Source organism: Tursiops truncatus, chromosome X, assembly GCF_011762595.2.
Source record: "Tursiops truncatus isolate mTurTru1 chromosome X, mTurTru1.mat.Y, whole genome shotgun sequence".
Lineage (NCBI taxonomy): Eukaryota > Metazoa > Chordata > Mammalia > Artiodactyla > Delphinidae > Tursiops > Tursiops truncatus.
Window position 1 is genome coordinate 5,843,705 of NC_047055.1, and position 72,089 is coordinate 5,915,793.

Here is a 72,089-nt window from a genome sequence, read left to right on the forward strand (position 1 = left end):
GGAGCAGTGGCTTCCCAAGGGCAGGGAAGTAAGAGCTGTCTGCTCTCAGTACAGGCAACTGTCTACAAAGAATTCTAAAACAACATCATCTCCCCTCCAAACATCTTTTATCTCTATTCCTTCCAAAGTTCTTGTTGTTTTTTCTCTGAAGAGACGATCCTTTTAAGTGGTTTTATTGAAGTATAATTGACATATAATAAATTGCACATGCTTAAAGTGACCGCTGAATGAGTTTGGTCATATGTGTATACTTGTTAAACCATTACCACAATTATAAGTGTGAAAATACCCATCACCCCCATAAGTCTCCCCTTACCCCCTGACAATTGCTTCCTCTTGTTCCTCTCTGCACCCCCATCCTCAGATAACCACTGATTTGCTTGCTGTCTCCATAGATTACTAGCATTTTATATAAATGGAATCAGTATGTACTCATTTTTATCCAGCTTCTGTTACTCAGAATAGAGAGTCAATGTTCTTGTGTACATCAATATTACTTTTTTTTTTTAAGAAGATGTTGGGGGTAGGAGTCTATTAATTAATTTATTTATTTTTGTTGTGTTGTGTCTTCGTTTCTGTGCGAGGGCTTTCTCTAGTTGTGGCAAGCAGGGTCCACTCTTCATCGCGGTGCGCGGGACGCTCACTATCGCAGCCTCTCTTGTTGCGAAGCACAGGCTCCAGATGCGCAGGCTCAGTAGTTGTGGCACACGGGCCCAGTTGCTCCGTGGCATGTGGGATCTTCCCAGACCAGGGCTCGAACCCGTGTCCCCTGCATTAGCAGGCAGATTCTCAACCACTGCGCCACCAGGGAAGCCCTACATTTCTTTTTAATATTATGATTGTTATTTTGTTGAAAGTTTAGTAGCTTTTAAATGATGCCACAAACTTGCTTTAATTTTATTTAAAAATTAAGATCATCGTCAAGCCATGTGCAGTCATAAGAAATAGAAAGATACCTTATACCCTTAAATGTTGCATGTAATGCAACATTTAATAATCTCCCACTACATAATTTTCTCTTTACATCCCATTTTAACCCCCAGTATCTACCTCATGGGTTTCACTGAAGTATATTTGTCATATACAAAGAAAGAGAGAGAGAAAGAGGGAGGAAAGGAGAAAGAGGGAGAGGGAGAGGAAGGTGGGGGTCGGCGGGGGAGGGAGAGAAATTCCACTATAATGCCCTGTATGGGGTGGTTATTTTCCTATAAACATTAGAACACACTATGCACATCATTATGCAGCTCATTTACTCTTCAGATCACTCCATGGACATCCATGCCAAGATGTAGATATATCACTGGATAGATACATAGATTTATGGATATAGACAGCAGATTTTAAAATTTAGCCTCTGTAAACCACAATGTCTTGTGGGAAGAGCTAGTTTTTGTAAAATGGAATCGATTTTTCAATGGGAGATTCAAATTTCTCTAACAGCATTTTATGTGTTCATTTATTTTCCTACTGTACACTTCATTAAAACTCTAGCTATAAATATATATTAAAAAACTCTAGGTAATGCCATATTTTAAAAATGCACGTATGACAGAGCCTTCATATACTCTGGTTTCTGCTATTGCCAATCTTCTCAGCAGGCTCCTTTTTTATGGTAAATCTAGAAGATTTTTGTTAAGACTTCATGTGGCAACTAACTAAAAGTTGCACAGGTTTGCAAATACCAGTTGTGTTGACTGGAGATTTGACTTATAAAAAGTGAAAATAAAATGAAATATCCAATATTTGGGGGGAAAAAGATAAAAGCTGTGACCACTGGTGAGAATAGGAGAGTAATAATATAATAATAGCCCAATAAGATAATGAGGAATTATGATATATACATTGTAAGCAGGGGTCCTAGAATCTGGGAGACTGGATCTAAGTCTCAGCTCTGTCAGTTACATATTAGTGTGAATTTGGGCAGGTTACTGGACTTCTCTGAGATTCACTGTTCTGATCTATGAAATACTGGGTCAGTAAACATTTTCTGTAAGGGGTCAGGTAGTAAATACTTTAGGCTTTGTAGGCTATATAGGTTTCTGTTGTGTTAGCACAAAAGCAACCACAGACACTATGTAAGTAAAAGTGTACAGCTATGTTCCAACAAAGTTTTATTTGTAAAAATAAGCAGCTGTGGTCTATATTTACCCCCACATGGACACTGGTTTTCTGGCCCCTAAATCACAGTGACTATATATATATATTTGTTTTTTTCAATAACTGCCATCGAGAAAGAACGCAAGCAAGAATGTAAAATATCCCAACATATTAAATACCCATAAAAGAGATTTTAAAGTGAAGGATTACTATAAGCCATGCTAAGATAATAGGTTTGAAAAATGCAGTCTGATCGATTTCCTTAAGATTATAAAATACCAATTTTCACATATTAAATTTCAAAAAAAGGAAAGAAAAGCAGAATAACCGACCCAACTATAAAATTATTAAATGTATTCTATAAATCTCATTTGGTCCTTATTAAAAATATAATAAAGGAGATTTCATTCTAAAGGTTGTTTATAACGGAAAGGCAAAGCTCTGACAATCTGGCCCATCAATACAACCCCCAAATGATTTAACTGTGATGCAAATAAGATAAAATGTGGAAGTACAATATTACAGAAAACATTTGATTTTTTGAAAATATATTTTAAAAATTATTTGTCAGCCCTGGATTTATATTTAGAAAGATAGATTTCTCATATCCTGAAATTGCTTTATCAGGGGGACAGCATATATATATATTTTTTTACCAGTAATAAGAAATATTAATCAGGTCATTACTGACAGTCCAGTCCTGTATTGACTATTTCTTGGTACTCCACGCAAAAAGGATAATTTACTCATTAATATTTTACTATTAGAAGTTCTTCTGGGCTTGAAAAGTTAGTTCAGGTTCCAGAAAGACCTAATTGTAAATACTGAGTTACGTAAAGATCAACATTTAAACATTTAAAAATATTCCTCCTTTGTTTTAAGGTTTTTGCTGTTTTTAAGTGGATTCTGAGGCTGCAGCAGAAAATTACGGCACCATCAATTAGCTATGCTTTCATATATGCATTATGGTGGTTGTAGAAATGTCATTTCCCTACCTATTTTTAGCATGAAAGACAAACACTAACAAAAAACTATTAAAACTTGTGAAAAATGTCATAAAAGACATGTATATAAGACAAAAGGTACTTAAAGATATCAGAGGGGAGACCTTGAAGATGGCGGAAGAGTAAGACGCGGAGATCACCTTCCTCCCCACACATACACCAGAAATACATCTACACGTGGAACAACTCCTACAGAACACCTACTGAAGGCTGGCAGAAGACCTCAGACCTCCCAAAAGGCAAGAAACTCCCCACGTACCTGGGTAGGGCAAAAGAAAAAAAGAAAAAACAGAGACAAAAGAATAGGGAAGGCACCTGCACCAGTGGGAGGGAGCTGTGAAGGAGGAAAAGTTTCCACACACTAGGAAGCCCCTTCGCGGGCGGAGACTGCGGGAGGCGGAGGGGGGAGCTTCGAAGCCGCGGAGGAGAGCACAGCCACAGGGGTGCGGAGGGCAAAGCGGGGAGATTCCCGCACAGAGGATCGGTGCCGACCGGCACTCACCAGCCCGAGAGGCTTGTCTGCTCACCCGCCGGGGCGGGTGGGGCTGGGAGCTGAGGCTCTGAGGCTCGGGTTTCGGTTTCGGACGGAGCGCAGGGAGAGGACTGGGGTTGGCGGCTTGAACATAGCCTGAAGGGGTTAGTGCACCACGGCTAGCCGGGAGGGAGTCCGGGGAAAAGTCTGCACCTGCCGAAGAGGCAAGAGACTTTTTCTTCCCTCTTTGTTTCCTGGTGCGTGAGGAGAGGGGTTTAAGAGAACTGCTTAAAGGCGCTCCAGAGATGGGCGCGAGCCGCTGCTAAAAGCGCGGACCCCAGAGACGGGCGGGAGACGCTAAGGCTGCTGCTGCCGACACCAAGGGGCCTGTGTGCGAGCACAGGCCACTCTCCACACCCCTCTTGCGCGGAGCCTGTGCAGCCCGCCACTGCCAGGGTCCCGGGATCCAGGGACAACTTCCCCGGGAGAACGTACGGCGGGCCTCAGGCTGGTGCAAAGTCACGCCGGACTTTGCCGCCGCAGGCGCGCCCCGCACTCCGTGCCCCTCCCTCCCCGCCGGCCTGAGTGCGCCCCCGAATCAGCGGCTCCTTTAACCCCGTCCTGTCTGAGCACAAAACAGACGCCCTCCAGCGACCTACACGCAGAGGCAGGGCCAAATCCAAAGCTGAGCCCCTGGGAGCTGTGAGAACAAAGAAGAGAAAGGGAAATCTCTCCCAGCAGCCTCAGGAGCAGCGGATTAAAGCTCCACAATCAACTTGATATACCCTGCATCTGTGGTATACCTGAATAGACAACCAATCATCCCAAATTGAGGAGGTGGGCTTCGAGGGCAAGATCTATGATTTTTTTCCCCTCTTCCTCTTTTTGTGAGTGTGTATGTGTACGCTTCTGTGTGAGATCTTGTCTGTATAGTTTTGCTTCCACCATTTGTCCTAGGGTTCTATCCGTCCATGGTTTTTTTTAAAAATTTTTTTCTTAATAAATTTAATAACTTTATTATACTTTACCTTCTTTCTTTCTTTCTTTCTTTCTTTCTTTCTTTCTTTCTTTTTTTCCTTCCTTCCTTCCTTCCTTCCCTCCTTTGGACAACGAATCATCTCAAATTGAGGAGGTGGTCTCTGAGAGCAAGATTTATGATTTTATCCCCTTTACCTCTTTTTGTGAGGGTGTATGTGTATGCTTCTGTGTAAGATTTTGTCTGTATAGCTTTGCTTCCAACATTTGTCCTAAACTTCTATCCGTCCCTTTTTTTTCTAAATAAGTATTTTTTAATTCAATAACTTTATTATACTTTATTTTATTTTACTGTATCTTCTTTCTGTCTTTTTTCCTTCTTTCCCTCCTTCCTTCCTCCCTCCCTCCCTCCTTTCTTTCCTTCTTGCCTTCTTTCCTTCTTTGCTTCTTTCTTCCCTCCTTCCTTCCTTCCTTCCCTCCTTTCTTTCTTTCTTTCTTTCTTTCTTTCTTTCTTCATACTTCTACTAATTCTCTCTACTTTTTCTCCCTTTTATTCTGAGCCGTGTGGATGAAAGGCGCTTGGTGCTCCAGCCAGGAGTCAGGGCTCTGCCTCTGAGGTAGGAGAGCCAACTTCAGGACACTGGTCAACAAGAGACCTCCCAGATCCACATAATATCAAACGGCGAAAATCTCCCAGAGACCTCCATCTTAACACCAGCATCCAGCTTCACTCAACGACCAGCAAGCTACAGTGCTGGACAACCTATGCCAAACAACTAGCAAAACAGGAACACAACCCCACCCCTTAGCAGAGAGGCTGCCTAAAATCATAATAAGGCCACAGACACCCCAAAACACACCACCAGACGTGAACCTGCCCACTAGAGAGACGAGATCCAGCCTCATCCACCACAACACAGGCACTAGTCCCCTCCACCAGGAAGCCTACACAACCCACTGAACCAACCTTAGCCACTGGAGACAGACATCAAAAACAGCGGAAACTACGAACCTGCAGCCTGCAGAAAGGAGACCCCAAACACAGTAAGATAAGCAAGATGAGAAGACAGAAAAACACACAGCAGATAAAGGAGCAAGATAAAAATGCACCAGACCTAACAAATGAAGAGGAAATAGCCAGTCTACCTGAAAAAAGAATTCAGAATAATGATAGTAAGGATGATCCGAAATCTTGGAAATGGAATGGACAAAATGCAAGAAACAGTTAACAAGGACCTAGAAGAAATAAAGATGAAACAAGCAACAATGAACAACACAATAAATGATATTAAAAGTACTCTAGATGGGATCAATAGCAGAATAACTGAGGCAGAAGAACGGATAAGTGACCTGGAAGATAAAATAGTGGAAATAACTACCGCAGAGCAGAATAAAGAAAAAAGAATGAAAAGAACTGAGGACAGTCTCAGACACCTCTGGGACAACATTAAACGCACCAACATTCGCATTATAGGGGTTCCAGAAGAAGAAGAGAAAAAGAAAGGGACTGAGAAAATATTTGAAGAGATTAGAGTTGAAAACTTCCCTAATATGGGAAAGGAAATAGTTAATCAAGTCCAGGAAGCACAGAGAGTCCCATACAGGATAAATCCAAGGAGAAATACGCCAAGACACATATTAATCAAACTGTCAAAAATTAAATACAAAGAAAGCATATTAAAAGCAGCAAGGGAAAAACAACAAATAACACACAAGGGACTCCCCATAAGGTTAACAGCTGATCTCTCAGCAGAAACCCTACAAGCCAGAAGGGACTGGCAGGACATACTGAAAGAGATGAAGGAGAAAAATCTGCAACCAAGACTACTCTACCCAGCAAGGATCTCATTCAGATTCGATGGAGAAATTAAAACCTTTACAGACAAGCAAAAGCTGAGGGAGTTCAGCACCACCAAACCAGTTTTACAGCAAATGCTAAAGGAACTTCTCTAGACAAGAAACACAAGAGAAGGAAAAGACCTATAATAACGAACCCAAAACAATTTAGAAAATGGGAATAGGGACATACATATCGATAATTACCTTAAATGTAAATGGACTAAATGCTCCCACCAAAAGACACAGATGGGCTGAATGGATACAAAAACAAGACCCTTATATATGCTGTCTACAAGAGACCCACTTCAGACCTAGAGACACATACAGAATGAAAGTAAGGGGATGGAAAAAGATATTCCATGCAAATGGAAACCAAAAGAAAGCTGGAGTAGCAATTCTCATATCAGACAAAATAGACTTTAAAATAAAGACTATTAGAAAAGACAAAGAAAGACACTACATAATGATCAAGGGATCGATCCAAGAAGAAGATATAACAATTGTAAATATTTATGCACCCGACATAGGAGCACCTCAATACATAAGGCAAATACTAACAGCCATAAAAGGGGAAATCGACAGTAACACATTCATAGTAGGGGACTTTAACACCCCACTTTCACCAATGGACAGATCATCCAAAATGAAAATAAATAAGGAAACACAAGCTTTAAATGATACATTAAACAAGATGGACTTAATTGATATTTACAGGACACTCCATCCAAAAACAACAGAATACACATTTTTCTCAAGTGCTCATGGAACATTCTCCAGGATAAATCATATCTTGGGTCACAAATCAAGCCTTGGTAAATTTAAGAAAATTGAAATTGTATCAAGTATCTTTTCCGACCACAACGCCATGAGACTAGATATCAATTACAGGAAAAGATCTGTAAAAAATACAAACACATGGAGGCTAAACAATACACTACTTAATAATGAAGTGATCACTGAAGAAATCAAAGAGGAAATCAAAAAATACCTAGAAACAAATGACAATGGAGACACAACGACCCAAAACCTGTGGGATGCAGCAAAAGCAGTTCTAAGGGGGAAGTTTACAGCAATACAAGCCCACCTTAAGAAGCAGGAAACATCTCGAATAAACAACCTAACCTTGCACCTCAAGCAATTAGAGAAAGAAGAACAAAAAAACCCCAAAGCTAGCAGAAGGAAAGAAATCATAAAAATCAGATCAGAAATAAATGAAAAAGAAATGAAGGAAACAATAGCAAAGATCAATAAAACTAAAAGCTGGTTCTTTGAGAAGATAAACAAAATAGACAAACCACTAGCCAGACTCATCAAGAAAAAAAGGGAGAAGACTCAAATCAATAGAATTAGAAATGAAAAAGGAGAGGTAACAACTGACACTGCAGAAATAAAAGAGATCATGAGAGATTACTACAAGCAACTCTATGCCAATAAAATGGACAATCTGGAAGAAATGGACAAATTCTTAGAAATGCACAACCTGCCAAAACTGAATCAGGAAGAAATAGAAAATATGAACAGACCAATCACAAGCACTGAAATTGAAACTGTGATTAAAAATCTTCCAACAAACAAAAGCCCAGGACCAGATGGCTTCACAGGCGAATTCTAGCAAACATTTAGAGAAGAGCTAACACCTATCCTTCTCAAACTCTTCCAAAATATAGCAGAGGGAGGAACACTCCCAAACTCCTTCTACGAGGCCACCATCACCTTGATACCAAAACCAGACAAGGATGTCACAAAGAAAGAAAACTACAGGCCAATATCACTGATGAACATAGATGCAAAAATCCTCAACAAAATACTAGCAAACAGAATCCAACAGCACATTAAAAGGATCATACACCATGATCACGTGGGGTTTATCCCAGGAATGCAAGGATTCTTCAATATACGCAAATCTATCAATGTGATAAACCATATTAACAAATTGAAGGAGAAAAACCATATGATCATCTCAATAGATGCAGAGAAAGCTTTTGACAAAATTCAACACCCATTTATGATAAAAAAACCCTGCAGAAAGTAGGCATAGAGGGAACTTTCCTCAACATAATAAAGGCCATATATGACAAACCCACAGCCAACATCCTCCTCAATGCTGAAAATCTGAAAGCATTTCCACTAAGATCAGGAACAAGACAAGGTTGCCCACTCTCACCACTCTTATTCAACATAGTTTTGGAATTTTTAGCCACAGCAATCAGAGAAGAAAAGGAAATAAAAGAAATCCAAATCGGAAAAGAAGAAGTAAAGCTGTCACTGTTTGCAGATGACATGATCCTATACATAGAGAATCCTAAAGATGCTACCAGAAAAGTACTAGAGCTAATCAATGAATCTGGTAAAGTAGCAGGATACAAAATTAATGCACAGAAATCTTTGGCATTCCTATACACTAATGATGAAAAATCTGAAAGTGAAATCAAGAAAACACTCCCATTTACCATTGCAACAAAAAGAATAAAATACCTAGGAATAAACCTACCTAAGGAGACAAAAGACCTGTATGCAGAAACTTATAAGACACTGATGAAAGAAATTAAAGATGATACAAATAGATGGAGAGATATGCCACGTTCTTGGATTGGAAGAATCAACATTGTGAAAATGACTCTACTACCCAAAGCAATCTACAGTTTCAATGCAATCCCTATCAAACTACCAGTGGCAGTTTTCACAGAACTAGAACAAAAAATTTCACAATTTGTATGGAAACACAAAAGACCCCGAATAGCCAAAGCAATCTTGAGAACGAAAAACGGAGCTGGAGGAATCAGGCTCCCTGACTTCAGACTATACTACAAAGCTACAGTAATAAAGACAGTATGGTACTGGCACAAAAACAGAAAGATAGATCAGTGGAACAGGATAGAAAGCCCAGAGATAAACCCACGCACATATGGTCACCTTCTCTTTGATGAAAGAGGCAGGAATGTACAGTGGAGAAAGGACAGCCTCTTCAATAAGTGGTGCTGGGAAAACTGGACAGGTACATGTAAAAGTATGAGATTAGAACATTCCCTAACACCATACACAAAAATAAGCTCAAAATGGATTAAAGACCTAAATGTAAGGCCAGACACTATCAAACTCATAGAGGAAAACGTAGGCAGAGCACTCTATGACATAAATCACAGCAAGATCCTTTTTGACCCACTTCCCAGAGAAATGGAAATAAAAATAAACAAATGAGACCTAATGAAACTTCAAAGGTTTTGCACAGTAAAGGAAACCATAAACAAGACCAAAAGACAACCCTCAGAATGGGAGAAAATATTTGCAAATGAAGCAACTGACAAAGGATTAATCTCCAAAATTTACAAGCAGTTCATGCAGCTCAATTACAAAAAAATAAACAACCCAATCCAAAAATGGGCAGAAGACCTAAACAGACATTTCTCCAGAGAAGATATACAGACTGCCAACAAGCACATGAAGGAATGCTCAACAACATTAATCATTAGAGAAATGCAAATCAAAACTACAATGAGATATCATCTCACACCGGTCAGAATGGCCATCATCAAAAAATCTAGAAACAATAAATGCTGGAGAGAGTATGGAGAAAAGGGAACACTCTTGCACTGCTGGTGGGAATGTGAATTGGTACAGCCCCTATGGAGAACAGTATGGAGGTTCCTTAAAAACCTACAAATAGAACTACCATACGACCAGCAATCCCACTACTGGGCATATACCCTGAGAAAACCATAATTCAAAAAGAGTCATGTACCAAAATGTTCATTGCAGCTCTATATACAATAGCCAGGAGATGGAACCAACCTAAGTGTCCATCATTGGCCAAATGGATAAAGAAGATGTGGCACATATATTCAATGGAATATTAGCCATAAAAAGAAACAAAATTGAGTTATTTGTAGTGAGGTGGATGGACCTAGAGTCTGTCATACAGAGTGAAGTAAGTCAGAAAGAGAAAGACAAATACCGTATGATAATACATATATATGGAATCTAAGAAAAAAAATGTCATGAAGAACCTAGGGATAAGACAGGAATAAAGACACAGACCTACTAGAGAATGGACTTGAGGATATGCGGAGGGGGAAGGGTAAGCTGTGACAAAGTGAGAGAGTGGCATGGACATATATACACTACCAAACGTAAAATAGCTAGTGGGAAGCAGCCGCATAGCACAGGGAGATCAGCTCGGTGCTTTGTGACCACCTAGAGGGGTGGGATAGGGAGGGTGGGAGGGAGGGAGACGCAAGAGGGAAGAGATATGGGAACATATGTACATGTATAACTGATTCCCTTTGTTATAAAGCAGAAACTAACACACCATTATAAAGCAATTATACTCCAATAAAGATGTAAAAAAAAACCAAAACACAGATGACAAAATTGTATTTCACAGTTATTTCATTTAAATGTCTTTTCCAGGGGCTTCCCTGGTGGCACAGTGGTTAATAATCCGCCTGCCAATGCAGGGGACACGGGTTCGCGCCCTGGTCCAGGAAGATCCCACATGCCGCGGAGCGGCTGGGCCTGTGTGCCACAACTATTGTGCCTGCACTCTAGAGCCCATGAGCCACAACTACTGAAGCCCGCTTGCCTAGAGCACCTGCTCCGCAACAAGAGAAGCCACCGCAATGGGAAGCCCGCGCACCGCATCGAAGAGTAGCCCCCGCTCACTGCAACTAGAGAAAGCCCATGCGCAGCAACGAAGACCCAACGCAGCCAAAAATAAATCAATAAATCAATAAATAAAACTATTACAAAAAAAAGAAAAGTCAATAAATAAATATATTTTCCAGTTTGCAGAACACTTCCATATATACAGTCTCATTAATAAAGGCAAAAGGGAATACAAAGTTATTAATGTTAAAAAGTGCTTCTTCAGCTTTTGGAATCCTGAGAATTTTTAGTAAGACTTGGTTAGCTTCAGCAAGCTACTTGGGTGGGTTGCATTCTTATCCATAGGACCATCCTGCCTAATATGTGAAACCCATTAATTAACATAAGCCTCTGACCTTGGTCAAGCCTCCTAATCAGCCACCCCTCGAAGCAAATAAGAAGAGTAGGAAGTCAGTCCCAGGAAGGGCTTCTCATGGTGCTGTCTCTGCAGCTATCTCGCTCTATAAAATAACCTGAATGTTTCTACAAGACTCCTCAGAGGAAAGCACAACATAAGTTGCTCGTTTAAACTTCCAAAATTCCTCTAGAATATAAAGCGATTCAGCTTGCATCACGTAGTAGGCCCTTAGGAAGATAGTCCTAATATACAGTTCTTCCCAACTCTCTTTTCTCATCCTGGAGAAGCCAAATAACTTGAAGGCAGGAATTATAACTGTATCTTTGCATCCTGCATGGCACGGTTTTTGTACTCGTAAGCTGCTCAACAAATGTGGAAGGCAGTACAGAGCAGGAGAATTCATGCAATCTGAAGTCACACTAAACAGACCTGCTTCAAGTCATAGATCTACCACTTATTCGGTCATATGGATCTGCCAACTGACCTTAGGTTCAGGTTACTTGATTACTTGTCAGATTCAGCAAATAAAAATCCAGGATACCCAGTTAAATTTGGGGGACATACTTATATAAAAATTTATTCATTGTTTATCTGAATTTAACATTTAGCTGGGCATCCTGTATTTTAATCTGGTGATCTTACTTTGAGCAAATTACTTGTCTGTGTTTCAGGCAGTTTTCCCGGGAGAAACAGCCCACAAGGAAGCAGCATACCCTATTCAGAGTCACACCATGGATGAGGCCAGAGCCCTGGCTTCTCCAGGGGATGGGTTCAGAGCTACTTGACACTTAGTGCCCTAAAGTCTACTTAGGACAGCCTTTCCCAGTGAAGGACAGTCCCTCCCAAAGTACTAATGGTGTCTTATTTGAGAAACACTGTACCAGATGTCTGTGGGATAAGGGTAGCTGTGCTTAATCTAGTGTTGAGTTGGGTATTTTATACTGGATGGAGATTGTTCTCTTCCCCTTCACTTTGACCATGTATGGTCCTGTGCCACACACGAGACTGGAATGGTGAAATTATGAGATAACAAGTTAAAGAATGAGTAGAAATCACTCCAATTCTGTTGACATCACTCCAATGACAGGCAACAAATTCCCATCAGTCAGAACTCAAGGCTTTCTGAGAGAAACTACCTTTTTAACTAGGAATTTGTTTAGATAAAACAGTGGACAAATGCAGGTTATTTCTCTTCCTTCTTCTGCTTATTTTTTTCCAATTTATTTCCCTATCTAGACCCCGAACACTATAGGAATACGCAGAATGTACTATAGTCTCACCCCACAATAAGGGAAGATAAGGAGTATCTTGTGTTATGTCTGCACTGAAGCAGTTGATTATTCAATAACCAGAATAATAACCAGACAGACTTTTGGTCTTGCATCCTTGTCTGGGCATCTCAGCTTATACCAAAAATGTCCCTTCCCCTCCTAAACGTGCTATTACTCTCAATATTGCCGTTCCTGAGTCTGGTCATACATTTGGCCAAAATAGAGGGACTAAAGGGATAATAAGAGTAAAACAGAAAAGAGGTCTCAGTTCCACAAGTAATTTTCTGAGGTTCTCTTCACTGTCATGTAAGGTAGTGGAAGCTTTAGCATCAGGTAAATGGTTTGAATTTTGGCTCTACCACTTACTAGCTCTGTCACCTTGGAAAATTATTTAGCCTTTTTGTGCCTGTTTCCTCATATGTAAAACAGGGTAGTAACACAGACCTCAAAGTGTTATCATAAGTATTAGAAAAATAAATATATGTAAAGCACTTAGCACAATGTTAGGCAGAGAACAAGTGCTCAATAAACAGCTATTATTACTGTGATGCTTTCAGAAAAGCATCACCTCTGACTCCAAGCAAACACAAGCACAGGCAGGCTGGAGGTGGCCATGAATAACCCATGTCTAGACAACCAGGAGAACGGCCAGCCTATCTCCTAGCTCAGGAAAGCCTTCTAGGAAGCGTCCTCGCGTGCGTGCGTGTGTGCACGCACACACACACACACACACACACACTCATGCACCAAGCAAAATGATGGGATGGCAGTTCACATAACTCAGAATCAGTCACGCACATACTTAAAGAAAAGATTTTTCATAAGCAACTTATTATTTGTGAAACATGTGATTCACAAATTCTTAATTGAAGGCATTCGGCTCAGACGCTAGTGCCAATAACAAATGCCATTTTGGGAACAGAGCCAGCTACAGAATGTCTTCTATAAAAGGGAAAAATTAATTTCCATTTTAGCCTGTCTGGAAAGAGTATCTCATTCAGCGTTACAAGCAGATGGCAATATCTCCATGTTTTGTGAATCTCAGGGCTTTCCCTAGCCAGTTAAATCCAGCTGCTTAGCATTTTTGGTTCGTGATTTTACTTGACAGCATCCTTTGACACTCAATATCCATTCCTACTCTCTTCCACGTACCTGCCTGTATACCACAGGGATAGAAAAACTAAAAACTCTATTTCCCTGGCTCTCTTGCAGCTAGGATCCTGGATGTGAATTCCATTTCACCAATGAGATGCTCTTGCACAAGATTTGGAAGGCAGGAGTGAGGCAAAGTCCATCTTCCTGCTGCTATTGTCACTGTTGGTCAAGTGTCACTGGTAAGCCCTGAGCTCTGTGTGGAGGTAGTGGAGGCAGCAGCAGTGGTAACAGGGGCTGGAGCAGCAGCTTCCTAGCCTCTGGGTCCCTTCCTACCCTCTGGAGATCACAGAGCTGCCTCCTGATCTCCAATCTTCTAATCCTTCCAAGGATTTTATAACGGAACCCTGACACAATTCCTTTAGTGCTTTAAAAACCTTTCCATCAAAATACTTTAACAGGGGCTTCCCTGGTGGCACAGTGGTTAAGAATCCACCCGCCAATGCAGGGGACATGGGTTCGAGCCCTGGTCCGGGAAGATCCCACATGCCACAGAGCAACTAAGCCCATGCGCCACAACTACCGAGCCTGTGCTCTAGAGCCCACGAGCCACAACTCCAGAGCCCATGTGCCACAACTACTGAGCCCACATGCCACAACTACTGAGCCCACGTGTCACAACTACTGAGCCCACGTGCCACAACTACTGAAGCCCACGTGCCACAACTACTGAGCCCACGTGCCACAACTACTGAAGCCCACGTGCCTAGAGCCCGTGCTCTGCAAGAAGAGAAGCCACCGCAATGAGAAGCCCGCACACCACAACAAAGAGTAGTCCCCGCTCGCCGCAACTAAAGAAAGCCCACGTGCAGCAACGAATACCCAATGCAGCCAAAAATAAATACATAAATAAATAAATAAATAACTTTAACGGTAGTAAGGCATGAACTCTACCTCCTCGGGGTCTGGGAAATAGCCCCAAATGAGCCCTTGCATGTACTACATGTCTAAGGCTCATATTTTATTTCAGAAATTAATGCAAAATTCAAATTATGCTTCATAATTCATCTGTTTTAATAGGAAAAACGTTCCTTATCTTCGAATAAAACATATGCTAGAGGAAAATGTGCTATGTTTATTGTGTAGCATAGATCAGTGGTTCTCAAACCAGGATTTGCATCAGAATATGCACAGAGCACCAGTAATTACAGGTTCTCAAGCCCAATGCCAGATCTCCAGAATGAGAATCTGAAGATACATGGTAGACCATGGAACCTGAACTTCTAAAAGCCTCCCCCCAGTTGATTCTGATATGCAGCCAGATTTGAAAATGATTTGTTTGGATCATCAGGAAAATATGTATCTGGACTATATTCCCTCAGTTTCCCCAAAGAGACTTTTTCAGTGATTTGAGTTATGATCTGACATTTTGGCTGCATTTTTAAGAGGGCATGTGAAGAAAATATTCAGTCAGAAGTTTCTGTGTCTTTGGTAAACATATAATAAAAAACATTGTCCGATATGTCACTCAGTGTTGCTTATATAAGACACCATACAATATATTTCTTTTAACATTCTTCCTTCAGTATAAACACAGACAATAGAGCCAACCTAGTTACCTTTCTTTGCTTGGGAACCAGAAACCTCAGAGCTAAACTCTGTGCTTTGTTTAGTAGAAACGCCATTCCATATTCCTGTTACAGTTATCTCATTCCTTCTAAATGGTTATCTCATTTCTTCTAAACAATTTGCCTTTTTTAGTTTATACATTTATTTTTATTGTTCCACTTCAGGTCTTTTAATATTGTAAACAGTTTCAAGTGTAGAAAGGATATAATTTATAAGTTAACTAATTGGTTTTCTTTGGCTTTGGTCTGTTCAAGATGAGTGACAATTGATTATACTGAGCAACAATTATATTCAGCATTATGAAAGTCTCAGAGGATTGTGCCAACATACGCTCCCTCCACATCATTATTTATTCAGATTACTTTCTCATAAAAAATCCAGGCGATAGAAAAATATATAAAGTAGAAAATATAAGCCCCCTTTCACTGCAATACTACTCTCTCCTTCACAACATAAACCACTTTAAGCAAATTAGTGAATAATCTCCTAGATCTTATTTTCTGAACATATAAAAGCAAATATATATTTCAAACTGGGATCATACTTTACATATTGTTCTGCAACTTGCTCTGTTTCTCTTACAATTCAGTTTGGACACCTTCCCATGTCAATATCTACGAATCTATGTCATAATTTTGAACAGCTACATACAGTCCATCATATGGATGTGTCATGATTTATTTCGCCTGTTCTTTACCTAAGATAAGCTCTTCTACCCAACAACATGGCATGACACAGTGTTTCCATTGGGAATACAAGAAGGGAGAAGTTAAAAGTTCCTTTCTAAAGACATGACCATTTTACTCTTTCGTCTCTCACTTGCAGTCGCATCGCTAACTACTGACAGCTCATAGTCGCTCAATAAGGAATTCTCCAAAACGAACGAAGTTGAGAGAGTGAAAAATGCTTAAGAGCTCAGTAAATGATACTTTAAGCCAACTACACACTGCCAATGCATCTTAAATGAGCATTTTATTTTCCCTTGGTAGATTCTAACACATGACCCTTTTTTAAAAATCCATACCACCCAGATAGCCAGACCAAGGTGCTTAGCAGGGATTTTCTTTTATAATCAAGTCAATATACAAGTTCTTAAGACACCTATCTACCAGGTTGTTTTCGACTGCACAGAAAACAAAGCCTGCTCTTTGGTTAGTGAATCAAAAAGGGAAGAGTGTTGTATGGCTTGGCTCTCACATTGCAAGCTGCTGACACTGCAATTTGTAGAAACCTAGTCCTTATCCAAACCAGGAACTCTTGGAGGAAAACAAGAGGCACAGGTGACACTCACAGGAGACTAGAAACTTTCCGTAATCACAAGAATCTAAAAAAAATGAACCTCAAATATGAACTCTTTTGATATATGTTTATAGAGAAAGTTTTATATGGCTAGCATCTCCATTGACCAATAAACTACCTTTCTCTGGGGAGTAAAAAAATAAGCAGAGGCAAATGACTGATTCTGTTTGGTAAGGAATTGCTTTATGTGACCCCAAATATTTTGCAAAATACTTTTTATCTTGGCGAGTGGGTTGGGGACTGATAACTGACTACTCTGAGACATGGTGAAAGTTGTGGATATGCTCATCAGAAAAATTCTCATTTACACAACATTTTAGATACATTTCAGAAGTTTTGTGGATCAAATTTAACAAAATGGTATTTATTTCAACAAAAGCAATCCATAGACTGATACAGCCAAACGGCATTTTGTCGTGTTCATACTTTTGTATAACTTTTCATATAAATGTATTCACAGAGCAAAAGCAATCCTTTGTTGGATCCTCACATCCTGCTTTTCAGATCAGAAAATAAGGTCACCTTATAAAAGGCTGCAAAGAAGTACATTCTAAGAGCGTTCCTCTACTGCCATCTTGTGGGTTTTTGTTGAGTAACAGGCAAAGGCTATAAGGGTTTTTCTTCCCCCCTTCTACTTCTCAACACCCATATACTCCTCACCTATGTTCGCCAAACGTTACAATCTTGCTACACCCACTCCATCTGTCTACACACCCACACATCCATTTTTCCAAATCATAGAAAAGTAGGCTACTTTCATCATGACCTTCACCATGAAATATTTCAGTATGCGTTTCCCAAGAGTAAGATCTCCCTATTTAACTACAACATTAGCACACCTAAAACAATTCACCATAAATTCAATATCAAGCATACAGTAGATACTAAAATTTCTTCTACTGTCCCCAAAATGTCCTTTATGGATTCCATTTTTCCAATCCAGGATCCACTCAAGATTCACTCAGAGCATTTGGCTGTTGTGTCTCCTTAGTCTCCTGCAATCCAGAACCATCCCCGACTCCCCCTCTTCTTCATGACATCAAATCCTTTGAAGAAGCCAGGTCAATTGTCCTTCATCATGCTGCACATTGTAGAATTGTCTATTTCCTTGTAATGAGATTCAGGTCAAACATTTCCAGTAAGAACGTCACATAAATGACATTGTGTACCTACCACTGAGTCATACCAAAAGCATACAGTGTCACATCAAACCACTACTGGCACTGCCAAGCTTGACCACTTGGTTACAGTGGTGACCACTGGACTTTTCCATTGTAAGAGCATATTTTTCCCTTTATTAAAAGTAATCTGTGGGGCTTCCCTGGTGGCGCAGTGGTTGAGAGTCCGCCTGCCGATGCAGGGGACACGGGTTCGTGCCCCGGTCCGGGAAGATCCCACATGCCGCGGAGCGGCTGGGCCCGTGAGCCATGGCCGCTGGGCCTGCGCGTCCGGAGCATGTGCTCTGCAACGGGAGAGGCCCCAACAGTGAGAGGCCCGCGTACCGCAAAAAAAAAAAAAAAGTAATCTATGGAGTGATCATTTCAGACTTGTTCCCAATAACATTTTACCCAGTCATATTTGCATCAACTGATCATTCTTACCCAAACCATTTATTACTCTGGGGGTTATAAAACAGCACTTTTCTAATTATATTATTCTTTCTACATTTAGTAGCTGGCATTCTTCTGTAAAAATAAAAACAAAAACAGAGTTTTCCTCTTTTTTTCTCCTCTCCTCTCCTTTTCTTTTAAATATCACCAAGGATTTATGAATTTTTCTTAACTCAGTGTATTCCAAACCATTACCATCGTTATTATTTTTGATGTTCAAATTATTCCAGACTTAGCCATTGGGTGCCCCTTTGAGTTGGCTCCTGTGTCCTTATGACATGTTCCCATCATTCTTTGGTCGTTTTCTTACTTTCTGGTACAGCAAGATACCCAGGCTTATCTTGTACTTTACTTGAAATCAGCCATTTCTTCAAGGAAATCTGATTCATTTTAGTGAGAAATGATGTATAGAAACAAAGATCTGAATGCTAGATGTGTTCACTGTTATTGGAGAGTTATTGCTCCTATATCGTTTTGAGCAATGTAGAGAGATAAAGGGAAACACACACACACATTATAATCGTGAGTTCAGAAGACTTCCTCTAACTACGATGAAGTAGCTTTGTAGCAGACCAATAACCTAACAAGAAAAACTAGTAAATTCACGTTCTCAAAAATACCTTTTGTGAAGGAATTAGAGGGCTACTGAGGCAGCCAGGACTTGAGAGACAAGATCCAGAAAGAAGGGATGCTCATTAAGGTGAGCCTTACTTTCTGCACACTACTTTTCCCTCAGGATATTTTTGGCATGGAGCATGAGACAGAGAAGCCAGTAGATTAGTTTTAGGTCATCACATGGGTTGAGGAGACTAAAAATGAAGTTTGGAGCTGCCAAGGCAGCTGAATGTTGACAGACCAAGATCCTAGAGAACTAGGAGGACACAGAATAGAATACAACACTTGGAACCCGTTTTCTTTTAGAGGCATTAACAGATTAAGCTGTGCAGAGAATGAGGCTAAGAAGTCAGGTAGAAAGCATCAGCAAAGTAGAGCAAGTTTGTGACAAGCTCACAGTGCTGGGGAGAGCAAAACTGTAGTTTATGACCTACCAGGTAGGAGGAACCCTAGCAACCAATCTTGACTCTTTTTTTGTTTTTTTTTTTTTTGCGGTACGCGGGCCTCTCACTGTTGTGGCCTCTCCCGTTGCGGAGCACAGGCTCCGGACGCACAGCCTCAGCGGCCATGGCTCACGGGCCCAGCCACTCCGCGGCATGTGGGATCTTCCCAGACCAGAGCACGAACCCGTGTCCCCTGCATCGGCAGGCGGACTCTCAACCACTGCGCCACCAGGGAAGCCCCAATCTTGATTCTTAGTTGGAACTCCTAGAGGGCTACACCCTACAAGGGGGGGTTAACCAGAGCTAAACCTGGACATATAAAGATTGCAAACTAGCCTTGAGACAGCAAAGTCCCTAGGTGAATTAAGGTGATCTAATCCTCTGCTGCCTGCCAGAGGAAAAGGGTAGTCCTCTCTGGAGGAAGACAACATGATCAGGAGCCTCTACAGTTTCTCATACATAATGTTGAGCATTCAATCAAAATCTACTGGCATACAAATACACAAGACAAGAGAAAAAGAGACAGGATAGAAACAGAAACATAGGTGATATTGGAGTTACCACACACAGACTTTGAAATAACTGTGATGAATAGGTTCAAGAAAATATATGGTAACAGAGAGATTTTCACCATATAAGTGGAAAATATAATAAAAAGTCAAAGGTAAAGTCTGGAACAGAAAATAAAATGGTTAAAATTAAGAACTCAGCATATGGGTTTAACAGCAGATTGGGCAAAACTGAAAACATGATTAGTTAACTAGAAGATACGTCAATAGATAATAGCTAGAAAAATGAGTGGAGAGCAAAAAGGATGGGAATTCCTGAAAAAATGTAAGAGACATTTGAGATATGGTAGGAAAGTCTAATGCAAGTGTAGTTGGCAGACCCAGAAAGAAAAAAGTTAGAGAATGGGTCAGAATCAGCTCTAGAGGAAGTGGACAAATTCCTTGAGAAACAAAACTCAATAAATCTGACAGAAGAAGAAAGAGTCCTATATCTATGAAAGACATAAAACCTGTTATTAAGAACCTCCCAACAAAGTAAGACTCTAGGCCTAAATGGCTTCACTGATAAAGCCTTTCAAACACTTGAAGAAGAAATAACATTGATCTTACACAAATACTTCCAGAGATCAGGAAAAAAAGGGAATACTTGCCATCTTATTTTATGAAGCCATCATGACCACAACTTGAAAAACACATTCTAAGAAATGAAAATTACATAACATGGTAAAAGGGGCAGGAAGAAACTTTGGAAGGTGATGGATATGTCTATGGTATGGATGGTGGTGACGGTTTCTGGGTACATGTTTATCCCCAAATTCAACTTTTATACATTAAATATGTACAGCTTTTTACATGTCAATCATAACTCAATAAAACGGTTTAAAAAAAGAAATAAAAATTGTGTGTGTAAATGAAAAGTGTGTGTGTAAATCTAATCCAGTGATATTTAACAATGATAATATACCTCAACCAAGTGGAGTTTATGGGAAAATCAATTAGTATAATTTACTATATTAGCAGGAAGAGAAGGTAGAAATTATATGATCACTTCAATAGATGCAGGAAAGGCATTTGATAACACTGAACTCCTACTTGTGGTTTAAAAAAAAAAAAACTCTTAGCAAACTTGGAAGAAAATGGAAATTCCTTAATCTGAATAAATAGTAACTACCCAAAAAATCACATTGTTAAATTATTTTAAAAATTTCCCCTGAGATCAGGAAAAAGGCAAGGATGTCTGCTGACAACACTTCCATTTAACACTGTACTAGAGGTCCTAGACAGTGTAATCAAGCAAGAAAAAGATATACAAGGCATAAGGATTAGAAATGACAAAACAAAAACTATCATTTGCAGATGACATGATCGCATACATAAGAAATCCAAAAGAATCTACAATGTGAATTAATAAGTGTATTTAACAATGTTGATATAAGATCAAAATATAAAAATCAATTTAATTTTTATAGATCAGGACAAGTAGAAAATAAATATTTTTAAAATTTACATTACCAACTAAAAGCCTAAAATACCTAGAAATAAGTCGGACAAAATATGTGTAAGATCATTACACTGAAAACTAGAAAACACTGTTGAGAGCAATTAAAGAAAACCTAAGTATGCAAACATAGGAAAATACTACGTTCATAGGTTAGAGTCTCAATATCGTTAATATGTCAATTGATTTATCGAGTCAATGAAATCCCAATAAAAACTGCAGCAGGTTTGTGATGAAAACTGACAAGCTGATATGGAAATTTATATGGAAATGCAAAAGACCAAGAATAGCTAAAGCAACCTTAAAGAACAAAGCTGGAGGGCCTAAACAACCAGATATCGAGACCTACTATATAGCTATAAGACAGTGTCGTATGAGGGGAAGGATAAACAGATCAATGGAGCAAAACAAAAAATATAGGAACAGGGCTTCCCTGGTGGCGCAGAGGTTGAGAGTCCGCCTGCTGATGCAGGGGACACGGGTTTGTGCCCCAGTCCGGGAAGATCCCACATGCCGCGGAGCGGCTGGGCCCGTGAGCCATGGCTGCTGAGCCTGCATGTCCGGAGCCTGTGCTCCGCAATGGGAGAGGCCCGCATACTGCCAAAAAAAGAAAAAAAAGTATAGGAACAAACCACAATTATATGATCACCTGATTTTTATATCCTTAGGATATATCCTTCTGAGATTATTCAGAGTCAAATTTATTTGACTTAATTTTTTCCTCTGTGATTACTGTTATCATTCTAAATCATTTGTTTTTGTATATATTCAACTTAAGGTTTTTCTTAAATCCCTTGATCTGTAAAATATTTACAGAGTTCAAAAGTCAAAACTATATTAAAAGACTGGAAATAAAATAGCACACTCAATAACCACAGGATCAAAGAAGAAATCACAAACAAAATTATAAAATACTTTGAGATGAATGAAAATGTAAATACAACTTAACAAAACTCACAGGATACAACTAAAACCCAATGCTTAGCTGGAAATGTATAGTTGTGAAGACCTATATTAAAAGAAAAAAGATTTCAAATCAATAACCTAATCTTCCACCTTAAGAAACAAGAAAAGGAAGTGCAAATTAAACCCAAAGCAGTCAAAAGGAAGGAGACACATATTAGAGCACAAATGAATAAAACAGAAAGTTGAAAAATAGAGATCAACGACACCATAGAAGTTGGTTCTTGAAACAGATCAACAAAATTGACAAATTTTTAACTACATTGACGAAGCAAAAAAGAGAGAACTCAAACGATTAAGAAATGAAAGAGAGGGCTTCCCTGGTGGCGCAGTGGTTGAGAGTCTGCCTGCCGATGCAGGGGACACGGGTTCGTGCCCCGGTCCGGGAAGATCCCACATGCCGCAGAGCAGCTGGGCCCGTGAGCCATGGCCGCTGAGCCTGTGCGTCTGGAACCTGTGCTCCGCAACGGGAGAGGTCACAACAGTGAGAGGCCTGCGTACCGCAAAAAAAAAAAAAAAAAAGAAATGAAAGAGAGAACATTACTACCAATCTTACAGAAATAATAAAGGATACAGAAATAAAAACAATACTATGAACAGTTATATGCCAATAACTTAGACAACTTAGATGAAAGGGTTAAGTTCAAGAGAGGAACAAATTAGTGAAACTCAAGAAGAAATAACAAAATCTAAACAGACCTTTTAAAAGTAGAGATTCGATCAGTAGTTTTAAAACTATCCCCAAAGAAAAGCCCAGGTCCAGGTGGCTTCACTGGGTTTTACAATCTCTTTCAAGCGACATAAGAAGAGGGAACACTTTCCAACTCATTCTGAGGCCATTTTACTCTGGTACCAAAATCAGACATAGACATTACAATAAAGAAAACTAAGCCAACATCCATTATGAATATAGACACAAAAATCTTCAACAAAATACCAAACCCAGCATCACCAAGTGGGACTTACCTCAAGAATGAAAGGTTGGTTCAGCATACGAAAATCAATCAATGTAATACACTGTATCAGTAAAGTCAAGGAAAAAACCACATGATCATCTCAATAAACACAGAAAAAGCATTTGACAAAATCTATCTAACACCCTGTCAACAACAACAAACTAGGATTGAAAGGAATCTTCCTCAACCTGACAAAGGGCATCTAGGAAAACTATGAAGCTAATATCATACTTAAAGATGAAAGACTGGATACTTCTCCTAAAGATCAGGAACATATGTTTTCATACCTCTTGAGTATATACCTAGTATATACCTGGAATTGCTGGGTCATATGGTGCTACTATGTTTAACATGCTGAAGAACTATCAAACTAGCAATGTATGAAGGTTCCAACTTCTTCAAATCCTCACCAACATCTGTTATTTTCTTTCCTTTTGACTGTAGCCATACTAGTGGTTGTGAAGCTATATTACATTCTGGTTTTGAGTTGCATTAACCCTAATAGTTGTTGAGGCTGACCATCTTCTTATGTGTTTAGGTCAACTCTATATCCATTAGATACATTATGTCTTAATTCAACACAATCTGCATTAACCGTGCATTTGTCAATGAACTTCAAATGGGAAAAAAATGATCTTTTTTTTCCAATTATTAAATACGTTACCTTAAAAAATACTTTTCTTGATCTCAGTAAACCCCCTCCACCTACCAACTACTGCTTGATTTCTTTGTTCTTCTCTGAAGCAAAATCTCTCAAAAGAGTTGCCTATATCTGCTGTCTCTAATTCCTCTACTTAGTCTTTTTAAAACTCATTCCAAGTAGGCTTTCACTCCTTCCACTCCATCACACTGCTCTCATCAAGGTCTACCATGACCTCCACATTGATAACCCTTCAAGTCTAAGCTCTTATCTTACTGACCTATCAGCAGAATTTGACCATGGATCACACCTTTCTCCTTTCCTCCCCTGACTTCCTGAAGGCCAAACACTTTGGGTTTCCCTCCTACCTCACTTGACACTCCCAGTCTTCTTTGTTGGTTCTCCTCTTTTTCCTTACATCAGTTTTGGCATAGCCCAGGGATTAGTCTTTGGTCCTCTTCTTTAACTATCTTATTCATTCTATCCATGGCTTTAAATACATGGATTTAAATTCCCAAATTTTTATCTCCAGCTCTGAATTCCTGACTCATATGTCCAGCAACCTATTCAACATCTCCACTTGAATATCTAATAATCATCTCAAATTCAACATGGCTAATTCCTGATCATCCGCTCTAACTTGCTCCTCCTACAGCCTTCCCTATCTCAGTATTGATAGCAACTCCATCCTTCCAGTTTTTCCTGGATTACTCTTTCTCTTACACCTCACGTCCAATCTGTCAGGAAATCCTATCAACACTTCCTTCAAAGTATCCCCAGAATCAGACCTTCTTAACACCACTTCTCACCTTGCTTCCACACTGATTTGAGCTACCTACATTGCTGCAACAGGTTCATAACTGGTGTCCCTGCTTCTCCTCTTGCCATTTTACAGTCTACTATCAACACAACAACCTAAGCGATTCTATTAAAACACAAGCTAGATCCCATCCCTCCTCTGCTCAAAACCTCGTACCAGCTCCCATCTCATGCAGAATGAGAGCCCAAGTCCTCACCATGGCCTCCGTCTTCTGGCCCCGACCACCACTCTCATCTCCTCGCCTTATACCCCTCCCCTTGCTCTCTGAATCAGCCACACAGGCCTCTTTGCTGTTCTGCAAACATGCCAGGTGCATTCCTGCCCTGGGGTCTTTGCTCTAGCTGTCCCCTCTGCTGGAATGCACGTCCCCTAGATATCAGCTCAGCCAATTCCTTTACATCCTTCATATCTTTCCTCAAATCTTCCCTGCTCAATGAATTCTACCCTGACTATTCAGTAGTGCAACCTGTGCCTCCCCTCGATGCCACTCTGAACTCCTCTCCTTCTACTCTTTTACTCTTTTTCCACAGTATTTATGACATTCTAACATGCCACATAATTTACTTATTTATTATGCCTACTGTTTCTTCTGTCTTACCCCCCTCCTCACCAGAATGCAAGCTTCTTGATGGCAGGGCTCTTTATTGTGTCCCATAACATATCCCAAGCACCCAGAACAGTGCCTGGAATATAGTAGGTGCTCAATAAATATATATTGAGTGAATGAACAAATCTGCTCTAGTTCTTCCAGAAAAAGTCACTGCCACTGCTGTTCTTGTCCTTGAGAAAATTCTATGCTCAGGATGCTGTCTTCCAGTGCTCTCAACCTGGAGCTTCCATTCAGTCCTCATTGCACTTAATGCTATATTCCAAGGAGAAATAAAGATGCTCTTCTCTCCATAGGACTCCATCCTAGTCTATGGGGCCAGTTAGAGGAATACAGGCACTCTGTTCACTCACTCATCACCAAGATTCTGCCTCCAGGGGTCAGAAATAAACCAAAATCCCCCAGGAGATAGACACAAACCAAACTAGGCCCCATGCCCTAGGTAACAAACCTATGAAAACGGATGTCTAGATATGTCAGAATCTTAGTTTTTACTCAGATATAAATGTCCGCTACATATAAAATGAGGTGATTGGATGAGAATGTTTGGTCTTTTCTAGTTCTCAATGTTCTTATTGTATTTAAACTTAAACAGTTAAGGTCAATTTTCTAATGTACTAAGTATTTTAACGCTCATTTCAAATATGATCCTCTACTTTAAAAAACTGTGAGTCAAATTGCCTAAAAACTGTTCTGTGAGCTATTTTATCACAGACATGCATCCCATATCTGTCTATACTAGGTGAAGGACTTGACATTCTGACTGATTCAATTCATTAGGTGATTTTTTTCACCCTCCAGTGAATCAACTGGTCATTTGACTGAACTGTCTAAATAAAACAGTTGTAGAAGAATGTTTCAGAAGGCCATTTCTCTAACTGAAGCAAGACACTGTGGCCTATACAAAAGTGAAAATGAATAAGGCTCCTAAGGCTATATTTAGCTTTCTATCGTCTAACACATAATTTGGCAAGGCACACAGATGTCAATCAGCCCAAACATCTTCTCCCAGCCTTGGTACTCAACTAAGACAAAGTAGACAGGATATCTGGGGGTCATGTTGGCTTTTCCTGGGAGATGCTAGTCTACATGACCTATTTTTTGTTGTTGCTGTTTCTCTATGTTTTTATAATTCTGAATTTCTGGAGAGTTGCAAAGAGAACAAAGGGGGGCCTACATATCCTTCACCCAGTTTTCCCCAATGGTTACATCTCACAAAGCTATAGTATAATACCTGAAACTAACATAATATGTAAATCAACTATACTTCAATAAAAAAAACCCCAGGAAATTGACATTGGTACAATGTGTGTGTATAGTGCAATGTCATTTTATCACATGTGTGGGTTCACGGTTACCATCACTGCCATCGGATGTGGAACTATTCCATCACCACAAAGATCTCCCTAGTGCTACTCCTTTATAGTTACACCCACCCTCCTCCTCTCTACATAATCTATTTTTAACTATTTAAGGAATATACTTCCTCAGGCAGGTTTCCCTATTTTGACGCACGTTTATACCTAAAAATTCCAAGAACAGACCTCCATCATTTTCATGACCAAGAAATCCCTGACAACTCATCAAAGCTCTGTTTTGAGCCTGGGCTCACAGATAACAGTTTGCTTAATTAACATAAAAAATCTGAGATATATCAGAGCCTTTCTAGGGATATTTAACATTCAAATACATTTTAGTTAACTTATTCTATTCTTGCCCTGGTTAAAGCATGGATTTTTAAAAATCCCCTTGGTAAGTGATTGTTTAAAATGCCTGCTCCAATGATCTAGTTACATGCTCAACAAGACAATGTAATCTGGATCCAGGGGTCTGAGGAATAACATTTGATCACTTTCCCTCTCCAATGAGAGGAGTCACACAATGTGAAAAAAGAAAAAGAGCTATGGGTTACAGGTGTTTAAAATACAAACCGTCTCACTACAATGGAAGCATTCCCCCTGTGTTACCTCTCCCAATCTTCACCATTTTTCTTCTCCTAACCTACCATCCTTCCCCCTTGCCAGCTGCTCATCCTATAAGATTTCTTTTCCCTCCATCCAGAGTAATCTCCTCTGAGACTGAAGTCAATTCTATCTGCAGAAGTTCTGCTAGCTATCTCAAAAATTTTCAAAGATACAAATACATGGCATATTTTTACAGTAAAAATAGTACCCAACTATAGAGTTGTGTAGTTTGCTTTTTTCACTCTGCACATGAACATTTTCTCATGTCATTAAACATTTCATTATTCTTAAAGGCTTAATAAGGAAAATTCTGGCAAAAGTACACATAGAGCTCATGTGGATCCATACCTTATGCTAAAGTTATCTAGAAATGCTGGATAAACTGTAATACCCAAACAAATTTAAATACATAGCCTAGCTATGTATTTAAATACATGAAGGGTCATGAGGGAAGAAAGAAATCAGAGCCGGAACTACGGTGCCTATCTCAGGTTTAGCATGGAAAGTCCTGCATCCAGGGAAATCCCTCAGTCTTGGGCAACCTGGACAGTGGCCATCCTTGCCCAGAGCAATAAGTAAGTGGAAGCTGACATACAATGGATCTGTAGGCATATCAGGCCTGATAAGGACTCTAGGGGATAGATCCAGTACTCCTAAGACTCTCTTATTAGTCCCAATTATTTGTAGATTTTCTTGAATTGTCTATGTAAATGATAATATTTGTATGCAAATAACGGTGGTTGCCTTTTAGTCATTACAAGTAATTTGTTTCTATTATATGATTCTTTGGCTAGGCCCTCTAGTATTATGTTAGATAGCAGCTGTGATATCAGGCATCATTGCCCTATTCTTGACCTCAAAGGGAATGCCTCTAAACTTTCTCCACTAAGTATGTTTGTTTTAGTTTACTTTCATAAGGTTAGGGGAGTTCCCTTCTAGTCCTAGTTTGCTAAGATTTTTTAAAATCATAAATGGGTGTTGATATTTATCAACTTTCTTCTTTACCTTTTCAGAAAATCATAACATTTTTCTCCTTCAGCCCATTAATGTAATTCTATTCCTCTGCATTCCAGTACTGAAACATCCTTGCACTCTTGGAACAAAGCCTACTTAATACATTGTTGGATTCAGTACACACACACACACTTGTGGGATTTTTGTATCCATGTCCTGAAGTTAAACTGGCCTCTAATATTCTTACCTTGCACTATCTTCTTCTGGCTGTGTTATCTACAACACACTAGCTTCATAAAAGTGATAGACAGCTTTTTCTGTTATTCTTTTCAAAAAATTATTTACTTTTTGGCTGCGTTGTAGCTTCGCTGCTGTGCGCGGGCTTTCTTTAGTTGTGGCAAGCAGGGGCTACTCTTTGTTGCTGTGTGCAGGCTTCTCATTGAGGTGGCTTCTCTTGTTGCGGAGGACACGTTCTAGGAGCGCAGGCTTCAGTAGTTGTGGCGCACAGGCTTTGTTGCTCCGCAGCATGTGGGATCTTCCCGGACCAGGGCTTGAACCCATGTCCCCTGCATTGGCAGGCAGATGTTTAGCAAGTGTGCCACCAGGGGAGTCCCTGTTATTCTACTTTCTGAAACAATTTGTGTACGACTGGAGATATCTGTTCTTAAAATTTTAGTAATATTCACCTAAAAAACTGGGGTCTGACCTGGGGGGCAATGAGGAAATGTAAAGAGTGCAACTAGAACCATTTAGCCTAACCACTCTGGCCTCTGCAGGCCCTGGGCATCTCCCACATTTCCCTTCATATACTGATTCTGCCCAAAGGCCTTTGAAAGGTTTTTAGTTAAGTTTGACACTGAGTTCCATTAACTTCCCTATCACTTTTTTGGCATTGACAGGGGTGAAGGTGGGGGAAGGATCCATATACGATAACTTGGTTTGCCATATGTCACAACTATTCCCCAAGGTGTACCTGGGTGTGCAACCTGTGCAGTCACACCAGGCCCAACTCCTAGAACAGCCCTGTGCTTGGCTTAATGCTCTGTCATCGCCATCTTGAAATTCTTAGTAATTTTGAACATGGAGCCCTGCATTTGCATTTTGCACTAGGCCCCACACATGCTATAGCCAGTCCTGCTATTCCTGGATACCTTTTGAGTTTCACCTCCCTCTGCTTGGTCTCCTACCCTGAAATTATAACCCAGGTACAGCTACGTTTTCTTAGCAAGTCTCTGAGATCTGGGGCAGGCAGCAGTTGACTTGGATGGTCCACATATTACAGCCAATATGTAAGGCTCTAAATTCAGCCTGGCAATTCCACAGTAGGTATTATGAGTTTCCCAGTCCTCCTAAGGGAGAGTTGTGCATTATTTAGACCATAAATAGAAAAGAAATAGTCACAAAATGCCATAATGAATAAAATGTGCCTTTATTACACTAAAGAGAAGCCCTTATTTTATGGAGAGCTTCCATTGTCTGTGACGGTGACATTCAAGAGAGAACTTGTCCTCATTTTCCAAGTGATTGAACTTTACATCTATACAGACTCTTTATTTTTTATTTTTTGGTTGTGCTGCACAGCATGCAGGATCTTAGTTCCCCGACCAGGGATCGAAACTGTGCCCCCTGCAGTGGAAGTGCAGAGTCAACCACTGGAACGCCAGGGAAGTTCCTCTAACCAGATTCTTTACCAACGTCTGGTTGGCCAGGGATTCAGGTGTAAGATCTTTGACCGTTTGGTGATTTTTGGTTTAAACTCTCAATGCCCGTGGAGTTCGGGAGAATGTCTATCACCTCGGGTTTTAAAGCAGCCACACTTATCAGTTTCAGTTCAGGCTCTGCATCAGAGGTACTTCTCACTTAACTAGCATCTTTTCATTTGGAACAGATATGGTAATGGCTTGAGGGAAATGACTCTGTGACTGTTAAGGTTTGCATGTTAGTGACATGCTTATGATCCATCTCTTTGTAGGGCTTGATCATCTGTGTCAGACACGACTTAGTAGTGCATTAGGCACTGGGGTTGGAGACAGCACTAAGAACCTTATCTCCTTCCCACTCTTGTGAGGGTCCCTTTGGCTTTTAATGTTTAATAATAACAACCCTCAACTGCTTCAACTTTTCATCTCTACTCCAGCATTTATCTTTAATTGTTCGGCTGCCACTCTATGCTCACATTCTTTCCCCTCCCATTACCCGCTTAGTGGTAATCTCTGTCAGTGTACCCTGCAACTCAGCTTCTAATTTGTTAAACAGAGAACAGTTGCAGATGTTCCTCTCTACTGCTTTCGGAGTGCTGTTTGTTTCACACTATGCTTATCTTCTGCATAGACTGCAGCAGCTTTTGCTAAAATCTCAATCTTATATTCTAAAGTATTTGTTTCCTTATGGAGTTGTCTTATTACTTATTTCTACCCAGAGAATTTTTTTGGTTGTTCTTTTTCATTTAGTTTTCCTTGAAGGCAGTTCTTAAAATTTAGAGAAGCAGTATTAGATTCTTGGGGAATAGCCTTAAAAGCAACCACTTGTTTTACTGAACTCTGGTGATCATTCGTTGTATGGTTTGACTTTTTTTTTCCTAAGATTTCGGTTCATCTTGGAAGTACCTGTTTGTCATAGCAAAAATGAGGAACACCACAAAAACATCTGTTTCTAATCCAATCATCCAAGAGGTATTTTATTTGTTGCGCACTTACTATGTGCCAGACACTGTCCTAGGCACTTGGGCTGCATCACTGAACAAAACACATAAAAATCCCTGACCTCAGAGAGTTTATATTCTGGCAGGAGAAGGCAAATAATAAACAATAAGCATAATACATGACTAAATTATATAGCATATTCACAGGTGATAAATGCTATGGAAAAAACAGAGCAGGGCAAGGTGGAGATCAGGAGGGCAAGTTGAAACTTCCCTACCTCCCCAGCCTTTATACTCAATGTTCCATCTACTCTCCTATCTTGAAAAAAATTATTCTCCCCATTCTGTACTACCAGTGAATCACTGTACCATTATTTCTGATTCCTTTCACAGTCAAATTTCTTCAACAAGTTGTCTACACTCTCTGCTTTCACTTTCTCACTTCCCAGTTACTCTGCAACTCAAAGTTATCTAGTTTCTGCTCCTACTTCTTCACTGAAACTATTGCCAAAGTCACCATTCATTTCCATGTTACCAAATCCAGTGGAAATGAATCCAAATTTTGATACTTTTGAGCACTCCTTCCTCCTTGAAAAGTGCCCCCCTCTTGGATTTCATTATATTGCTCTCTCCTGCTTACCCTCCTACTTCTCAGTCTCCACTGACAGCTACACTACTTCTGACCATCCTTTAAATGCTTGTGATGCTTGTGTTCCTCTGGATTCTATTCCAGTCCCTTCTTTTTTTTCTTATTCTTTCTGGTTGGAATCAATCATTCACTGTGATTTCAATTACCATCTATATACTGATGACTCTAAACTTTTATATCCAACCAGACCTTTCTCCTGAGCTCCAGAACCATGTATCTAACTGCCTACTAGTCATATCTACCTGGATGGCCCATAGGCACTTAAAACAGCCCATCCAAAAATGACTCATCTCCCCCTGCCAAACCTGCCCTTCTTCTCACTGTTCCAGCTCAGCACCATCTTTCCAGTTGACCCATCATTTAGAAACCTGAAATTAATACACTCTTTTCAGCACCCTAATTTCTTCCCTCACACACACTGATCACCAAGTCCTATTGATGCTAAACAGCTCTCAAATCTACTTCTATCCACAAGTGCCACTACTCTAGCCGAGTATACCATATTTTCTCATCTATATTAATACAACGGTCTCATAACTGGTTCCCTTGACCCCAGTGTTGCTCACTCCCAAATTCTCACACAGTAGTCAGAGTGACCTCTAAGGATTAGATCTAACCATACCATTCCTTTGCTTGAAACCCTTCATTGGTTCCCGCCAACCACAGGATAAAACCCAACCCTTTAGTGTGGGTTATAAGTTCTTCTGATTGAACATCTAAGTCAAAGTTGCTGCCATCCTGAACTATCTGCAGTGCTCCAAATACTCCATGCATTTGGGCCTTCATACCTGAAACACTCCTTCCACCACACAGTGATTCCATGGCAAACGCTTGTTCATCCCCCTTACCTTTCATTTTAATGTCTCTTCCTGAACTCTGGGCTACTGTCCCTGCCATCTGCTCCCATAGAACTTGGTACTCCTCCCATCACAGCCCTGTCATTACTTCTTTACCTGACTTCTTCCCCAGCTGGATGGTGAGCTCCGTGACGGAAAGGCTAAGTCTATTTTGCTCATGATTATATCCCCAGTACATAGCCTAGCAGGGGCTAAATCAATGTTTGTTGAATGAATGAGCAATAAGCCCAGGTAAACTTGAGCCCTACACATTTCAAAGAGGAAAGTAAATCATAAAAAAAGATACAATGTTTTTAAAAAATCAATTTTACGTATGTCACAGAACACAACTGTTTTCTTCAAAAAGTAAATATAAGATAATAACAGTGTTCAGCTCTGGGTAGTAGATTATGGTTGAGTTTTTTTCCTTTCTTCTACATAGCCTTTTTACCAAATTGTCTATAATGAGTGTGTCTTACTTTTATGGTGGAAAAAATGTTATAAATTATAAACTACAAAGAACCCTAATACAAAATATTTTTACCTCTTTTCCTCAAAACAAAGAGTGCCATATACAGTGAAATATGATCACTGGGTTTTTTCTACCACTTTGCTTGAAGGTGAATAACAACATGAAATCCATGCTTTATTTAACACCAACAGAAGTATATATATGTTGATAACATAACCCAAGTTGCAAAAATCACATCACTATCTAGGACCTGAAATGCAAGCAGTGCTTTTCATATGTTTTTTAAAATTCTGTAGGAGCTATTTTTAATAAGAATTCGGATTCTGGTTTGATGCACAAAAACTGAATTATATCTTTATTTTATATTTAGAAATAAACACAACAAAAATAAGAACTAATTTTTATCCTTCTAGAACACTCCATCAGATTTGGATGACTGGGACAGTCTCCTCTGCTCTGAAAGACATGTCCTTCTCAACGGGAAAATAATGCTACAGGAGAAAAGTAAAGTAGAGTTAAACAACTTGAAAACTACTATACACACATCACACTTTGTTATAGAAGGAACTGACTGCGACAAAGTTCTCAAATTCTCTATATTGAATGCTATGATTAACTTAGCTATTTTCAGTTTGCCAATGTATCATCTTATTACAGTGAGGCATACAGACAAAATACACTATAGAAAATACAATTACAATGACAATTTCTGAATAACAAAGTTAACTTCCATGCCTCAGAGAATGACCCACAGAAATCAAGTTTTGTTAGTATAGTTATAATGTCATATGTGTGCATACACACGTGTGTGCATATATTGGGTTGGCCAAAAGTTTCATTCATTTTTTTCCATAAGATGGCTCTAGTAGCGCTTAGTTGTCTTTAACTTCATTCGAAACCATTTTGCTAGATTGTATTGTGACAGCTGTTATATCAGCATGCATTTTAAAAAAACTTATCAAAACTGGTGAATTTTTGTGTAGCCATTTTAATATTGAAGATGGAAGAGAAAAGCAACATTTTCTGCATATTATGCTTTATTATTTCAAGAAAGGTAAAAAAGCAACTGAAACGCAAAAAAAAAAAAAAGATCTGTGCAGTGTATGGAGAAGGTACTGTGACAGATGGAACGTGTCAAAAGTGGTCTGCGAAGTTTCGTGCTGGAGATTTCTCGCTGGACAATGCTCCACGGTCGGGTAGACCAGTTGAAGTTGATAGCGATCAAATCGAGACATTAATTGACAACAATCAACATTATACCACGTGGGAGATAGCCGACATACTCAACATATCCAAATCAAGTGTTGAAAATCATTTGTACCGGCTTGGTTATGTGAATCGCTTTGATGTTTGGGTTCCACATAAGTTAAGCGAAAAAAACCTTCTTGACTGTATTTCCACATGCGATTCTCTACTTAAACATAACAAAACGTTCCAGTTTTTAAAACAAATTGTGACAGGTGATGAAATGTGGATACTGTACAATAATGTAGAACGGAAGAGGTCGTGGGACAAGTGAAATGAACAACCACCAACCACACCAAAGGCCGCTTTTCATCCAAAGAAGGTGATGTTGTGTATATGGTGGGATTGGAAGGGAGTCCTCTATTATGAGCTCCTTCCGGAAAACCAAACGATTAATTCCAACAAGTACTGCTCCCAATTAGACTAACTGAAAGCAGCACTCGATGAAAAGCGTCTGGAATTAGTCAACAGAAAACGCATAATCTTCCATCAGGATAACGCCAAGATCGCATGTTTCTTTGATGACGAGGCAAAAACTGTTACAGCCTGACTGGGAAGTTCCGATTCATCCACCATATTCACCAGACATGGCACCTTCGGATTTCCATTCATTTCGGTCTTTACAAAATTCTCTTAATGGAAAAAATTTCAATTCTATGGAGGACTGTAAAAGGCACCTAGTTACCTATGAGCTTCAGGAGCTAATAGAGTGCTACAGTGACACTCCAACTGTCAGAATGAGAGTAGCTGAGTAGCAGAATTTTGAGTGTCAGGTTATACTTGGGTGGGGCGGGTTGAGGGGTACAACTGCCCAAGAAAAGAGGAGTCTTGAAAATACACTGGTGGGGGAGATACTCGTAGAGGGGTACACTGAGCTAATACTCCCGGCTCTTTAGGAGTGCTGGAATGTGTTTTAAAAGGCGGAAAGAAAGAGTCCTAATTTTAGGAAGTAGTCCACAGATTCATGCTCTCATATTATAGATAAAGCTGCATAAGTTTACAAGTCCACATAGATATACCTACCAAAAAAAACAAGAAAAGCAGCTATTCTGAGACCTTTTCTGAGGATCACTCAGAGGTTTTAGGTTAAAAAAGCAGCATGTTCAGGATGTTTTAAGCTGTGTAACAGACCTGAAGTTGTCACCAGGGTAGGGACAGGGTGCTACTGTTAACTCTTCCGTAAACTTACTGGTTTATTATTTCTTAGTGGAATCTTTTTTCCTTAAAATAAAAATAACTTTTCTTTGCTCAAAAAGATAAAAAGTTTTGGGAAGATGGAATTACGAAGTTGCCGGAAAAATGGCAGAAGGCAGTGGAACAAAAGGGTGAATATGTTGTTCAGTAAAGTTCTTGGTGAAAATGAAAAAGGTGTCTTTTACTTAAAAACTGAAGGCACTTTTTGGCCAACCCCCAATATATGTGCATGTGTGTACTGCATTAAAGTTATACAAAGTAATATATAGGTATGTGTAATAATATATATGTACTATTATTATATATATTTATGTATTACCTTATATAAATAATACATCAATTACATACACACAGATAATACCTTGTATAAGAATTTTCTTTTGTTTCCTCTGAGATAAGTCACTTTTCCTATTCATCTAGTCCAAATCTCCATTTTGTATTTTCATGAACTGAGCCCAGGAAAGTTAAGGGACTTGCCCAAACTCCCACCGTAAATAACAGGAGAACTGGGACTAAAGCCAGTCTCCTGACGCTCAGTTTAATGGTCTGTTATTCCACTCCTCTCCTTCTCCATAACTGAGGCTAGAAATGAACACCTTGAGTAATGCACTGCAATTTTCAAAGCATTTTCACATATGCTTAAGCTACACACACACACACACACACACACACACACACACACACACACACACACACACAGATACACACACACACCCCCTCAGCTGATGGTATCAAGGCTAAGTTACTTGCCCATGGAAATGCCACTACTTAATGGCCTGAGTCTCCTGACTCCCAATCTAGTACCCTATTCCTTGAAGTATACTTCTTTTCTCACAAACCATTTTATTCTTACTGGGCCCTTGGTAATTACTTTGGGAGGAGGAGACCCAGGCCAAGGCTAGGGGATCTGTAAGTCTGCGCAAGTGAAATGAGGCCCAGGTAGTCCCCTCGTGTGTGATCCTGGGATCCCCTCTCTGAACCTCTTCTAATACTGGATTGTGTACGTTTGGAGAGCAGGTAGCTGAAACTACACCTAGGATCCAGGATTTGATCTCAGATTTATCAGACTCCTGAGGCTATGCTCCTTCCCCCGGATATGCCATGTGGTCAACACACGTGGAGGACCATGGTCATTATTATTTAGCAAGGGTGTCTATCATGGAGCTTCAGAGTCAGGGCAGGCAGATTCCATTTCTTTGTTTCCCTGAAGAGCTGAACTATGTATACCAAATAATATGGCACCCAAACAACCTAGCACATTTCTTGTCCACCTTCCTCCCATCCAGATATCCCTAGTGATAATATTTGTTTCAGAAGCTGATACTCCTGTGGTCCAAACATTTGTGGGATAAAAAAAATAGGCATCAATTGAACCAAGATGTTGATAACAAGAATCAAATATTAAATACTTCAACTTTATATGCTATTGTCATTACCTGTGGTCTCCTGCTCCTTTTCATCACCTAACCCTTCCTCATCTGTTGCTTTCCCTAATGTTCCAGCAACCCTCTTTGGTTTGTGTCTTCGGTTCTTGAAACCCTTTAAAATTCTGTTGACTTTCCTTCGTAAAGGATTGGCCCATATGCTGCAATATTAAAAGTTCAAAGTGAAACCTTACTTCTCAACAGTGACAGAATAATAACAATGGTGGGTTATAAGGAAAAGGCTATTTGCTCACATAACTCTTTACACATTCCCACCTAATTGTTTAATTCCAGATTTAATAACTCTGATAGAAAGTATTATACTTGGCTCACTCATATTTATCATTGTAACCATAATTATTATTCTATATAGCATTATTTTGATCATTGGATCCTCTGCAACAGGAATGCCATCCTACTTCCCTCTGCTGACATCAATGTTACCCACCCTTCGAGATCCAGCTTATATATTATTTGTCTAGATAGCCTTCTCTTTCACTCTTAGCCTATAGGGATTCCTCTCTCTTACGAACTTCAAAACTAAATAGTAATAGTTCACATTACATGATCATCTACAATTTTACAATTTCACACTCACACTCACTATTGCTATCATTGGGTATTCAATCCTGTTCTTCTTTGCATTTGTGTGGACAGTGGATGGAGGTGGGTACTTGAGAGCCTCTCACAGGCCAAGAACTTGGCCAGGTGCTTTACATATTTTATCTTATTTAATCCTCACAACAGCCCTATAAGGTGCAAATGATTAAACTGGGGCTTAAAGAGGTAAGATAACTTATCCAAGGTCATACATAGCTAGTAAATAGAGGTGTTACTAGTATTTGAACTTATGTCTGTCTGACTCAAGTACAGACGTTTTCTATTAGACAACACTGCAGCATTAGCAAATAATGACTAATAACGGCAGGTATGATAGAATTCCTGCATTCCAAGGCCTGTGTATAAGTACTTCATGTGCATGATCTTATTTAGTTGATGAGGCAGGTACTATTTCTATCATTTCCATTTTTCATACAGGAAATTGAGGCACTGAGAAGGAAGGTAATTTGCCCAAGGTCACCAGACTACTCAGTACTGGAGGCAGGATTCAAATCCAGACCTGCTTAAATCTAAAGCACAGTCTCTTACCCACTACGCTATTGTAGTCTATTTTGTCTACTGTTGTCTTATTTTTCCCCCCAGAGCTTGGAAATAACTTCAGGCTAGAGCTTTACCTTGTAACTTCATATATCCCACAGAGCCTGGTAACCCAGTGAGGACTCAGGAAATGTTAGTTGATATTTATGTTTACAGAGCTTTCACTTTCTAAATACCTAAAAACAATCCAAGGAAAAGAAACAGGAATGCCCAAAGCAGAGGTAAGGATGGAAACACAAAAGAGAAAGAAAGAGAGAAATATTTTCATATAAGATTATGAAGAGGTTTGCATATAAGATTATGAAGAGGTAATGACAGATACATATTCCTATCCTCAGCTCAATGCTAGATAGTGTACAGAAGAGGATACCTGGCCCCAACAGTGCTACTTAGCTATACAGAGCAGCGGGTTCTGTGTATGTGGGGCCCAAAGATAGAAAATCCTGATTTTGACATGACTCTGAAGGTAATACTCACTTTTCTCCCCTAAAACTACATTACTGGGTTGTCACTGAGCTCCACTAGCTAAGGCAGATATGGAGCAAATAAACACCTTTTTCTCAATGAATCATAAAAAGTCTCCAGGCATAAATGAAACAGTGGGTGAAGGCCAAAAATACATTTATATGATTTACCTATGGTCTATTTACATTGCAGTACTGTTAACTGCAGTCTCAAAAAAACCAAAAAAACAAAAAACAAAAAACCTGAAACAACTACATAGTTCTCAGTCCCCTGGGGCTACATGTGTTTCAGAATGCAGAATATTTTGGATTTTAGAAAGGTAATATGACATGATATACTGCATATTACATGACACTCTCATGGGGTCTATGGCAGCATCTCATGATCAAACAGTAATATTTCTACAACAAAATATATGAATATTCACTCTAAGCGTTAAATAATGACTAGAAAGTGTCTCAGGTCAGGTCAGATCAGGTTTTGCTGCCAAATGAGTTAGGAAAAAAGTTTTAGGTTTGCAGAACTTCTTGAATTTCAGAATTTTAGATAAGAAATTAGGGACTTATACTTTTTTTCCAATGCTGTGACTTCAATGTATCTTACTTCACATAATTAAAATGACTGTGTTTTCTTTACCCACAGATTTTATTTTAAATTTCATGGTGTACATTTCCCCTTAATTAACAAAGAAAAATGCAACACAGCCTTATTATTTTAAAACTCACTGCACTGGTTTAGGTTGCAGAGGACTTGGTATTAGGTTCAACCTTCTAACATTACTGAGATCCAAAGTTACATTTTCTACCCAATATCTAATGAGAATGCTCAAGGGGGAAAGTAGGGGTGAGATTATTTGTTCAGTGTCCTAGAGGTGATTTTCTTCTTTTCATATAAAATGTCATATACTGTCACCAGCATACTCACACTTGAAATATACAGATCAACTTATCCAATACTCATTCACTCACTGACACATCTGCTCATTTATGAAATTAACACTATTCTAAACAGCGAGACATAAAGATGAGTAAGACATGGGACCTGCCCTCAAAGGAGCTTAAAACTTAGAAGGGAAGGCAGATATATAGGCTGATAATTATATCACATTGAGATAATCCAAGTAGAGGTAAGCAGAGGTTGGTAGAAGATAAACAGGAAGAAGCCTGACCCGATCTGGGCAGCAGGTTTGGGGTAAACTTCCTAGAGGAGGTGACATCTAATATGAGGCCTGCATTCTGGGTGGAGTGAGCCAGATAAAGAAGAGTGGAGATAGATATATGACAGCATTTCTATCAGTGGGCAGGTACACTGTGTGAAAAGCTCAGAGTGGCAAGGCAGCAAGTTGTTTGTAAGCATCAAGTAGAATAGTGTGGCTGGAAACACTAAGTAGGCCCACTGGGAATTTCTAGTGATACATATCTATACAGTTGTGAGACTTTTTTTTCCTCTAGGAATTCCCAGAAGCTTAGATGTAGAAGCAGAGAAGTGGTGTGGATTCAATTTCAATGAAGCAAAGGAGCTGGAAAGACTGTATTGATGTAACAGGCAATAGGATCCAGGGTAGATAAAGAAATCAGATGATGTTAAAAAGGTAGAAGACCAGGGGAAAAGAGAGCGTTAAAGAGTCTGGAGGTCTCGATGAAAACAGGGGTAGCAAAAGTAAAGAAAGGAAAAACCTAGAAAACAAGGCACACACACACCCCCCTCCATGGCCAAAGAGTAGGATTTTGAAGTTTAAGATTTCAGAGACTCATAGGTTCAATTTTTGATGAATGATAAGGTTCAGGATATGGGCACAAAAATGGGTGGCCAATGCAGAGTGCAGGCAAGAGTCCTCAGAATTGAGTACACCAGGGAAGTCTAAGGCTATGGACTTAGATGGCTCATAACATGGACAGCGAGGCTATCCAGGAAGATGATCAGATGGAGAACACAACATCTAGCAAGTGCCTAAACCAAGCAGGAGCTCAATAAAGATATGCAGAAAGAATGAATGAATAAACGGTTGAACTGGAGAACCTAGTGCAATTCCAAATGGGCTGTGTACCAGATTCATTTGGGGTGCTTTAAAAATATAAATTTCAGGACCAAACCTCAGACTTACAAAATCGGAATCTCTTGGGTAAAGCCCGGCAATCTGTATTATTAAATATTCCTAAGGCTACTTCCACAGAAGCCATCTACAGTCCACAGTTTGAGAAACACTGATCTAGTGGGTTGATTTTTCCATGTTCCTTAATAAACTATAATTCATTAATATAAATATAAATTATTTAAGATAGTTAAAGAACATAACATCACTTTTATAGCTAGGAAAGCTTATAAATTTAACTTATCATTTGCAACGTCACAAAACAGTCATAAAATCCACAGAAATGACTAACTAGATTATTCCAATAATTATTTACTGATTTGCTTACCACATGGTCTAGAGATCAGTGGTTCTCAAACCGGAGTGTACATGAGAATCACTTGTTGGGCTTGTTAAAACACAAATTGCTGGACTTTAAACCCAGAGTTTCTGATTCAGTAGGTCTGGGGTGGTGCCTGAGAACATGCGTTTCTTACATGTTCCAAAGGGATGATGATGATACCTGTGCAGAAACTCCATTTGGGTATCCCCAGTTCTAGACTCAAAGAAGTATGAACTTGGCCCCAGTGTCCTCACAGAGGTTACAATTTAGCTAGAGAAAGAAAACAAACAATAGGAAACAAAGGATAATTACATGTTAGATTATGTGGATAAGAATACCAGCACAGAAAGAGGTTTTAAGACAAGACAAAACACTGGAATCTGGAGCAGTTGCAGAGCACTTCATGGAAGAGTTGGGGCAGCTGCAATTTGAAGGTAAGAAAGAATTCAAACAAGTGAAGAGGATGAAGAAGAACAATCCCAAGATCTAGGAAGAACATGGGCAAAAGAACAGAGGCAAGAATAAAGCCTGGGGTATGCCAAGAAAAGTAAAGAGAGTTCCCTGGCTGGAGCAAAAGATACATGGAGTATTACAAGAAATATTACTGGAGTTATAGAATGAGTCCAATATAGATGAAAGCCACAGCCCTTCGAGTGGACTTGAAGCAACAAGATGCTGCTGTTTTTATCTAATTTTCTTCCTATTTCCTATAGTAAAAAGAGAAAGAAATCGGAAGACAGATTGGAATCCTTGCTCTATCACTACGTAATCTTGAGCAAGAAGCCAAACCTCCCTGCACCTGTCTTGAAGGTCACACACGACAATGTATGTGAAAACTTCACATAAACTGGAAAAGGCCAAACATGCTCATTGTTTTTATCTGTGCCTTTTGAGTGTGACTTTCTATCTTGGATACTTGTATATACCCTTTATTAGACTATGTGTCCCTTGAAAGCACAGAGCATGATCTGATTCACCTCTTTGCCCTTCACAGCACCTAACAGATGGCCTGGAATCCAGATATTCTTGAATGCATTAGAAGTTCTTGAATGATATAATGAAATGAAATAATGCTATTTTAGGAAGATAAGCCTGGCAGGATATAACAGGATGGATTAGAAGGACAGTAGACTAGGGGTCCATGTATATGTCCAAATTAGCTTGGCAAGCATCCTTACTCACTCTCTCCTTCCTAACGGCACAGCCACACATTCCTATTGAAGGGCCAGGAAACTTCTCCAGGACCTAAAGCCTAGCCATCTTCCAAAAACCACCTGCAGCCCCATCGCAGTTATTGTGTCTCTTGTATAAATTATTTGCATTGGACATATCATCTCAATGCTCTCCTCAGTTCCCAATTCTGCCTTTGCATTTGGATGCTAGCTAGTCTTGTGTTACGGACTGAATGTTTGTGTCCCTAAAATTCATCTTGAAGCCCTAGCTCCCAGTATGGTTGCATTGAAGATGGTACCTCTAAGGAGTAATTAAGGTTAAATGAGGTCATAAGGGTGGGGCCTTGATCAGTAAAATTAATGTCATTATAAAAACTAATTTTAAAATTCTTTTTAGTAAAAACCAGACAGCTTTCTCTTTCTCTCTCTACCCCCCTCACAGCATCATGGAAAGACCATGTGAGCACACAGAGAGAAGGGGGCCATCGGCAAGCCAGGAGAGCCCTTACCAGAAACCAAATCAGCTGGCATCTTGATCATAGACTTCTAGCCAGCAGAACTGTGAGAAAATAAATGTTTACTGTTTAAGCCAACTGGACTGTGGTATTTTGTTATGGCATCCCTGGAAGACTAATATATTTTGCTCCCCTTTTGCTCCTCTCCTGAAACCACTTACTTAGGACAGCAGTTGACAACATAAAAGGCCTGGACTAAGCTGCGACTATAAAATATGAAGAGGTAAATCCCAGACTCATCCCAAAGGAAACCAAAAAAATGACAGGGAGCCTGAAGGAATAGAATTACATATTAAGGATAAAGGAAAGTAAATAGTCACAGATGATTCCAAGGTTTCTAGCCTGGGAGACTAAAGAAATCACTGACAGAAATGAACGGGTGTCAAGGGGAGATGATTTGGGAGAAAAAGAAGTTCAGTTTTGCAATGCTGCAGTAAGTGCATTTTGCACTAACAGAACACCCAATTCATGAAGGCAGTTGGAAATATAAAACAGATAGAGGTGAGGATTTCAGGATGTATGTTTAAGAGTCATTTATCCAAACAAGCCCAGAACATTATGTTCAGAAAGGACTTCAGAAATTTTCTAACTCAATTCTCTACTCTAACTTTATGAGAAAATCAACACCAAAAAAAGTTAAGCTCACTATAAAACTGGTAGTGAAGGCAGAAGTAGAACACAGATCTTTTAAAATATTCTTTCTACTACATACTTGTAATATTCTCTGATAGATGAGAATAAGGCTTTGGGAGACAACCACAGTTGGGAAAACAAAGAGAAGCAAATTGAGGTGGATCAGAATGGTAAGGAGAACAATGAAATCCAAGGAAGGAAAGTTTCAAAAAGGAAGCAGTCAACAGTGTACTTGTGACAAAAAGGTCAAGTTGGATGGAAACTGAGAAAAGGCCACTGCATTTTGCAATGAGGTTATTAGTTACTTGGCAACAAACTCTTCTTTTTAATAGTACCTAATATCCCAGAATTCTCTAAAATGCTGCCCTTGGAGTCCCTGCAATAGGAATACCTCAGACATATAATCCGCATATAATGAGGTTCTCTTATTATTTCAATAACTAAATTACCTTGAACAGGGTCCAAGAAGAACTGGCTTTATGTGAATTTCAAATCTATAGTGACTCATGTTAGATTAAGGGTTCCAGTTTGCTCACATTCTCATCTGATCATATTTTGTCAAAGTTCTTACAGCCCAGCCATACTTTTAAAATTTATAGACTTTATTTCCTTTCTTTGAATTCATATGTATATAATCCTAGGAACTTCAAACCTTTCAGCAGTTGGCTAATTACTGCATAATCCTTTTCAAAATAACATTACTAATTATATTGTACAGTATAATGAGACACACAAACATAGGGATTTGAAAATGTAAATGCCTATTTTTAAAATTCAATGGGTGATGATTTTTAGGCAATTTTTGACACATTTATTCCCAATTCTTTACCTCCCATTCTATGAGAGTAAGTGGTATTAAGATTATCTACATAATGAAAACCACATTATAATACAGAGAATCACTCAGCAGGATTTGTCTAAATGTAGAAATTTTCAGTAACAGCCATCTGGCAAGCAGCAACATTGAAAGTGTATGGGGGATGTGCTATTTACATCATCTGTGTATCAGATGATCTACAATCTTAAAAAAACATGGCTTTTTTATTAGTTGAAAGAAAACATAGTCTTGTCATTTTCAGACTGAGTTCTGAATTTTTCTTAATTCGAACTTACAAATTCAATCTGACAGGAAGAAAAAGAACATTGAAAATACACTTCATCTGATTTTAATAGGCATGGTATTACAATGTTTGAATCTTTCACCTTACTAAAGCTATGTACACACTCAAATATCATATCACTATATAATACACAGGATGTTTAACTGGCATATACATACAGATTAAACTTTATATAAAAACAGATAAAGATTAGCAGCTGAATTTTGCACTTGAAACTACTGTTATTGGCACTGTATTACTGTAACAGGAAAAATTCAGCCACCCCCTTTCTCCTCTCTCGCCCTAGAGCCCCCTCCCCTGCTTCCTTTTGTCCCAATCCACCTGTTTGTTCCTTCATCTCTATGTAAGTCTTAAGCCTACCAGTGACACTTAAACCTAATGAGGCTTCTGATCCCTATTAATGAGAATAAAAATAGATCTTACATAACCTTGAGGACGTAATGAATTTCAAAATGCATCTTATATGCGAGTTTAATAAGGCTATTAGTAGCAAATTCTTAGAAAGCTTTTCACTAATGCTCTCTGTTCCCTTTTGTATATGTGAACCAGTTCAAGCTGGCTTGAGTTTTGTTTACCTGGTTCATACCACACTTGAATATAGAAGTAAACTACAGATTCAGTTACAGATTATTAAAGGGGCAAAGTTCAGCCACTCCTGCTTAGAAATGATAAGCATTTAAGGGATCTATAATAAGGAGACTCCATCTGGATGTAATGAATTCTGTGGGAGGGCCCCCTCCCCACCTAACCCAAATCTTGTCCTCCCTTCAAAAACTCAGCTCAAATAGCACTTCCACCATGGAGCCCACTCTTTCCTCTCCCACTCAGCCTTATCCCCAATGCCTCAGAACTTTTATAAGTTACTGCCACCACTCATTTTAGTCCTTAATTATATTCCATCTTATATTGTTCTTAATATGTCGTGCTTGGGATTTATTTTAAGGTAGACTGAAGCTCCTTAAAACTAGAGCCTATCTCTTAGACATTGCTGCATCCTCCACAATACCTAGCACAAGCAGTGACTGAACATGGTCAACTGGAGAAAGCGTGAATCAGGCATTAAAAAATGAAATGCATTTGTCTCTGGAAAGTGATTATCCTCTTTAGGTAAACTGCTTTCATTCCTCCCCTCTACTCATATTACTTCTCATTTTTCATCCCTCCAACTCTTGCCAGTTGTTAGCTCCTTAGGTTACCTGTAAATAAAAGGCACTGCCCAAACTATAGGAGCTGAGGAATGTCAAAACATCATTTGTTTGGCTTATGACTGAAGGCCAAAATAGAAGAACTACAACAGCTTTTTCCTGAAGGAATGTATATTCAATGTATAGGAAAGGATCCAGCAAGAGGAGCTTAAGAGTATCTTCCAGGGACTTCCCTGGTGGCGCAGTGGTTAAGAATCCGCCTGCCAATGCAGGGGACACGGGTTCGAGCCCTGGTCCGGGAAGATCCCACATGCCGTGGAGCAACTAAGCCCGTGCACCACAACTACTGAGCCTGCGAGCCACAACTACTGAAGCCCACGCGCCTAGAGCCCATGCTCCGCGCAACAAGAGAAGCCACCGCAGTGAGAAGCCCGCGCACCGTGACGAAGAGTAGCCCCCGCTCACTGCAATGAGAGAAAGCCCGCGCGCAGCAACGAACACAACCAACACAGCCAAAAATAAATAATACATAAATAAATAATTTTTCTTTTTAAAAAAGAGTATCTTCCAATGCCTCAAAGGTTCTTCTAACAACGAGGCCCAGATCATGTTACTATAGATATGCATTTCGCTGTGGGCCCCTCTGATTCAGACAAACAACTGTGTTTGGCTTCTTTCTTTTCTTTTTCTAAACCACTACACTTGATTTTACTGCTGCATCTATTTCCCTTTTATGGGATCATTTATTTTACCTACTGTCATTTACTACTGTAACAGTTTATCTAGCTCTTTATTCTTTGAGATGGAGAACAGAAAGTGAGTTAAGGGGATAGCTCTAAAGAGATACCTTGCCCCCAAAAAGGAGGGTTTAGCAGGCTTTGGCCTCCATTTAAACTCCTTGTTTGGTATCAAGGATAGGATCTTTGTTCTAACACAATTATTCTCCTTGCTTCTAAAATCAGCTTACCAGGAAAAGCTGACAGTGCCCCATCCACCCTCAACCATCCACTGTTCCTGGAAATTCAGCTAAGCAGCAAGCTGAAACTGACACCTGCTCTGAGGTTGCAACAAAGAGCTCAGGATGACTGAAGGTACATACCACTCTTACACAAAATAGTAAAGTAAGTAAATAAATAAATAAACTATAGTAAACCAAAATTTATGGCATTCTATATATATACCATTCACATTGTTCAAGTCTCTCAAGCAGTTTGTATTATGTAAAAAGAAGAAAATATGTTCTATTAAAGGATAATCCTCTGGAACTCATTTTAGAGAAAACTCCAGTGTACTTTAGCATCCCCATAAAACTCCTTGGCAGAGGCATAACAGAGGGACCATAACGAAATTATTATACCAGGCCTATTATAACAGATATTCTAAATTGCATGGCATAATCCTAAGCTACCTATTTCTAGCAAATAGTATTTCATTTTTATTCATGGGTTATTTTTATATGAAATCAAGCTTTGGAGGGAAGACAGAAGGGTCAAAAATTCCACTCCTATTCCCATTCACCTGTGAAAAGAAAGAAAAGAAAGAAGCCTAGGAATAGAGATAACTCACTCATTATAGGAAACTAAGTGAAAACTGAGAAAAGAATTGACAGTCATGCAAACTGGAAAAGCTGAAAGGCTGTGACCCAACGGTGTCTTCAAAATGGTCTGAGAAAGTGATGAAAGCAATGAGAAAGTTTAAATCACTATATGACTGCCTTCCAGGCTAGTCAACTCCATCCACTGTATTTCTTTATTCATTTATTCAACAAAAATATATTAAGCATCCACTATATGTGAGGCATTCTGCTATGAACTGAAACTACAATGATGAGTATGACAAATTCATCAGACTCAAGGAAAAGGTACAAAAAAGAAAAAAAAAAGACTTAATGATCTTTATTGAAAATAAGGTAACATGTATAGTCTAAATCTTCTGGTGAAATCTAAATAATTTCTTGGTAACTCAAATATCACCTTCTTATTAACTCAAATAAAAACATCAAAGATGCTTAATCTTCAACAGGCAACTTTTCTTTACCAAAAAGTTTAAGGAGGAACTTGCTCTCAGGGTTGTGCTAGTGCCGACCCTGCACTTGCACAAACCTGAGAGTGAGTGCCTCACTCATCCGACCCTAGCCCTGGCCCTGCTCTCTACCTCCACACCCACTCTGTCCCAGCAGGTAGGGAGCTATTTAGAAAAACTTACAAGCATCATGCCAACAGCCCACTGGGATTTTGTATAAGATGCTAATAAGAAATCTGATACAAATTGGCTTGAAGGAAGATCAAGACTTTAAGACCCAATGGTAGGTGACCATCTACTAGATGGAAGCTAACACTTCTGGGAATCCTTCTGATTTGCAGTTAATAACCACTTCCACTCTACATACCCTCACCTCACTGATTTATTTTTCCTTCCAATTGGGATTTTGTTTGATGAGGGAATGTATAGACTATGCAAGAGGATGTCTTAAATTTATGGAAAAATAAAATAACATGCATTGAAGAAATATTATGGTAACTCAACTTTTAGGTTTTTCCCAAGCTACCTTCTTTTAAACAAAAGGGACCTAAACATAATCCCTGTGCTTTTGGAGCTATGAATAAATGTGTCTACACAGAAATATTCAAGTATACTCAGCAATCAGCAAATAAAAGTTGATGTTTGCCTACCTCCTCTGGCAAAGCAAGTAGCAACAAATGAGCAGACATCCCAGGATGAGAATGCTGATCACACCAAGCCCAAACATCCGGAACATCTGCATAGGCTCTGGTGGTTTAATTATATCCTGTTATTTTTATGACTTAAGCAAGAGAAGCAAATCTGAGCTCTTTCATAGTCTTTATTAAAAAAACTATCAGTTAATAAAGTAAAATAAGGAGGTATTCTTATATGACAGGTAAATATCATTGGTACTCTGTAAGTAGCAGGAGTTCATGAAATGTTCTTGAAATACAACTAAAGGTTACACTTTAAGTATGCTCCCCCCAATGGAAGCCTTAACCAAATGATCCTACTGTTTTTGTTACCAGATTATTACGATTCAGACTATATATATTTCTTCCTATGACCCAAGCATGTTTTTTCCTTGGCCATATGTTATATATCCTACAATACTCAGGAAGTGAATTCATCTATGAATACTTAACTTGACAAAGGAATTGTTTCTTAAATGTTTACTTCTCAACTATAAAACATTATATTAAATGAGAAATCAAGAATCTGCAGGTGAATAAGTATATTTTATTCTTATATTCATTTGGAAATGCATTCTAATATGATTGGGGAATTGTAAGTCACGGTTCAATTTTTCCCTCTACAAGAACCAAATGTCTCTTCACACATAATATAAAGACTAAACTGATGAATGAATTATAAACACCATGTGACAGTGTTAAAATTGTAATACTATGTTCATGATCAGGTTTCAGTTCCCATTATTAATACTAGATATTCAACAAAGACCTGTAAATTGAATAGGGACTATATTAACCTAAGACACTGTTTTGCATGTGTCCTTTCTGTACCATTTGTTAGTAGTTAATCATATCAAATATGTCCATGAAGGGACCAACTGGTAATATGTCCCCACTATCCAAATGAAGGAGCAAAAAACAGATGGTCTAGTATTCAAAGCATTGTAAAGAAAAAAAATCTTAAGAGAAGAACCTAATTCAAAAACAAAAGAACAAAGAGAGAAACTGACAAACAGACTTAACAGGAAACATTCAAGTTACTGTTACATACTGAGATACTGAAGAAAAGATAAATGAGAAGAATTCTACTCAGGAAGAAAAGATGGGAAGAGAAAGTAAGCTAAGGCATGCTTGACTGGTATCTTCTCCCAGGCATTGAGGGTTACATCTCACAAAGCCTGGAATCTATGGGACAAGATAGTGACTAAAGCAAAAGAAAAGATGAAACTAATTTCAAACTGCCATAGTCACATCTAAGGACTAAGCAGAAATGGCTCATGAATAGAGGCCTGACCACCTCAGGACTTTCTACAGGTGGTATTGCTCTAGGGCTGGGAGCCTCCTTTCAATGTTAAGCTGAGGGACCCAAATTTAAACTTATGCCATTGTGACCTGTTTATTCAATTTTTAAAAACAGGAATATAATAAATGTAAAAGGATTAACTTACTGTCTCGTAGCGGGGCAAAACAGTTGAATTTACTGGTCTTGGATGACGAATAACAGCATTTGTATCTCAAACATTCACTTTTGCTAAGATCTTGCAGGTGACGGCAAGGCTTTATCTCCTGATTCTCCTGTACAATGCATGCTTTTAGAAACAAAATGCAAGAAAGAGAATTCAGCATGGTTATTAAGTACTTGCCCTAATTAAATAATTACTGCAAGACAAAAGAAAAGAAAAACAAACACTTAAGCTTGTACATTTAAAGAAAAGATTGAATGAAATATACAAATAGTAATAAATGCTGAAAAAATAAGAGTTAAATGAAAAGTTACCACAAAGTTACTTAACATCACACATTTTCAATTCTAGATAAACTGCAGAAAAATATAAATTGTTAACAGATCATTGGTAAGGTAGTTTTTGTTTTTTTGGTTTTTCAAAATTTATTTATTTTTGGCTGCATTGGGTCTTCGTTGCTGCACACGGGCTTTCTCTAGTTGCGGTGAGCTGGGGCTCCTCTTCCTTGCAGTGCGCGGGCTTCTCATTGCGGTGGCTCCTCTTGCTGCGGAGCACGGGCTCTAGGCGCGCGGGCTTCAGTAGCTGTGGCTCGCGGGCCCTAGAGCGCAGGCACAGTAGTTGTGGCGCATGGGCTTAGTTGCTCCGCAGCATGTGGGATCTTCCCGTACCAGGGCTCGAACCCGTGTGCCCTACACTGGCAGGCAGATTCTTAACCACTGCGCCACCAGGGAAGCCCGGTAAGGTACTTTTAAAATGACTATAAACATAAGCTGATTAGTAGTGATACAAACTTACAGAAAGGGCTAAATAACTAGAACAGGCCAAATGCCCTTAAAACTAACACCTTGTTAAAAGAATACCACAGATACACTCTCACTCAATTTTACTAAGCTGCAGAAATGCACTGAATCCATCAGTGAGACTGAATGTAAGTAAAATTCACACAGTTTACTGCTAGGGAGTAAAATAAGTAATACTATTGGCATTGACCTACTTTCTGTGAACACTTAATCATATTGGCACTGCAGTATGTTTTAAGATTCTTCCTTTTGGCCTTAAGTTACAACTCTATAATTTTGAATAGGCAATGATTTATGGCATGAATACCAAGATTCATGCAACTGTAAGAAATTCATACATATCTGAATCTGTAAGATTCACAAGCTGAAACAGCTGATTTTTTAAACATCCTGCTTTATATAAAAAACAAGTGACAACTAAAAACGCAGATATCAGATTTTTATTTGAAAAGAAAACCTCTACAGTATGGCTTAAGGCCAGCATAGATTCAGTTCAATCTCCAATACTATCAACAACTACAGACTTAGAAAAGTAATAAATGATGTTTTACGATCACTCTGAAGCACTTCAACATCAGCAAAGAATAATATAATGGTTATAAGTATATTATTACCTCTTGGTATATTTTTATTATATTCCTCTACTTTAAAGACTGGCAATTCCTGAAGCTCAGGTAAGAATAACAACAGCTACCATTCATTAGTCACCTATTTGGGCCAGGTATCTTGCTTTACGCACATTATTTCCAATCTTCACAACAAACTCTCAAAATTAGTTTTACAACCTCCATTTTTAAAATGAAGAAATAAAGGATCAAAGTAACTTGCGCAAGGTCACAAATTTAATGCGTTACCAGTTGGCCTGGATATTCATTTCCCAAACATTTTAGACATGTGAGAGCTTAGCCTACTTTGTTGTTATACTCTAAGCAATCTGTTCTTCAATTCTGCCAGGCCCAGAGTGACTCTCCTCCCCAGGATGGGCTGCATCTAGGATACCATGTTCAGTCCTGGACATCACACACTCAGGGAAGGGTGACAATTGTCAGGCCCTGGTCAGAGATCCGATGGACTTCCTGTGTGCTGAGTTCCTCACTACAGATATTGTTCAAAGACCACTTTCCAGGAATGAAAATCATACAAGAAGAGATTTTAAATCATAGGAGAGACTGGACTAGATGATCTCTAAGGTCCCTTCTAATGCTGGGCTTCTGTTATTTTATACCTAAATTGCATCTGATGGACTTTATGCCAGATACTAAAATTAGCTTTTAGACTCAAATTACTAATTTTGAAGAATAAAAAGGGTAGAACAATTTTTATCAGTTTAAGTGTATGATTTTATCCAAAGGGAGAAGGATTGTGTGACCTCTCAAGCTTCCCTGCCAGTCTGTCTCAAGGTTATCATTTTAATCTGCAAGAGATGAATCTATTACTAACAACAGTCTAATGATGAGAAGACGGTCTTTTTGTTAGTGCTTAAGTGGGAAGAATATTCATTTTTAATTATATAGGGAAGGAAATAAATTGGTTAAAAGTACTTCACATTTTATGAACTTGTAGTTATTCTTTTTCAAGAATACAGTATATAACATTTTATAAATATTTAATCACTGTTGAAAGAGTTGAATCAACCTAGGTATGATATTTCTCTTAAAATAGAACGGTCTGATTGTTTTGGGCAAAAACGTCATCTCATAAATTGATTTTGGCTCAACGTACTGCACCAGGTTGGAGGAGTATTTCAGAAATGCAGATATCTTTTTTTTTTTTTTTTTTTTTTTTTTGCGGTACGCGGGCCTCTCACTGTTGTGGCCTCTCCCGTTGCGGAGCACAGGCTCCGGACGCGCAGGCTCAGCGGCCATGGCTCACAGGCCCAGCCGCTCCGTGGCATGTGGGATCCTCCCGGACCGGGGCAAGAACCCGTGTCCCCTGCATCGGCAGGCGGACTCTCAACCACTGCGCCACCAGGGAAGCCCAGAAATGCAGATATCTTATTCAGACTATTTTTAAAGGTGGCGTCAGTGTTTGTATAATGTACTTATTATAGGTAGCTATGGGACAGTTTACATCTGCTCTCTTCTCAAGCTCTAAAGCTTAAATCATCATTTGTTGTTTATGACGAACTCCAGCGCTCACTATTCTTTCAGCTTCACAACATACCACCTTATCAGACTTCTCTTTCTCCAATCGATTTGACCATGGCAGTATTTTTAAATAAATTATTTAAGGAGTTTGTTTATTTTGCTATTCTCATTGGTAGTAGATGTCATAATGCTTGTTTTGAACTGGAAACCTCTTAGAGAAACAAGAAGAGATTTATGCAAAATCACAGAAGAATTCAGTGGTAGAGTCGGAATTAAACAATGGATACAATTTTGTGCTTATATATGTACATCAAATTTTATTAGAATTCTGCATGATTTTTAATAAAAGCTTCATCTTTATAATTCACATATGTCAATTTATTTGAACCTTCTCCTTGAAAGGGCACCACATGCTGTACAAAATGAAATGTGTTTATTTGTGGTTAATCTCAGGGGCCATCATGTGCTTGATAAACACATTATATACAGAATCACAAAAAGACAGAGATGATGTGACTTGAAACCTGAACTTTTTATCATTGAAACAGATGGGAAAACATCTGGTATATTCCATAACATTAGAGCTACACAGTACCCTGATTAATGCCACAGAAGACACTAATTTCACAATACTGGATCAGTGACTAAATTTCAAGCAATGCCATTAAGGTAAATTTTGAAAGGTTTAGAGATTTGTAAAGGAAAAGTATTCTGTAAAGAGTAACAAATATTTATGGAATGACTTAAAATACTGTCTCAGTTCATCTTCGCAATTCTTTGTGGTAAATATTTTCATTTTAAAGATGAAGACATTGAGGTTCAGAGGTTATCTTGCCTAAGGCAAAGGGCAGAGTCAGGATTAAAACTCAGGTTTGTCTCACTCCAATGCCAATAGACCACACTGCCTCCTAAACATTTAACTACTGTTTTCAAAACAAGGACATTGGGAGGAATAAAATAAAACAGGAACTTACTTGTTGGAAAGAAAAAACTTAACAGAGTTTCCCTGGCAGCAGTTTCTTCCAGAGGTTGTCCATTAACATTTTCATTGCTCCACAGAATATTTTCAGTTGGAGACACAGAATTCGAGAACCCTTAAGAAAAGTGAAATTATTAATCCCAACATATAAAGTATTTATCATTTTCTTTGACCCTTTAAAAGTAATTACCTGTGCTTAAATTAAATATGGAAAGTCTAAGAGCTAACAGACATTGCATTTAAAACCCATAACAGCTTAGGTACAATTAATAATCAGAATATGTTTTTGCTGTGAAACTGAAAAATGAGTATTAAGTTTAAATAAATTAATTAAAAAATAAATAAATTTCAAAATGCTTAAGCTGTAGGCTGACATCCCATTGTTGCACTGTAAACTAATTTACAATAGTGAACTTGCCTGACAATCTTGACATTCGGAGGCCCAATCAACTAACAACATGGAAACAGTATGTATTCCAACTAAGTCAGGCCCCATCACAGAAACTCTTGGCAAATATGTTGGCTTCTTTATTTACGAATAAAAATCAAGGCCTTAGACACTGTAAACCTTCCTTATCCTTTCTCACTACTTCAACACAACTTGCTTTTAGTTTTATTTGCATGATTCCCTCCTATATAAGAGGAGAGGATATCCATCCTCATTCCCATGACATGGATTTGTCCATATCATTAAATATTTTCCAACACTATCTTTAATAATCTTACAGTATCACATTATACGGCTCTATTATAAATGAGTTAATAATTTCCCCCGTACAAAGACATTTAAGTTTTTTACAATTTATTGATATTATGAAGAACACTGCCTAGAAGAACACTCATAGATACAGAGAACAGACTGGTGGCTACCAGAGGTGTGGGGTGGGGTTAGGGGTGGGGTGGGAGAAACGGGTTAAGTGGGTCAAAAGGTACAAACTTTCAGTTATCAATTAAATAAGTCCTGTGGTAATGTAATGCATATTTAAAAGTTGTTAAGAAAGTAAATCTTTTAAAAATATTTATTTATTTATTTATTTATTTATTTATTTATCTGTATGTGGGATCTTCATTGCAGCATGCGGGATCTTTTAGTTGCAGCATGCGGGATCTTTTAGTTGTGGCATGCGGGATCTAGTTCCCTGACCAGGGATCAAACCCAGGCCCCCTGCATTAACCACTGGGCCACCAGGGAAGTCCCAAGATAGTAAATCTTAAAAAGTTCTCATCACCAGAAAAAAAAAATTTTGTAACTGTGTATGGTGACAGATGTTAACTAGACTTATTGTGATGATTTCACAATTTACACAAATATCAAATCATTATGTTGTATACCTGAAATTAATATAATGTCAGATGTCAATTATACCTCAATAAAAAAAAGAAAAAGAAAAAATAAAGAACTCTGCAATGCAATGATTTATCACTGTAGCTATATATTTGCAGATATTCATGAAAAATTCCTTAGGATAAATTCTTAAGGAATGGCTCTTGACCTTGGTCACACTACCCTCCAGTAAGGCTGCCCCAAGGTATACATCTACCAGCAGTGAAGGCAAGTGTCAATATTCTTGGACCCTCACCTTTTTTGTTGTTTGTCAGTTTGATGGCCAAACTAATGTTGCCCCTTGTTTTAATTTGCACCTTTAGTCATCAGTGAACTGATCTCTTTCATATATTTGTTGTGTAATAGAGAACTTAACCCTTAATCTGCCACATATATTGTAAATATTTTTCAAGGTAGTCAGCTACGTTTGCGTTTTTTATGGTGTTTTAAGAAATTCAAAAGTTTAAAATGTTTTATGTAATCAAATGTATCAGTCTCTTCCTTTACTATTTCTGCCTTTCAGGTCATGTTTTAAATGGCATTGTGGACCTTTTAAAGAATGTCACCTGCCATTACAGTAAACAAAGGATGTAGCTGGCCACATACACCAAGCCATAAGTCACTGAGCCTCCACAGATGGTGCACCCTGAACGGATTCAGGATGGAGAAAAGCAGGATACTGGCCCTAGATAGTTAAGATGCATATCAAGGGAATGATTTCAATAAGCCCAGACTCTTGCATCTTCCCATACACAGAAAAGCGCTAAATTCATTAACTTGAGATGTCTGGTTTTTCTTTAATTAGCAGTAATCTTTTGATCTTTGACTATCTGGGTGTTTTTTTGTTTTTTGTTTTGTTTTTTGCCAAAACTCCTATATCCTGGCTCCTCCCTTACCTCTTTGGAACAGTCCCTCAGAGCTAATCTGAGAGGCTGTTCCCTGGGCTTAAGTCCTCAGAAAGTCTGCCGAATAAAACATAATTCTCAAATTTTAGGTTGTGCATATTTTCAGTCGACAGCATTCTACACTCTAATATTTCCTTCTAACACTTTTATAGTTTCACTTTTTATATTTAAATCTTTAATCCACCTCGAAAATATTTTGGAGTATGTTATGAAGTAGGGACACATGTTTTCCAGTTTTCCTAATACCATTTATTGAATCTATCCTTTCCTACTTATGACATCACCATAATATTCTAAGTCCTTAGTCATAGATTTGTTTCTTGACTCTCTATTCTGTTCCACTAATCTATCTGTTCATGCACCAATACCACTGTTACAATTTACCTTGTATTATCATATGTTTTAATAACTGGATCTGGCAATCTTTTCATTAGTCCTCATTATCAAAATTTTATTCTCAACTCTGAAGAATATTTTAGATGAAACTTAGAATCATTTTGTCAAATCAAAAAATCCTAATAATATTTGTATGGTAATTATGTTCCTTATTTAACAGTCATTCAAAAAACATTTATTGTGTGCCTCATGTACTAGGCATGAATTTACTTAAATATAGACTCATTTGGAGATAACTGATAACAGTACAAAATTATCTCACCCAAGAATCTCACTCATTCAAGTCTCTTTTTATCTCCCTGAGTATAGATTTATAGTTGCATTCATATAGGTCCTGTACCGTTCTTATTACACTTATTTCCATATGTCAAATATATTTTGTTGTTATGTTATGAATATGCTGTCATAAGAATATTCACTTATCATTTTTAAATCTCCTTTATATCAATGATAATATTCTCTTTCTTATTTTAATGAGACCAACTTCCATACATATACACTTGAATGTATATTCTCAGCCTGTAGGGTACTTTAATATGAACTTTATTATATGAATATGAACTTTATTATACATGTTAAATCAAGCTAACTTGTATAATTCAAATGGTCAATATCTTTATTTTTTCTGTCAAGGACTAAAATATATGTATCATAGTCTCCCACTACGACTGTAGATTTGTCCATTTCTACTTGAAGTTCTAAAACCATTTTTTTTAATATATTTCAACACTATGCATAAGTATTCATTCATTACAGTTTTATCTTCATTGTGTAGTACATATCTTGACAATAACCCATTTTTTCCTGTTTGTTTTCTCCTAACCCCTACTCGTTCAATAACTATGTATTTAATGCCTACTATATTCGAGGTTTTGGGGATACATCAGTGTACAAATCAGATAAGATCCCTACCCTCATAAAGCTTACAATATAGTAAACAAACAAAAAAGTAAACTAACAAATTAAAAAATTATAAATTGTAATGCATGCTATGAGGAAAGTGGATACCAATACAATATAAGGTAGGGGACATACTTTAAATAGGGGCTGGCCTCTCTGAGATGATACTTCAGCTTAAAAAAAGAAAAAAGATTAGAAGAAACTGGCCATACAAAGGGCTTGGAAGAGTGCTTCCAGCACAGGGAACAAGAAGGGAGACTAATATTGCCAGCCATACTTTGCCAGGTTAGAAGGCTCACTGCCCTACATTATACAGGAAAGGAGCTACAGTTGGAAGCAGCCTTGACAGGACCTGTGTTCTGTACTGTCATTTGTTCACTCAGTGCCCCCCTCGCACAACTGACTGTTCTTGTCAACACGCCATCTGAAGGAAGTATTGGCTGGCAGTAGCACACAGTGACCTGAGTCTCCACACTAGGTTATCTTCTGCAGGGGGTGTGCTCTCTGGAGTCCCTCTAGGATGGAGATTCATCTCCAACTCAAAGTACCTTAGCCTCTAGACCCTGCCAGACAGGCTTGGCCTTAGCTAAAGTGAAACACGGGTTGCTGCAACTTCTCTCATTAGTGTCTGGCCTGGCCTTCTTTCTATCTTTCAGAAATCCCTCCAAATTTCCAGCATGTCAATAAAGATAGCACCTGGGACTTCCCTGGTGGTCCAGTGGTTAAGACTCCATGCTCCCAATGCAGGGGGGCCCAGGTTCGATCACTGGTCAGGGAACTAGATCCCACACGTGGCAACTAAGAGCCCGCATGCTGCAACTAAAAAGATCCTGCATGCTGCAACAAAGATCCCGCGTGTCGCAACTAAGACCCAGCTCAGCCAAAATAAATAAATAAATAAATAATTTAAAAAATTAACAAAAACAGGATCAAACTACACATTAACTAAAAAAATGTTTTTAAAAATAAAATAAAGATAACACCCTTCTTGGTTCTCTGGGTTTTCAACTATTACAGATCTTTTGGTCACTTCGATGGGTACAAAAGGAGGAGGCAATTAAACATTTACTCAGAAAAGCACCAGCAGCAGCAGCCTGAACCCAAAACCTCCAGCATGTTTAACCTGCTCTCTACCACTGGTTTCTTCCCTACTCTGAAAGACAATTATTTATAAATTAACTTGAGCACTATTTCCCAAAGTGTGGCGTAAGTACCATCAGCATTACATGTGTTGATTTTAGGTGGAACACAGTTGAATACTTATGGATGTATTTAATTTTCGCTATTATTTATTATGAAAAGTGTAGAAAAAATATACATGACACCAAACATCATTTACCATATGGCAAACCTTTATAAAATCCCCTTTGACATTCCTGTTCTTTCATTACTGGAAGCAACTTCCTTTCCTCTCTCCAAAATCTTCCATCAGCCAGTGCCCAGGTCTTTTCAGAGCTTCCTCTTCACCTTATTAAGCTCCAGCCTCTTTCCCCTCCCCCACTGTTATTCATATGCAGAAAAATTCCATCCCCTATGCTTCTAATTTGCATCTGTACACTCATTAAGCTCAGCAAATAAAAGACTAGGAGGCAGCATCCCTAAATGGCAGCAAGAAATGGTAAAGAACCAATTATGTTTCCCTGTCACAAAGAATTTTTATTTTTTAATTTCCCTGTTACCAAAAAAAGACTGAAAACCTAACTATGTTTCAAAGGAAAAAAAAAGGCAGACTCAAAGCTGTGGGCTTCATGGGCATGTGACCTATGCAATGTACAGAATGTGGCTCTTAGAACGGTTCCACACTTGGTTTAATGTTCTGCTATCATCTTGAAATTCATAATACATTTTGAACAAGGGACCCCCACATTTTCATTTTGCAAATCATGTTGCCAGTCCTGCTCTGCAGTGAGGTCTCTCAGATGAGGAACTGAATTAAAGGGCGAAGAGACAGAATGTGAACAGTAGCTAACGGTATCAGCTTGAAGAGGATTCTGCTAAGACTTAAGTTGAGCGTCTACCTATGCTGCAGTCTTTTCTGGGCCTTGTGCTCAAATAGACCTGAACTTGCATCTTGGCTCTGCCACATACTGGCTGGTGAACTTGGGCAAATCAGTAAACTTCTCTTTGCCTCAGTTTACTCATCTGCAAAATGGGAATGATATTTATTTTGAAGAATTGTGAGTATTAAATGAAGTCATACACGAACTGCTTAGCACAATGTAAAACAAGTAAATATTTTATCATATATCTTTCATTTTTTTAAATTGTTTCTAATTTTAAATTTAATAACATTACTTTGTTTTCACAATACTTATTTTTATAAATAATTCTCTTAATCACAAATATGACCAGTTTCCCATTTATAACGGTGCTATAATTTCCTTTTAAAATAAATATATTTATTTAAAAAGTGAGGCAATTTAAAGAAAAATATGAATAACTGATAGCATTAAGATAACAAAGAATTGTGAAGGTGTTATACAAATGACTGAGGCAGGAGAAACACCTGTCTAGTGAAATCTCCTCAATTTTTAGACAAGATAACTGAAGCCTAAAGAGGCAAAATGCCTCATCAAAAGTCACACAGCAAGTCAGTGGCAGAATCATGACAACTCAGGTCTCCTAACTTCTAGATCAGGGCTCTTCCAACTACACCACATACACAAATGGTTAAAGCAAGACCAAACTTGGTGCCTAGTGTGGTACAAGGCAGTCAATCAGACCTATCTAGGTGCACTGCCTCATGCACTCCCCCAAATAACAGATAAATGAAGTATTATATAATAATATAGAAACCAGTCACGTGGTTTTTTCCCATGGAGCTAAAGCATTCTGAAAATATTACCTATTAGTCAATCTTTATTTCTCTCTCTCTTTTTTAATCTCCCCAAAAAGGATGTGCAATAAGGGCTGACCCAACAGGTTACAGAGAATTGGTGGAGGAGGTGGGATCAAACTCCTAGTCCTGATCTACTAGTCTCTTCATCCTGTATGCTACTAGTCTATATGCCTTATGCATAAAAGTAACCTTAAAAACAAGATCTAAAAGACTATACAACCTGGAGCTCTCCCAGAGTTAATTCAGATCCCTCAACTTCAATTCTCCTTGGTGGCATTAAGTCTAAGAGAACTCAGAAGGGTCTATCTAGAAAGAAGGGAAATTTTAGCTCTGGGACCAGATGCCCTGCTTTCACTGCAATACTCCAGGGGCATGGCCAAATTATTTTACCCCTCAGTGTATTAGTTTGCTAGGGTCACTGCAAAAAAGCACCATAAACTGGATGGCTTAAAACAACAGAAATTTATCGCCTCAACAATTCTGGAGGCCAGAAGCCCAAAATCAAGTCCAAAATCAAGATCAACCAATAGGGTTGGTTCCTTCTGAGAACTGTCAGGGAAAGCCTCTCTCCTTGGCTTATAGATGGCTGTTTTCTCCCTGTGTCTATTAGTATAGTCTTTCTACTAACAATGTCTATCTCTGTGTCCAAATTTCCCCTTTTTATAAGGACACCATTCATACTGGACTAGGGCCCACCTCACTTTAACTTGATTACCCCTATAAAGACCTCATCTCCAAATAAGGTCACATTCTGAAGTGCTAGGGGTTAAACGTCCAACATTTTTTGTTGTGGGGGGGACACAATTCAACCCATAACACAATGAGTTTAGTTACATTAATTAAGTTAAATCATTTTAAATAGAAAATAATATTTAATCCATCCAGTCACATATTACCTCCTGAGAATCTGGGACATCTGACAACATTAAGAATGAATCATGGATTATTTTAGGAGAAAACATGTTAAACCTATATTGGAAAAAGTCCTCATGGAAATAAAGAAATCACACTGAATAACAGTATTCTCCTTTTATAACAGTTCTACTCAAAATAGGAGTAGAAAATGAAGAACTCACGGACTAAGAAAATAACACGTACAATTTATAGTTTTGTTTCTTAAATTATGTTTTCAGAGAATGAAAAAGCTCTCAGTTTGTAAGGTTCTCAGTTTTATTTGTAACTAACATTTACAAATACAGTAAAACTAATTCAGAAATATATTGTATTTTAGATGAACAGTAGGAAAAATAAATATGGATAATTCAAAGTAATATGATTTGTAGATGATCATTTAAAAGGCATCTTAAAATGTTTTTCAAAGAGTAGGAATAATATTTTTCTAACTTATTTAAAATAGTTGATAAAAGAATGCATAACATATACTTTATTCAACACTGAATTTCATCCCCAAGCAGCTGAGACACAGTGTATAGTGGTCTCTGTTCATTTTACTTAACAATGCCTCTGCCCAATTTTTGCTTCCTTCTTTGACTGTGGGAGGACCTTGGCTGAGGAGATGGAAGGCCTCTGGGTATGGCAGGGACAGAGAAGTCATTGAGATTAGAGGTGGGGATGATGGAAAGTCTTTGGGCTTGAAGCTGGAGCTTGAGGGAGGGAGGGAGGGAGGAATACTATGGGAGAGCCAAGTCCTTTATGCGGAGGAGGAGATAGAATACCACTGTGAGGGGACTGGGAGGGAGGGCAGGCCAAGGGAGGTAAGGTAGAGAAGGCCCTTTTTTTGAGAAGGCTATCTTGGAGCTAAGGAGAGAAGGCTGTGGGGAAAGAAAAAGTATTTGAGTGGGGGGGGGCAAGAAAGATCTGGAGGAGGTGGGAAAGACTTTGAGTGAGGAAAGTGAGGCAGCAAGAGCATTGAGTAGAAGGAGGAAAAGAAGACTTCTGAGGAAGGAGAGAGTTAGCTTTGGGTAGTGAGGGAAGAGAAACCTGTTAGTGGGGAGAACGGGGGGCCTTTGGAGGGCTGAAACAGGCATCTGAGAGGGGGGTGAGCAAAGGTCTCAAGGAGGGTAAATAAGAAGGGAAGGGAAGGATTTTGACTGAGGAAGAGAAGGCCTCTGTGAAGGTAGGTTAGAGAAAGGACAATGTGACATAAGAGAATGAAGGCATTTTAAAAGGGACGTGAGGGGGACTTCCCTGGTTGTGCAGTGGTTAAGACTCCACGTTCCCAATGCAGGGGGCCCAGGTTTGATCCTTGGTCCTGGAACTAAATCTCACATGCATGCCACAACTAAGAGTTCACATGCCACAACTAAGGAGCCAGTGAGCCGCAACTAAGGAGCCCGCCTGCCACAACTAAGGAGACTGCAAGCCACAACTAAGGAGCCCGCCTGCCTCAACTAAGACCCGACACAACCAAATAAACGAATAAATAAATAAATAAAAGGGAGGTGAGGGAGTGAAGACCTTGAGTGAGGGGAGTAAAGGGCTTTGTGAAATAAGGAAGAAAGGCTTTTGAGTGACGGGAGAGAAGGCCTGTAAGGTGAGCAAAGGAAAGTTGTTGTGGGGACGTGAAGAATTAAAGGACCTTGACTGAAAGTTAAGAAGAACTTTTAGAGTGGTGATGAAGAAGGGAAAGCATTTCTGAGAGTAAGAGAGGAAAGGGATTTGTGAAGTGAGGTGACAGACAGAAGGTCTTTGTGAGCACAGGTAAAGGAGATAAGTTCTTTGAGTAAGGAGGTGAGGGAGTTTAGTACTCTGTGAGGAAAGGGAATTTCCTACTTTGTGAAAGGACTGGAAGGAAGGAGGTCTTTCAGGGGAACAAGTGAAGAAGGGAAGTCATTTGTGAGGGTAGAGGAGGCAGGGAAGGCAACCATGAAAGAAGAGAAGGCCTCTGTGAGAGGAATTGAGCAAGGAAAGTCCTTGAGAAGGGAGGTGATGGGGAAACGAATTTGAGAGGTGAGGTAAGGAGGGTTAGTAAGGTGAGGTTAGAGGTGGAAGAGCTTTAAGAGAGGAGGTGATGGAGGTCAGCACTTTGAGTGGTGCGGTGAGGGAGATTAGTACTATGTGATGGGAGACAATGAAAAAGCCTTAGGAGAAATGAGGGATGGAAGTCATTCATGAGGGAAAGAAAGGCATTTGTGTAAGTTGGTGAGGGGATTTAGTAGTTTGTGAAAGGAGGCTAGGGAAGGAAGACCTTTCAGAGAAGACCTAGTATAAGTAAAGAGACTGAAACACTAATCAAAACCTCCCTGAAAAGAAAAGTCCAGGAGCAGATGGCTTCATTGGTGATTTCTACCAAATATTTAAAGAAGAATGAACACCAATCCTTCTTAAACTCTTCCAAAAAATAGAAGATGGAACACTTCTTAACTCATTCTACGATGTCAGCATTAATCTGATACCAAAGCCAGACAAAGATACCGCAAGAAAACTACAAACCAATACCACATATGAATACAGATACAAAATACTGGCAAACCAAATGCAACAGCATATTAAAAAGAATATACAAAATGATCAAGTGGGGTTTATCCCAGGAATCCAAGGATGGTTCAACCTAAGAAAATCAATGGAACACACCACATTTATAGAATGAAGGAAAAAAACTCACATGATCATCTCAATTGGTGCAGAGAAAGTATTTGGCAAAATCCAACACCTTTTATGATAAAATCACTCACTCAACTATGAATAGAAGGGATTTTCCTCAATAGATAAGAAGCATTTATGAAAAATCAACAGCTAACATCATAATCAATAGTGAAAGGCTGAAAGCTTTCTTTCTAAGATCAGGAGCAAAATAAGGATGCCCACTTTTACCACTTTTATTCAACATTGTATTGGAAGTTCTAGCCAGAGCAATTAGAACATAAAATGAAATAAAAGGCATCCAAAATGTAAAGGAAAAATACAACTATCTATTCACAGATCAAATAATTATATATGCAGAATATTTTTTACAGTTCACAAAAAAACCTACTAGAGCTAATAAATTCAGCAAAGCTGTAGGGTACAAGATCAACACACAAAAAGCAGTTGTGCGGGCTTCCCTGGTGGCGCAGTGGTTGAGAGTCCGCCGGCCGATGCAGGGGACAGGGGTTCGTGCCCCGGTCCGGGAAGATCCCACATGCCACGGAGCGGCTGGGCCCGTGAGCCGTGGCCACTGAGCCTGCGCGTCCGGAGCCTGTGCTCCGCAACGGGAGAGGCCGCAACAGTGAGAGGCCCACACACCGCAAAAAAAAAAAAAAAAAAAAAAAGCAGTTGTGCTTCTATATACCAGCAATAAACATTCCAAAAAGGAAATTAAGAAAACAATGCCATTTACAATAGCATCCAAAAGAGTAAAATTTCTAGTAATAAATTTAACCAAGGAGGTTAAAGACCTGTACAATGAATACTACAAAACATTGCTGAAATAAATTAAAGAAGATAGAAATAAATGGGAAGACATGCCATGTTCATGGATTGAAAGACTTAACATTCTTAAGATGGCAGTACTGACCAACATGATCTACAGATTCAATACAATCTCTATAGGGACTTCCCTGGTGGCCCAGTGGCTAAGACGCCGCGCTCCCGATGCAGGGGGCCCGGGTTCAACCCCTGGTCAGGGAACTAGATCTCACATGCCACAACTAAGAGTTTGCATGCCACAACTAAAACAATTAAAAAGACCCTCTCATGCTGCAACGGAAGATCCCGCACGTAGCAACGAAGACCCAGCACAAACAAACAAACAAATAAATAAATAGAAAAGTGCTTTAAAAAAATACAATCTCTATCGAAACTCCAGGGGCCTTTTTGCATAAATGGAAAAGCTAGTCCTCAAATTTATGTGGAACTGCAAGAGGCCTTGAATATTCAAAACAATATGAGTAAGGAACAAAACTGGAGGAATCACATGTCCCAATTTTTCAACTTTCTACAAAGCTATAGTAATCAAAAGAGTATGGTACTAGCATAGGGATGATCACACAGACCAACAGAACTTAGAGTCCATGAATAAACCCATAGGTCTATGGTCAACTGCTTTTCAACAAGGGTGCCAAGACTATTAAATGGGGAATGAGTAGTCTTTTCAACAAATGGTACTGAAATAACTGGATATTCACATGCAAAAGAATGACGTTAGACCCCTAACATATGCCATAAAGAAAAATTAATACAAAGTGGGTCAACAACCTAAATATAAGGACTAAAATCATAAAACCCTTAAAAGAAAACCTAGGCATAAATCTTCATGACTTTGCATTTGGCAATGGATTCTTAGATATGACATGAAAAGCACAAGTGTCAAAATTTTTTTAAAAAAAAACAGATAAAATTGGACTTTCTCAAAATTGAAAACTTTTGTGCATCAAAAAGCTATCAAGAAAGTGAAAAGAAAACCTACAGAATGAGAGAAAATATTTACAAATCACATATCCAGAGTATATGAAGAACTCTTACAATTCAATAACAAAACCACAAACAATCCAGTTTAAAATGGTCAAATGATTTGAATAGATATTTCTGCAAAGAACATATACAAATATCCAGAAGCACATGAAAAGATGCTCTACATCATTAGTCACTACAGAAATACTAATGAAAACCACAATACAATACCACTTCACTCACACTAGGATGGTGATAATCAAAAAGAGGGGGTGGTAACAAACACTGGTGAAATGGAGCCCCTCATACACTGTCAGTGGGAATATAAAATGGCTCAACCACTCTGGAAAAGTCTGGGACTTCCTCAAACAGTTCAACATGGAATCCCCATACGTCCCAGCAATTCCACTCCTAGGTACATGCTGAAGAGAACTGAAAACATACTGACACAAAAACCTGTACATGAACATTCATAACAATATTATAGCCAACAACTGGAAACAGCCCAAATGCCCAGCAATCTGATCAATGGATAAACAAAATGCAGTATATTCATACCACAGAACAGTATTCGGTGGTAAAAACGAATGAAGTACCAATACATATACAACATGCCCAACTCCCGAAACCATTATGCCAAGTAGAATAAGCCAGACACAAGGAAGGACAAATATTCTCTGTTCCCATTTATAGGAAATGTCCAGAACAAATCCACAGAGACAGAAGTAGACTGGTGGGGGCCAGGGGCTGGGAAATGAGGAGTAACTGCATTCTCAGTGGGTGTGGGTTTGAATTCGGGGTGATGAATGAGATAGAGGTGGTGGCTGCTCAACGTTTAAATATCTAAACGCCACCGAATTCTTCACAACCCAACAGTTAATTTTAGGTTCCGAGAATTTCACCTCCGTTTTTTAAAAAATGGCGGGAGGTGAGGGGGTAGGGTTTTGTGAGGACAAGTGGGGAGGAAGGGAGGGAAGGGGCTTCTGAAAGGAGATAAGGAGGGAAGCTGTTTGTCGTCGGACAGACGGGAGGGCAGACGCAGCGGGAGAGACGGATGGCCTTCGTGCTACCGCGCAGAGCCCCGCCCTTCGGCGCCCTCCCCTCACCCTCCCGTCCCCCTGAGGGACCCTCGCCCGGTGTACCCCGGGTGGCACTCACTGGCACTCAGGTAGCAGTAGAACAGCAGCATGAGCAGGGCGCAGACGCCAAACAAGAGCAGCCGGGAGTGTTTGCAGGCCCACACCTTCACCAGAGAGTAGCAGGCCTGGATGCCGCACAGAAACGCCCGCGGGCCCGGCTTAGGCCTGTCCGCCATGATGGCCTGGTCCTCGGGGGCACTGCCGCTAGTGGACGACACCATCTCCGTGTTCTTCTCTTGGTTCCCCGCCTGACAACTGCTCTGCTTGCGGCGCGCCGCCCGCAACGCCCGAGTCTTCGGCCGTCTCCTCCCCCGCGACAACTGCCCCTTGGAAGGCATGCCTCAGAGGGCCCGGTAAGCTGAGACGCGGCCGCCCCGTCCGCTGCCCATTACCCAGAAGCCCCCAGGGCGGTGACGCTTACGTGATACCCCCGGCAGCACGTGTGGCCGTCGTGCCGGGCCCAGGCCTCGCCCCTTCGTAATGGCCGGCTTTAGTGGCTTGTGCGCATGCACCGCTCAAGGCCTGCCCCTTCTAGGGTTTGTCAAACGTTGTCGAATGAATGAACGGGGCTCCCAAGGCCTGAGCCAGTAGCGGGACTGCTTGTCACCCATCAACTAAATGGCCTGGCTGGAGTCATACTCCAGCCCTGGCTGCTAATTCCTCCTCAAATTCAGTCCTCTGGCACCACTATAGCCTCTACGGTCACCACAGGCAATCACTGCAGCACCGCCAGATAAATGTGGCTTTTTAAATGTAAATTTTCGTTATTTAAAATGAAATGAAATTAAGAAATCCCTTCTTCCTCAGTCCCAGTAACCCCATATCAAGTGCTCGGTAGCCACACATGGCTCAGGCGACCATATCTGACAGAGCGAAAAAGGAGCATCTCCATCATGGCAGAAAGTTGTGATGGGCAGCACTGGATGTGAAGAGTGACGATCGCGAATATGGTAGATGTTCAATAGGTTGCTACACTGTGGTAGGAGCTCTTAAGTGGAACGAGATGGTATTTGCCTTTAGAGACCTTAAGGTTGAGTCACAAATAAATGAAACAATAGGACAATATGAGGACAAAGAGTGTGTGGGGAACACAAAAAAGCGACTCAGAACACTTCGATTTGATTCCCATCATTTGTCACCAGTGAATTGGGTGGCCTTAAGTGCCTTCCTTCTGCTGTGCCTTAGTGCAACACGTGTAAAATAAGACAGCGTTGTCTCAGAGTCCCCTTTTGACTCTAAAATCTGACCCTTGGGCAAAATCCCATTAACTCGCTTTGTGTGGGCACATCTGCAAAAGCACTTTGTAGATGATGCTGGAACACTTGTTCATCTACCTCCGTCTAGTTTTCAAGGGATGTGAAACGACCCCCTTCAACTGCATTTCCATCTTTCTTACTACATTTTACTCTGGCTTTCCAAATGGTTTTCTACTAATCATATTCTATTGTTTTTATTGTTCTTTCCGATGTTAATAAGCATTCCATAGGGGAAAGGAGGAAGGAATTTTTCCTATGTAAATAATTCTTGAAATTTAGCGCACTCCACTCTACCACCACATCTAGGAGCAATTCATAATGCTCTTTAGTTTATTAAAGGAGCCGGCAGGAAAAGAAGCTGCTTTCCTTTCCTTTTATCTTTTCTTAATCTTTTTTTGGGAGGGAAGGCCTCAGCTTTTCCAAAATTAATTTGACCAGAGGATGCCTGTATTAACAGCTTTTGAAATTACTGCCTTCAACTGTAAGGAACAGGAAAGTGTCTGAGATTTTACTGTACTTCTGAGTAACAAGGCAGCCCGCCACAGTTTTGTAAATGCTGGCAGAAGATGCAAGACTACTGGGTCAGAGACAAAGGACAAAAGCTCCCCTAGACATTCAGACACTCGAGAGACCCATGAACAATTGCCTCCCAACAGCAAACTTGTTCATGTCATAGAACCCGTGGAAAATGACCGTGTGACCAGGTACCACGCAGCTGCCCTGAGGGCTCAGGGATTAAGCTAGAGCACACGGGTTGGAAACTCAGCTCTCTACCACCTCATGGGTTGTGCTCTCTGAGCCTTAGTTTTCCCTTCTGCAAATAATGGGCTGTGGACATACTGATTGTGAGGATTCTTTCCAGTTCTGGCTTGCTGTGACTCGCACTCGACTGTAGCGTTTGGGGTTGCTGTCAACAGGCAAGGCATGGCAGTTTATGGCAACAATGCAATACTCGTGAGCAATCCACATTATGCCGCTAGAAATAACAAAAACTCGGGGACAAAATCTCTAAGATTAAGCCCGAGTACTTCCTGGTTTACAAAACACTAATTCAGATTGGGGGCCAGGGCACAAAAAGCCATCCACTTTGTAGATTATCAGATGTAGATTTAAATCCTGCCCTGGATTTCCTCTTTCATCCTATATTTTCAAGGGAACTAAATTTGATACTAGTCAACCTAGAGCTAATTAGGAAGGAAAATCTGTTGCGTGAGCATGAATACAAGGGACTGCTTCACAAGATGGTACATACCACTGCTCAGAATGTAACTACCATTCTTGTGGAAAATTGACAATTGACACTTTTTTAAATATCACTATAGGCAGACATGAAAAGATGTTCAACATCAGGTAATCAGGGGAATGCAAATTAATCAACAAGGAGATAATTTATGCTCATCGGATTGGCAAAAATTAATAAATATTCACAAGAATGTACAGAAATGGGAACTCAATCATTGCTGGTGGAGGTGCAAATGGATACAACCACTTAAGACAGCAATTTGACCACAACTTGAAAGGTTAAATATTCACATATTCTGTGACACACAAATTCCACTTTTAGGTATCTATCCTCTCACCCATGTGTACAAAACAACATGTACAAGGGCATTCATTGTTATAATGAAAGCAACATAAAGGATGTCTCAGTAGGGAAATGGAAACAAATTGTTGTTCATTCCTATAATGTATTAATATATAGTACTTAATAATGGTTAGGATCAATCACCTTAGCCGACATAGTAATTCTTTTTTTTGGCGGACCTGCCTAGTGGCATAAGGTGGCAGTTTCAGCTTCTAATTCAGTGGAACCACTGTTGTGTTCCCTGAAAGAGATATTTCTCTCTTGAATAATAATCTTCTAAAATAGCAGAAATCAGAGAATGAGAAACAAAGTGCAAACATCTGTATAAGCATGTCGTTAGGCATCATTCTCACCATCACTCCCTTAGTCCTTAGCCCCATGTATTCTAGTTCTGGGACAAACAGTGCCTTATGTTGATTACTGGTCCTGGTTCAGAGTGCACAACACATCCTGCAAGACAGCACCACAAACTTATAGGGTGTTTACTCCTAGGTGGTGTCATAACTAGGTTTTTACTAGGTGATTTCATTGTTCTAGTAAGCCAACTTATTTTTTTTCCAGCTTTTTGGTGGTATAATTGACAAATAAAATTGTAAGATATTTAAAGTGTACACGTGGTGATTTGATATATACATACATTATGAAAAGATTCGCACCATCTAGTTAATTAAGACATCTATTACATCACAACTCTCTCTTTTTTTTTGGTGAGAACATTTAAGTTCTACTCTTAGCAAATTTCAATTATGCAATACAGTGTTATCACCTATAGTCACCATGTTATACATTAGAACCTCAGACCTTATTCATCTTACAACTGAAAGTTTACCAACCTCTCCCTGTTTCCCCTACCCACCAGCCCCTGGCAACCACTTTTCTACCCTCTGTTTCTGTTTCTGACTTTCACTTTTTTTTTTAAGATTCCACATATAAGTGATACCACACAGTATTTGTCTTATTTCACTTAGCATAATGCCCTCAAGTTCCATCCATGTTGTCACAAATGGCAGATTTCCTTTTTTCTTATGTCTGAATAATATTCCAATGTGTGTATGTGTGTGTGTGTGTGTGTGTGTGTGTGTATCTCACATCATCTTTGTCCGTAATTCTTCAGGAGACCTTTCCTGACCCTCAGACCAGGTTAGAGCCCCTTCTTATACTTTCCTGTGAGGTTAGTGTGGTTAGTGTGCTCCAAGCACAAAGAACAAGATAAACTCAAAGGGCCAATATTGCCAGAACAAAGGCTACAGGACTTCTGTCACAATGTGACCGTTGCAATGTCCCAGAGCCCTCCCAAGCAGCATGCCCTGTCCCTTTGCTATCCCATATAGGGAAAGACATTGGCCCCGTTTTTCTCCCGCTCAGCACACTGAAAGTATACATACTCTGCCCAGTCAGCAGATGACTCACAGGTTCCCTGCCTATAAAAACAGACAAGCAGGGCTTCCCTGGTGGCGCAGTGGTTGGGAGTCCGCCTGCCGATGCAGGGGACGCGGGTTCGTGCGCCGGTCCGGAAGGATCCCACATGCCGCGGAGCGGCTGGGCCCGTGAGCCATGGCCGATGAGCCTGCACGTCCGGAGCCTGTGCTCCGCAACGGGAGAGGCCACAGCAGTGAGAGGCCCACGTACCACCAAAAAAAATTAAAAAAAAAGAGTAGCCCCCGCTCGCTGTTAAGTAGACAAAGCCCGCACGCAGCAACGAAGACCCAACGCAGCCAAAAATAAATAAATAAAATTTATTATTATAAATAAAATTATTATTATTATTAAATAAATAATAATTTATTTTAAAAAAAGTTCTAAAAAAAAAAGAACATTTTCTTACGTAATCATAGTACAATTCTCAAAACTGGGAAATTGGCATTGTCCTACTATGTAATCTACTTTATTCATAGCCAAATTTCCCAATAATATCCCTTATAACAAAAGACAACAAGATTTTCTTGTTCAAGAGCCAATCCCATATCACATATTGCATTTAACTGTCATGTCTTCTTAGTATCATTTGATTGCAAACAGTTCCTCAGTATTTGTCTTTCATGACCTTGATAGTTGTGACGAGCATAAGCCATTTATTCTGTAAAATGTCCATTTTGTAAGCTTGTCCGATGTTTCCACATGATTAGATTCAGCATATTAATTTTTTTAGCTGGAACACTACTGAAGTGTGTTGTGCCCTTGTGCATCGTATGAGGAAGCACATATCTATCTGTCCCTGTAATTATCTTTCATGCTAATTTTTCTGTCTGCCAATGTCTTTTTCTTGTGTATCTCCAGCATCAAATGCCAAAGTCTGCCTGACTCATGGTATATGTTTAATAAACATTAGTTAAATGAATAAATCTCCCTTCCTCTAAAAGAAAGTTATAGGGGTTTCCCTGGTGGCACAGTGGTTAAGAATCCGCCTGCCAATGCAGGGGACACGGGTTCGAGCCCTGTTCTGGGAAGATCCCATGTGCCGCGGAGCAACTAAGCCCGTGCGCCAAAACTACTGAACCTGCGCTCTAGAGCCCGTGAGCCACAACTACTGAGCCCACATGCCACAACTACCGAAGCCCACACGCCTAGAGCCTGTGCTCTGCGACAAGACAAGCCACTGCAATGAGAAGCCCACGCACAGCAACGAAGAGTAGGCCTCGCTCACTGCAACTAGAGAAAGCCCGTGCACAGCAACAAAGACCCAATGCAGCCCAAATTGAATAAATTAAATAAATTAAAAAAAAAGAAAGCTATAACTCAAGCCAAAAATCTGTAAATCATAATGCTAGTTTCTTCACTCTCCTTTCCCCCCACAAGTAATAATCACTAAGCCCCACTGATTCTATGTCCTAAATATCATAGCAATCCCACCTTTCTCCATTCTCACTGCCATTGCACTGGCTCATTACTCCAACATCCTAGCCTCCCTGCCTCCAGTCCTGCCCCCTTTTAATCTATCTTTGGAAGGTGAATTAAAGAAAATACCACTATATCATGGAGAATGGGCACAATAATAGGTTTAATTGGGATAACTTACAAGCCCAAGTGTTAGTAAGATGAGGTAGGTGGT